The 60,948-nt window shown below is 36.0% G+C and overlaps 8 protein-coding genes across 14 annotated transcripts in view; 7 read left to right on the top strand and 1 right to left on the bottom strand.

Annotated features, from left to right (window-relative positions):
* Positions 1 to 536: 536 nt before the first annotated feature.
* LOC114481335 (elongin-B-like) lies at positions 537 to 6,064 on the bottom strand. Its single transcript, XM_028476062.1, has 4 exons — positions 5,975 to 6,064; positions 2,666 to 2,800; positions 2,465 to 2,573; positions 537 to 1,403 (listed from the first exon to the last, which is right to left on the bottom strand). Exons 1-4 carry the CDS (start codon positions 5,975 to 5,977, stop codon positions 1,291 to 1,293), a joined length of 360 nt encoding a protein of 119 aa, XP_028331863.1. The 5' UTR covers positions 5,978 to 6,064; the 3' UTR covers positions 537 to 1,290.
* Positions 6,065 to 6,087: 23 nt separating this feature from the next.
* pkmyt1 (protein kinase, membrane associated tyrosine/threonine 1) lies at positions 6,088 to 13,385 on the top strand. Of its 2 annotated transcripts, none has more exons than XM_028476056.1 (8): positions 6,088 to 6,248; positions 8,877 to 9,277; positions 10,094 to 10,331; positions 10,448 to 10,718; positions 11,097 to 11,203; positions 11,288 to 11,460; positions 11,552 to 11,766; positions 12,604 to 13,385. In XM_028476056.1, exons 2-8 carry the CDS (start codon positions 8,909 to 8,911, stop codon positions 12,947 to 12,949), a joined length of 1,719 nt encoding a protein of 572 aa, XP_028331857.1. In that variant the 5' UTR covers positions 6,088 to 6,248; positions 8,877 to 8,908; the 3' UTR covers positions 12,950 to 13,385. The 2 variants fall into 2 exon arrangements, with proteins under 2 accessions (XP_028331857.1, XP_028331856.1); XM_028476055.1 differs by having other exon boundaries at positions 11,549 to 11,766.
* A 587-nt stretch (positions 13,386 to 13,972) lies between these two features.
* Positions 13,973 to 16,321, top strand: LOC114481333 (zinc finger protein 16-like). Of its 3 annotated transcripts, XR_003676238.1 has the most exons (4): positions 13,973 to 14,183; positions 14,912 to 15,096; positions 15,276 to 15,517; positions 15,618 to 16,321. XR_003676238.1 is itself a non-coding variant. In XM_028476058.1 (3 exons), exons 2-3 carry the CDS (start codon positions 14,913 to 14,915, stop codon positions 16,178 to 16,180), a joined length of 1,089 nt encoding a protein of 362 aa, XP_028331859.1. In that variant the 5' UTR covers positions 13,973 to 14,183; positions 14,894 to 14,912; the 3' UTR covers positions 16,181 to 16,320. The 3 variants fall into 3 exon arrangements, 2 of the variants coding, with proteins under 2 accessions (XP_028331859.1, XP_028331858.1); XM_028476058.1 differs by having other exon boundaries at positions 14,894 to 15,096; positions 15,276 to 16,320; XM_028476057.1 differs by having other exon boundaries at positions 15,276 to 16,318.
* A 1,015-nt stretch (positions 16,322 to 17,336) lies between these two features.
* On the top strand, positions 17,337 to 21,852 carry LOC114481334 (zinc finger protein 252-like). Of its 3 annotated transcripts, XR_003676239.1 has the most exons (4): positions 17,339 to 17,551; positions 19,892 to 20,076; positions 20,254 to 20,495; positions 20,596 to 21,852. XR_003676239.1 is itself a non-coding variant. In XM_028476061.1 (3 exons), the coding sequence occupies exons 2-3, from the start codon at positions 19,893 to 19,895 to the stop codon at positions 21,120 to 21,122; spliced, it is 1,053 nt and encodes a 350-aa protein (XP_028331862.1). In that variant the 5' UTR covers positions 17,337 to 17,551; positions 19,874 to 19,892; the 3' UTR covers positions 21,123 to 21,851. The 3 variants fall into 3 exon arrangements, 2 of the variants coding, with proteins under 2 accessions (XP_028331862.1, XP_028331861.1); XM_028476061.1 differs by having other exon boundaries at positions 17,337 to 17,551; positions 19,874 to 20,076; positions 20,254 to 21,851; XM_028476060.1 differs by having other exon boundaries at positions 17,338 to 17,551; positions 20,254 to 21,849.
* Positions 21,853 to 23,373: 1,521 nt separating this feature from the next.
* LOC114481789 (sesquipedalian-1-like) lies at positions 23,374 to 27,705 on the top strand (the record flags this gene model as incomplete). The annotated part of the gene is made up of 3 exons (XM_028476829.1): positions 23,374 to 23,451; positions 24,617 to 24,920; positions 26,222 to 27,705. Coding segments are annotated over 3 exons (804 nt in total), but the record flags the coding sequence as incomplete, so codon positions are not given.
* A 1,031-nt stretch (positions 27,706 to 28,736) lies between these two features.
* mylpfb (myosin light chain, phosphorylatable, fast skeletal muscle b) lies at positions 28,737 to 31,997 on the top strand. The gene is made up of 6 exons (XM_028476434.1): positions 28,737 to 28,883; positions 29,343 to 29,441; positions 30,458 to 30,638; positions 30,769 to 30,847; positions 30,928 to 30,976; positions 31,067 to 31,997. The coding sequence occupies exons 1-6, from the start codon at positions 28,881 to 28,883 to the stop codon at positions 31,166 to 31,168; spliced, it is 513 nt and encodes a 170-aa protein (XP_028332235.1). The 5' UTR covers positions 28,737 to 28,880; the 3' UTR covers positions 31,169 to 31,997.
* A 946-nt stretch (positions 31,998 to 32,943) lies between these two features.
* Positions 32,944 to 41,329, top strand: pgap3 (post-GPI attachment to proteins phospholipase 3). Its single transcript, XM_028476166.1, has 8 exons — positions 32,944 to 33,382; positions 33,985 to 34,082; positions 34,163 to 34,315; positions 34,395 to 34,457; positions 35,139 to 35,200; positions 35,347 to 35,483; positions 38,922 to 39,126; positions 39,909 to 41,329. Exons 1-8 carry the CDS (start codon positions 33,151 to 33,153, stop codon positions 39,970 to 39,972), a joined length of 1,014 nt encoding a protein of 337 aa, XP_028331967.1. The 5' UTR covers positions 32,944 to 33,150; the 3' UTR covers positions 39,973 to 41,329.
* Positions 41,330 to 44,601: 3,272 nt separating this feature from the next.
* Positions 44,602 to 60,948, top strand: part of erbb2 (erb-b2 receptor tyrosine kinase 2) — a 29,204-nt gene continuing 12,857 nt past the window's right edge. For both annotated transcript variants that reach the window (XM_028475773.1, XM_028475772.1), the window contains exons 1-10: positions 44,602 to 44,871; positions 57,009 to 57,160; positions 57,249 to 57,429; positions 57,600 to 57,740; positions 57,896 to 57,961; positions 58,045 to 58,160; positions 58,261 to 58,402; positions 58,485 to 58,613; positions 60,232 to 60,373; positions 60,945 to 60,948. The exon at positions 60,945 to 60,948 is cut by the window's right edge and continues 70 nt beyond it. In XM_028475773.1, coding sequence (XP_028331574.1) covers positions 44,799 to 44,871; positions 57,009 to 57,160; positions 57,249 to 57,429; positions 57,600 to 57,740; positions 57,896 to 57,961; positions 58,045 to 58,160; positions 58,261 to 58,402; positions 58,485 to 58,613; positions 60,232 to 60,373; positions 60,945 to 60,948 — 1,146 coding nt within the window. In that variant the 5' untranslated portion in view covers positions 44,602 to 44,798. The remainder of the gene's footprint in view (positions 44,872 to 57,008; positions 57,161 to 57,248; positions 57,430 to 57,599; positions 57,741 to 57,895; positions 57,962 to 58,044; positions 58,161 to 58,260; positions 58,403 to 58,484; positions 58,614 to 60,231; positions 60,374 to 60,944) is intronic.

Here is a 60,948-nt window from a genome sequence, read left to right as displayed (position 1 = left end):
TGCATCATCACAGAACTCTGATGACCATAAATCTTAATAAAGGGATATTTTCCTTCCATATCAGCTCATTAGAAAATGTGTTCCACAATATTGACTAAAAAACTCCTGTTTTGGGCATATTTCAGCAACAAAGATCTGAGTGACCATTTATCATTTCTATAGTTCCTACTTGCCTTTGGGAAAACTCATTTAAAGTCTACTTTGACAAAAAAGTATCCACATTAAAGTTTCGATCTTTGCTTTTAGAATTTTTGCGTACTCACATTTTTCTAAAAAGCTGAAAACTTAAATATGTTAGAAATACTAGAACATTTCTACCTCTTGCTCGTTCCACAGCGCTACGGTTCTTTTTAAGACAATAAATAACTGAAGGATATCAAAGACAACTTTTTAATTCTTGGTCACTTATCACTCCATGTAAATTCAGATGTTTTTTTCTGATGTAAAATCAATTATCTGATTAAAATGTATTGCGTTGAATACATTGTGACCTGATGATAAAAACTATAAAAAATCAATTCATAAATACGTCAGAGTAAAAAAATCAAAACAGGAAAAAACTTTTAATTAAGCCATTTCAGTTACAGGCTAGGTTTGTGCGACTAGGGGAGGGTGGCCACATTAATATGGGGGACGTGATGTTTATAATTAAAAGTTCAACATGAGAAATAACACAATCCATAGATTCTTTATGTGAAAGAGTGCATTCAAGGAAATCCTCTGTGACACACACACACACACACACATACGTGTGTGAATTGAAATCAGAAATGTAGAACAAAAACTAAGGAACGAGACAAAGAAACTTGTGAGTGGTGGATTTCTCTTTCTCTGTGAAACCAAAGCTTTGAGGTTCTTTCATGCACTCTTATTCATGCATGTTTCTTCTAAAGCACTGCGACACATAATTAAGCCACCATCCTTTGATGAATAATAACAATAAGAGTTACCACTCACGCACTTATGCATTCTCATGAACCAAACCAACTTCTTCCCTCATAAACTCAAATCAGTTGGTGCCAAAGAGCAAATTGATGGAGCAGAAAACTGCATGTGATGATGTGGAAACGATGGTGAAACAGGAATAGTGAAGGAGGTGGGGGCGGGGCTGGAGATGATAGCACAAAGGTAACATAGATAGTCTCTGTTACCTACAATGTCCCCAACTATTAACACAACTATATTACATATCCTTTAACCTCTTGGACTTCTTCACTGCAGTTAACGACACACACAACAATCCCATCCTTCCCACCAATGCTCTTCTCTCTCTCTTTTTTCCCGTGTGGATCACTGCACCGCCTGTTCATTGGCAGTGCTACCAGAGTCTTGGGGCTTCATCACATCAGGAAGTTCAGGTGGGCTGGAAAAGGCCTCGACGTGCAGCTGTTCAAACATCTCATCTGGACAAAGAAATGGGAGCTTTATTGTGATAGTACAACATGTTGAAGAGTTGTTAGAGTGAAAACTAGGGCTGGACGATACGGACCAAAACTCATCTCAATGTTTTTTCTCAAAATGGCGATCTACGATATAAATCTCTAAAATGTTAATTCAAATGAAGTCTGAGCAAAAACACAATTGTGGGTTAAATTTTTTGGCGCAAAATACCACAAAGACACATTTATTAACAAACAGCTGCACAATATGTGTTGCTTTAGTCTTTTTCTAATATAAGGGACAGCACGTGTGAGTGAATGCTGTAGTGTGGCTTGTTTAGGGGAAATAATATATTGTAATACGGTTAGAGTCATATTTCCCATGACATACAGTATATAATGAAGCAGTAACCAAGCAGGAAGTCAAGTAGTAGAAATGATGTTTTTCAAACCCTTTCCCATTGGTTGGTGAAAAGGTACCAGAACCCCCACTAAGGTGGTTTTGTCGCCCGTCCAAAACGCCCCACAGCTGGCCAGACCCTCCTCGGGTTAGGACGCACTCAGTAATCCATCCAGAAGTAAAGACTTCTAAAACAAGTATTTTAATACAAAATTAACCTAAAAAATATATATATACTGTAAATATATCAATATATAGACGATATTATAATTTTCAATCTCGATATATCACCCAGCCCTAGTCAAGACACGCCATTAGTAGACTTGGGCAATGTATTGGGATTCAAGATATATCGTGATTTCTATTATTCTATTGTATTTTACAGCTTATTTTGTATTAAAATACTTTCTCGACTTCTCAGAACAGCATGAAAAGTTCAGTTAGACGTATTACTGAGAGCGTCCTAATACAAACCTTCCCCTAAACAACTAGCTACACTACAGAACTCACTCACACGTGCTATCTGACTGGAGAAAAAGCCAAAAGTTAATAAATGTTCTTAGAATAAAGTATGTATTACAATATATTTAATAATTATTTTCATTTGACTGCAAAGTGAGCAAAAAGAGTAAAAAACTGAGTAGATGAGGAAAGAAAGAGATTGAAATATGTAAAATGTTTGCACCATTAACTCGAAATGCCAGACCAACAGTAGCAGGAGCTTGAGGTCTGGCAGTCTGGTTAGTGAATCCACAATCTCCAAGAGTTTTGCTGTCCTCTAGCAGCTGATCATCCTGTAAAACAACATTTAAAGCAATGAAATACACACAATTAAACACTTATTTTGTATGTTTGCTTTACATAATATGGATGAGTTCAAACACACCTTATAGAGACGCTGGTCCTCAGGAGATCTTTTCAGTATTCCTTCAACAATGCGCTTTAGCTCATACACAGTGGTGGACTCTTTGGCATCTGTGAAGATTGTAGTCTTGTGACGCCGGATCATCAAGAACACGTCCTAGAAAAATTACAGGAACAGGAAAATTATTTTATTTTCCACAAATAAAGACATCTTCGACAAAATCTAATGTGAATAGATTTGTTTGACCATCTGATGATTATTGTTGTGCAAAACTACAAGAACATCAGAGGAGATGTCTGACAATAAAACTTTACAGATAATATAACTAATTACAGATTACAGTAAGTTACTATGTCTTCAAAGGTTTTAATGTACTGTATGTGTGCGTTTAATGTGGCTGCCTTTAATGGCCAGAAGTTAAAGACTGTGCACTCAGAAATATGAGCCATTATTACTGAAATTACATTAGCAAAGTAGCAAAATACACTTGTAGTTGTGTATAGAGCTGAATGATTGGAGAACACACATGGTCTGTTCACAGTTCTACCCTCAGGATGGAGGTACAGAAGTATGAAATGCAGGACCACCAGACTGAGGAACTCCTTCTTCCACTCCGACATCAGACTCCTCAACAGCCAATAGGACTGGATATATTTCACTATGCACACTTTATATTTGACTTTTCTATCTTTTCTACCTTGTACATATTTATATTTATCACTTTTTGAAATATTATAATTAGTGTTACTATACTTTTCTCTTTGTTTTCTTTGTGACATCCAGTGTGGTGAGCAAAATAGAAATGTAATTGTACAGGGAAACATGTTTCTTTAACCTTTGCCCCCCAGGCCTGGGAAATATAGTGAGATCCAAGATATATCGAAAGTTCCATTTTGGTGATTAAGAAAATGACAATATAGCCTATAATGATATCATTATTTTATAGCTCATTATGTATTAAAATGCTTGTTTTACCAAATAATACCAAATATAGAATGCGGTTGATAAGCTTAAAATACATTTTTAAACATGTTTATTAAAGAAAGTAAATGTTTATTGAATATTACACTTTTTATAAAAATCTGTTTTAAAAGGGACAGTTGGATTTTACCCACGTTGGCAGGTGAAGTCACCTAACACGCCTCCTACAATGTTAGCTCCTCCCTCTCCAACTATCTAACAACTAAAACAAACACTGCTGTTTAATATAGAATATATATTTTACTTTATTACCATATATGTAAATACAAACTGCACTACTTTTCTGTTGCTGATCGATCGTGTTGGGAGTCACTGCTTGGAGCCACAGACCCATTGTTTACACACATCAGCTGTTAGCACTCCATGCTAATGCTACACCAGTCTATGCAGTGACACCCAGTGTAGTGTAAGGAGGAAACGATGGAGATGTTTATGGATTCATGGCTAACGGCGCTAACAACGGACTCTGTTGTGGATTTGGATGGTTTTCAACTTTTATGGGGTGACGGAGAGCGTTAAGGAGAGAGTCTGGATGTGTTTGTGTGTGGAAAGGAGGAGGAGCTGCTACTCTGGTTCTGCAGCAACACACACACTCTTCTGATTCAATTGTTTGATTGCATCATTGTGTCACACGCTACTATTCGGCCTTGCTTTTAACTCACTAAACCGAAGAGCGAATGTGGCTTTTTTTGCAATATTCGGCCGAATATATTCGGTGGAGAATATTCGGTGCATCTCTAATATAAACACATATTACGGGTATATTAACCCATATAAACCAAAAATATGGAAATGGGACATTTAACTACTGCAAATGTATAACATATTACTGGTATATTGTTAACAGGACATGTGGAATTCTGAGTGATTTCCAAGCGATTCATTATAGTTGTGCAGGACTCCCAGGAACTCCACATGTGCACTAACACAACCTAAGAAGAGAACTAAAATTAGATAAACAATAGTTGCTATATTTTGCAGTCTTGTTCCAGGTTCTGCTGTCATAATATTTCCATCCTTGTACTCCCAGTGTTTAAATGTTTTGTTTTTCGGGTTCATGTTAAATTTTGCAAAGGGTTACACTTTATTTCTGGCTTATTGATTTTTGTTTGGCAAAGTATCACCCTTGTTTTTGTGATGTTCTGCTTTTGGTTACATTTGGATAAATAAATTAATACACTACACTTTGCTCTGCAAGACACTTTATTTGTTTTTACTCCAACAGAGTTTGTGAGTATATGTCCCAGATCACTGAAACACCATAGAGATATACCTATATATACACACATTATTTATACATTAGCAGCAGTAAAATGTCCAATTTCCATATTTTTCTGGGTTATCTAATATCCAACGACATGGTCCTGTTCACTATATGGGTTATTATACCAGTAATATGTTATACATTAGCAGCAGTAAAAAGTTCCACTTCCATATATTTTTGTTTATGGGGTTAATATACCAGTAATGTGTGTTTACAGTATATGCATATTTATACCCTTGGAAATACCTCAGAATACCGGGTTCTACCATTAACCATGTAAAGCTTAGTTAGATGGATTACTGAGTGTCCTCTAATCAAGCCACACTACAGAACTCACTCACAAGTGCTGTCCCTTAGAGGAGAAAAAGCCAAAAGTGGCACATGTTGCATCAAGAATATCCAGATTTTTATCGTATATCGCCATTTTGAGATATGAGTTTTCCATATCGCCCAGCTCTAATAGAACTGTCTTGTAATTTGCCCTCATAAGTTCCAGAATCCCAACACTCACTCTATACCTGATGTAGCATGCTAATGCAACCCCCACAAATAGTTTAGTAAATAACTTCAACCTCTGACATAGTAATGGAAGACAAGTGCATTATACTTACAGATCACATGCCAAAAACAAGAGACAATCAGTTAACAACATGAACACATTAAAAAGATCATATATTTCATATAATTGGGTCATCTTTATACAATACTACTTAATCAGTAGGCCAAGTTTTACCCTGTTGGGGCTAATTTTTGGCCCGCGGGCTTTATATTGGTTAACTTGTTAAAGATAAAACAATACCAACAGTTACAACAAATCCCAAAAATGAAGTGAGTCAAAGTGATCTTAGCATGGAGTTGTTGGTAGCCATGTCGTGGTAATGCTAAGGTATAAAGGTAAGCTTCGCTAGGATAAGCTCCACCGTTCTAAGTGGAAAGGCTAAACTGGAACAGGACACAAACTCATTCAAACGGAGACAATAAAACCGCGTTTCAGCACTTAATTTGCTCCCAAATCACGGAAAGTTTTCACCGATGTTTCTATCGCAATAAAATAGTCACAATGCGACATATAAGAAGGCAGTTACCATTTCAAGCGATGAGCTAAGCTAGCCAGTATCGCCAGCCCTCCGTGTAGTGCAGCTGAAGCCCAGAATGCAGCGGATACGGATATGACGTCACATAGTGAGCAGCTGCTCGATAGAACCGGAACTTCATCACCGGGCTCAGAAATTTGGCGCGAGGCGGACCAGTGGTGCTCGTGAGTCGTGTGTTCACTGCTGTCATGGAAACTGACGGTAAAACCGGGGAATGGTCGGTGGAATAATCGTTACCGGTTAACGTAACGCCAACACTGTCAAGGTGAGTGAAGGGAGGGTACTAAACTAAACTAAACTAAGCTAAGCTAAGCTAAGCTGTTGTCAGTGAATCTCATCGCCGAGTAATATTTAACATGTTTATCACAGTAAAATCTGTAAATAAAGATACATTATGTTTATAAAGGTTTTCTATGCTTCCTGTGTTCTTCATAACTTCATTTTCCAGGTGTTGCTTTGCCTGTAAGTTACAGTCTTAAGTATTTAAACCAGTTTCAGTGGATCGAGCTTAACTTGTCAAACTAGATCAGAAGACTTTGTGGAGTCATATAAAGTATACATTATGATAAAGTAACAGTCAGAATCACTTTTATTGCCAAGTAGAGTTTTTAGACAATACAAGGAATTTTACTTGGTGGATGTGCTAAAATAGATAATAACAAAACAAATATAATAATAATAATAATAATAATATAATTGGGAAATAATTTAATGGAGCAGCAAATATAAATGCCCACTCCATGTATATATATTAGAGTGAGGTTTTTAAAAACACAATGTGTGATGTATCGACTGATAGATGAACATTGATATACGCAGGATATTTACTGTATACGAACACAAATTATTTTAGTACCCAAAATATGATCCATGACAAAGAAGCAAAACAGTTACATTAAAATAAGGAACACTGTAAACACTTTAAAGCCACTGATAGTAAAAGGCTTGTTTTATCACAATACAATGTAAATGAATATTGAAAAATTAAGTTGTTCAAATCTCAAACAGCTCTCTGCTGAAATGTCTTGCGCAAGTTAAACAATGGCTCGGTGCAAATTCCCTACAACTGAACCCAGACAAAACGGAGGTGCTGGTGTTTGCCCCCGATGACGCTATGCCAGGGATTCACCAGTATTTGGGCGACCTGAGTTTATCTGCTAAAACTAGCCTTAGAAATCTTGGCATTATCTTGGACAAAGCAATGTCATTAGAGCACCACTCTAAACTGTTGACAAGGAACTGTTTTTACCAACTGAGGAAAATCTCTAAACTACGTTCACTTGTGTCCAGAGATGATCTTGAGATGATTATCCAGCCTTTGTGTCTTCCCGTTTAGACTATTGTAACAGCTTATTTTCCTGTCTAAACAAAAAGGCGCTGTCTTGTCTTCAGCAGGTACAAAACTCTGCGGCGAGGTTACTGACTCGCACAAACAGAAGGGCCCATATTACTCCCATTCTAAAAGCCCTTCATTGGCTCCCAGTCACTTTTCGTTTCAATTTTAAAATTCTGGTGCTGACCTTCAGAGCCTTGCATGGTCAGGCTCCCTCCTACATTAGAGACTTGTTGTGTCCTTATACCCCCTCCCGGAGGCTGAGGTCCCAGGATCAGAACCTGCTCATGGTCCCCCGTACCCGTTACAAGACCAGAGGAGATCGCTCCTTCCAGGCGGTCGCGCCAACGCTCTGGAACGATCTTCCGTTTTCCTTGCGTTTGCTTGATTCCGTTGATGCTTTTAAGAACCAACTGAAAACCTATTTGTTTCAGAAAGCATTTTAAAATTCCATTGATAAAGGGTTGTTTTTTGACCATCATATTCTTGTGACAGTAACTGTAATTTGTATTGTATTGTATGCACTGTATGTATTGTGAAGCACTTTGTGACTTCTGTCTGTAAAAGGTGCTATATTAATAAATATTACTTACTTACTTAAACATGGATAAATTAAAAATGAAAAAAATTAATTGTAAACAATTAACTAATGTACAGAAGCCTTAAAGGGCCATACTTTCATACATTTTATTTCCTCCGTTTTTCCGTGATAACGGCTTAATTTTCTCGAGATAACAAGACTTTGTTTTCCCGTGATAACGGGGTAATAAACAAAACAATAGTATAGTATAATAAATCAGCATCATATAGATTACTGCATCAGGACTTCAGTAATGTTACAAAGACCCAAATAATGTCTCATTCTAACCGTTATGAGACAGCCAATGAGCTACAAGCTGCAACGAGCTGATCAATATAATTATTGATCTTTCCATCAGGGAATATCCCATTGTTTCCTATGAGCAGCTGACGCTGAGATGTTATTCAGGGACCGTCAACAAAGTGCAACCACCGACACAATAAATATTGAATATTCAATAAGTCTGTGATCATGTATAGCAACGTGACCATATTTACTGTGGACGTTGATGGTCTTTATTTGGTCATACTACAACTCTTATTTAGCTAAAATACCCTTTTGTATAATTTGGATTATATGTATATTATATTGATTATTTTTGTTATTTTAATTTTTTTAATTTTCAATAACCTTTTCACTTTGATGATCTGAAAACATGAGGTAACATTTATTAGGTCTACTTCTATCTACTACAACAGACAAAATGAGAGGAAAAACACTTGATTTTTATTTAAATATTATAATATTTCTTTCAATAGATTCTACAAAAAACACAGAAGAAACCTGAAAACAACGGATAATGTGTATTGGGTGTTCTTATAAATTGATATTTTTTATTAACTGTCTTTCTGTATGCTTATTAAGGATCTGACAGTAATCAACATATTCACACTCTTTGACATATTAGGTCATTTTATTCTACATTTTGCTGTATCGGCACAATAAAAACCTTTTTTTCCACTTCTGTTCCTGTTCTGAAGGTTGTAGCCTGCATCGCGTACGGAGTCTTGTGATGTCCGTCACCGTGGAAACCCCCGTCTCCAGCCTCCCCCTTCCTCTCCCAGCCCACTTCTCCCACGCAGAGCAGTCCTTCAGTCTCAAAAAACGTCGTCTCCCTTTTTCCTCATCATCGGGGTCACCCTGCTCATCACCCTCCAGGCTGTCCCACTCACTGCCACCACTGCCCCCATCGAAGGGATGCAACTCTGTCAGCAGGTTCTTCCCCCAGCACCAATCACCCTGGACCCCCCTGTCGACTTCCCTCGCTAAGTCTCCGCCTCCAGACTCTGTATATGATCCTCAAAAACAGCCCTCCTTCTTCCGTCAGTGTTTTAGCGACTTGGGGCTCTTAGGAAGAGGATCCTTTGGAGAGGTCTACAAGGTAAGCAGGACTCACTAAATTAGTGGTTCTCGACCTTTTTTGGGTCACGACCCCATTTTGACATCAAAAATTTCTGACGACCCCAGAGACATTTTCATTTCTCGCATTACTTTTTGATCATGTTTATAATAGTGTTACGAGTAGCTTCATGTGTGAGGAAGTGAAAGTATACAATACAGTTGTTTGAGATTGTGTGTGGTGTTCTAATTAGAAAAAAATAAAATGATTACAATAATATAATTTTAATAATTGTTTAAAATAAATGATAAAATCAGTTAGACTCAGATTAACAGTTTAAAAACAATACAAGGAATTTAACTTGATGGATCAAATCAAGCTTTATTATATTTTGCCAAACATACACAGTAGTGCAGACAAGATGAGAGAACGTTAAAAACATACACATCTCCCATACTAAACTTACGCGTACTCACACACACATCCCTGAGACGTTTTTATAGTTAAAAAATGAAATAATTAAATATTCTAAATAGTCTACAGCAGCAGCCAGAGTGCATGTATAAAACAGCAGTTAAAGTGACTTTGTGAATAATAATTTAAAATGCTGAGACTAAAACCAAATGATAAATACTGAAACTAAAAAAACTCAAAAATTAGATTAAGGTGCACTGTAACAATAATATTAAATATAAAAGATAAAGGATAATATATTTGCATATTACTAGACATTTCAGGCGACCCCACATGGGGTCATGACCCCAAGGTTGAAAAAACTACACTAAATCGAGCATAGAAATGAAATCATATCTCAATGGAAGTATTTGTGTGTTAGTCCTGGTTTATTTTTATTCAAAGGTGAGAAGCAACATAGATGGGCTCCTGTATGCAGTCAAACGCTCTGCTCAGCGCTTCAGAGGAAACAGTGAAAGGAATCGATGCGTGAGAGAGGCTAGAAACCATGAGCAGCTCTGCCCTCACCCTCACATCCTGGACTTTGTGGCAGCCTGGGAGGAGCGTGGTCGACTTTATATTCAGACCGAGCTGTGCAGCACCAGTCTGCTGCTTCATGCTGAGAATAAACGTCCTGGCCCAGGTCAGTCAAGCAAAATCTAATTCATTCCAGTGGTAAAAAAAGTTGGTTTGATGCTAATTTTGTTCAGTTTTTCCCCAAATTGTGGTTGTAAATCTGTCTACGATGTTGTTATCCAGATGAAGCTGCCGCATGGGCCTACCTGTGTGACCTCCTGTCAGCGCTGCACCATTTGCACTCTCGTGGATTTGTGCACCTGGATTTGAAGCCAGCTAACGTCTTAATCACAAACTCTGGACGTCTGAAGCTAGGAGACTTTGGTCTGTTGCTTCAGCTCCAACAGACAAACATGGAGGAGAAAAAGATGGAGGAAGCCCAAGAGGGAGATCCCAGATACATGGCTCCAGAGCTGCTCAGTGGGATTTATGGACCGGCTGCAGATGTCTTCAGGTACATGTGAACAAAATAGTGATATTCTCTTATTTATTTATCTGTTTGTTACTAGGGACAATGCACATTAATAGACATGAACCTGTACATGTGCCAGTTTGTTTCCTTCCATAGTCCAACAGGTTGATGTTGTGTACACAACACAATTTACATTTATAAAAAACAGACAACTCCTAAATGTGACAGTACAATTAAATACAGACTTAAATATAACCACATTTAGCTGAGGACAGACCAGAAATATAGTGATTGTTGATTTAGTGCTAAAGTGCTAGTATTTTGTCTTGAATAAGAAATTGAACTGTTGTTTGTTAGTTAAAGTGTGAATATTACTATTATAATATGCATGAGCTTCTTAAATCTAGCTCTTCCTTTTAGTTTAGGTGTCTCTATCCTGGAGCTTGCTTGTAGTATCGAGGTTCCAAATGGTGGTGATGGATGGCAGAAGCTCAGACGAGGCTTTCTTCCATCAGAGTTTACCAATAGTAAGTCTTTTACATTCATTACTTCATGAACGATCACATTTTTTTTTCAATAAGACTAGTTATCATGATATTTTTTCACACCAGGCTTGTCACATGAGCTGCAGGCAGTTTTGCGAATGATGCTTGCCCCAGAACCATCTCAGAGACCAACAGTTTCTGAGCTACTCGCGTTCCCTTCTGTGAGAAAACAGAGATGGAAAAGGATTATTTATCTCACAATCGCTGAAGCAATGCTGACGCTGACTTCCCTCTGCCAGGTAGTGTATTAATAAAGACTGAATTCAATTTAATATCCCCATTTATTAAAAAAGCAAGGCGGATTTGATGTGTTTCTCCTCTAAATAGCAGAAGGTGTATTGTGTTGGATGCAGACTGCTCTCCTTCTGCATGTCTTTTCTCCCCTGGGGGAGCAAGCCCGTACCCTGCACCCCATCTAAGGAGAGCTGTGATAGGGATCTGACCTTGTCCGTCAGCTGCCTACTCACAGACTCAGAAAGCCCAGAGGATGATGCTGTGTTTCTGCCGCCCACAGATCCAGAGATTTCCCCCACCTTTCTCCACAGGTAGATCGTCACTAGTTGTTTCACTCGTTTATTTATTTCTTTTAAGATTGTGAAATTTTAAGCCATAAACAAGAGATCTTTGAGTTGTAGGGTAATTAATTAAGTAAATTGAGTGATCATTCTGAAAAAGATGATTTATTGTGTGCTTACATATTATTATTTTTATTATATAGTATTCCTCAACTGGATAGGTCAAATTCAATCATCAATCTCAATCAATCAATCTTTATTTGTATAGCGCCAAATCATAACCAATGGTATCTCAAGACACTTTACAGTAGAGCAGTCTTAAGGACGGACTCTTCATTTTATGGATACACACATATGCATATATACGTATATACACATACATATGTATCCCACACCCAACATGAATTCATCATGGCGGCAAGGAAAACCTTCTGTTAAGCAGCAGGAACCTTGTGTGGATCCCATTCCTATGATGAACAGCCATCCACGTTATGCTGTGTTGGGTGTGTGCAGAGGAAAGGGTGGAGACAGAGTTGTTGAGACTCTGTAACTCCACACTGAGGATCCCACGGACCTGCAAGACAAAAGCCAGAAGGAGAACAGGAGCAAACACACAAGGGAAGAAGCAGACATAGAGGGAGTGTTAGAGAGAGGAATGGGACCCTCTCCGGTCCCTCTCTAACCTAAATGACCTCTCTCTTAATGTAAATCTCTTAAAATTTCAGAGACTAATTTCATTGTAGGGCTACTTTGTATATGACATTACATTATTATGTTTTTTTAAGTGTGCAGGAGTAGGGGAACATGGCTGTAGGCTATAGATAAAGTTGTGATTTCTTTTTCCTAAAAGTTTCACTTGATCCTCAGGGTCCGATCTGTGGAGAGCACATCCACTCCTCGTCCTTTATCTCCAAGTGTTGTCCACACACCCACTCACTCCAGTGTGGGGGACTGGTCCTCCTCTCATTTAGCGTCTACACCCTCAAGTATCCATTCAAAGGGTTCCTGCCTCACCCTCACCCCCAGCGGGAGCCCCCTACACCATAGGTCTGCTCATGGCTCAAGGCGGAGTCTGCACTTGTCATCCACGACGTCCTCTAACCCTCTAACCCTGAGATGGATGGAAAAGGGTGACGACGTAACCCGATCCACTCTGGAACCAAAGAACCTGCTCAGCCTGTTTGAAGAAACCAGTCTGCAGGGAGAGCTGTAAACGTACCACTGCCATACAAACATATATTAATACAGAAATTAATTTTTTTTTGTTTTTTGATAAATTGTAAAAAAGCTTTTTTTCTTTTAAATTCAGTGTTAATTTGAAAAGGAAAGAATGTAAGAAAAATATGTGCTTGGAATTAAAACCTTTAAGCACTTTTAAAATATGTTTTTATTTTTTGCACTGCTGTTAAGCATCAGCCGTCTGACTCTGAGTTACTGTGTGTAACCAAGCATTTGGGATCTAAACATGTGGATACATAATTGAAAAGGGAATGAATATTAATGCATTGAGCACTAGATGTTGTTCCAGTATAGGCTCTTGGTCTTTACAGGAAATCATATTAGCCAAGTATTATCAGCAGAATGAATGTAACTTATCAATTACCTGCTTAATGGATGGTTTTCAATACTTGCCAACATGGAATAAAAAAACCTTCACACTGGAATTAACCATCACATATAACATAAGCTGAACTGGGTTTTACTGCTATTAAATGTGTTATATTAAAATGCATTACTTTTGTCCAACAGAATGATTATATTACAATCTACTTATTATTATTATTGTTGTTAAAGTTCTGATAAGTCATTAAAATCTTCTCCTTGAACTAAAAAATGTAGTCTTTCTATTTTTGTATCTGCGTTTAATTGTTTTCATAAATTGACGCCTTATTTGACTAAAAAAATAGGAGTATTTGCTGCTGACAGACTATTTTCTATAGTTTTCACATTGTCCATTTTCTACAATTTATTTGCTTGATACAATGAAAATTATTGAACATTTCAGCTTGCCTAATTTTTTTTTCATTCAAAAACTTTTATTTTTCCTTTTTAAAAACTAACAAACGATATGTTTAACTGTCATTTTTATTTCTTGAAAGTAAAAAATAATACCGAAAACATTTTACAACTGTAAACGTTCTCGTAACCCTAGTAATTGTGACCTATGTAGGAACTTTTATTTTGAAAGTCGTCATAACCGGAAACTTCCTGATAGGCTTTCTGACGCTGGGTTGCAATGTGACGTAATTTCCTGTTTTGATCTGCGTGCTGTAGGGTCACCGGTGGGAGATTGTAGACAATAAAAACAGGATTGTGGATAAATGCAGATATTGGTGGATCTTTGTTTGAACTGCTCAGCGCTGAGTCACTGCCGGTGTGAATGAGCTAATGTAGCTAATGTTAGCCTGAGTCCTGTGAAAGAAAGTCACCTCTCAACAACCGAACAGGTATTACTGACTACTGCAGTTTATCTACACAAAGATGGAGACAGATTTAACTTCATATTAATGTCACTTTGTGTTTATTTTAATGTTAAAACACCGTTAGTAGTAAATGCTATGACTGGATAATATGAAACCATTAATGCTACTATACCTGTATAATGTTTAATGTAACATATATCTTTGATACACGTGTTTACCTGACTTGTTTTAATTTAAATACATGTTTTAAGTAACACTTAAACTGTGTAACTTCTATATAAAACAAAACATGAAAACAACGTTTTAGAACGTTACAAAGTCACATTTTTAGACAACATATCATGTGATGCGCACGCAAGCGCACTGCGGTTGTAATCGACGTAATCTGGTAAACAAACAGTCTCACAAACATACTTAAACTATTAAGATGCGTAAAATTTTATTCTGGTCCCTGAAGAACAACTAAAACATTGCAGAAAAAAGATCAAAACTAACTAAATATAGACAATTGTTGCAACAAACTTGCATCTGGCTTTTGCAGCTTGTTTGTTCCCTAGCACACATGCTTAAAATAAATACAATTAAATCAAACTAAATATAGATCTTTGAAGGTTGTAACAACAGCTTGTTTGTTCCCTAGCACACATGCAGTCGCATAATCTAACTCTCATATAATTCACAAAATGAACATATTTAATGGCATTATTTTAGGTTATTGTTTTACTCTATATTAGATTTCTTTTCTTTTCTAGAATGTCTAAACTGGAACGTATGAACGCTCGTGTGACCAAACTACTGACTGAAGCTGTGCAAGAGGTTCTGGACTTGGTGAATGAAACGGTGACAGAATACAAAGAAAGAACAATCCGGACTCAGAGAGAGAATGAGAGTCTGAGGAGACGATTGCAGGAGCTCCAGGACAGAATAGAATGTACACGTGAGTCTCACTGTTTGACTTACTTTTTTAGTTCATTAAGGAGTAATCACCAAATATCATACCTGTTATCATAGAAATGTGCTCATCTTCAACTTAGGGTTGGGGCTAACCCTAACCCTATTTTTAAGGCATTTATTTACCTTTTTTGCCTCAACCTGTTTTCTCCTGTCTCTGCACAGCTGCTGTGGCTACAAAGGAATCCAATAATAAACCTGAGTCAATAAATGACATGCAGGATGTGATGGGGATTCAACAACACAACTCACATATCACGAGCACAGAACCAACACTAAGCAGTCACCAAACACACTGCAGTGTGAAGCAGGAATATGAAGATGTAAAAAGCTGGAGTGAAACTTCTTCACATGCAGATAGTGTGTTGGTAAAGGTGTCAGTGGAAAACTATGAAGCATCAGAGGAGGTGATGCACAATAATGAGAATGTAGAAACTGTTCAAAAATCACATATGAACACGGAAACTGCAGTTTCATCAAACAATGTGTTTAAATCATCCTTTTTAGAGATAAATGAAGCTGATGTGAAAAATGAATCAGAATCAACATCAGAGGAAGCATTGATTCAACAGCAGTATACTGGAGTTAAGGATTGGACCTTAAACTCTCCTGGTCACAGCCCAGTTCAGACACAAGGGTCACTGGTTAGTGCGGATCCTTGTGGACCCGTGTTGGTCGCTTCTAGTCAGAGTGTTCCCAGGAGACATGGGTTGGTACCGACCAGCGGGGCTGCGTTTGATGGGAGACACTATGGAAAGCAGCACCTGAGCAGAGAAAACTTTCACGTTTGTTTTGTGTGCGGGAAAATATTCAACAGGGTTGGGAATCTAAGGATCCACCAGCGATGTCACACGGGAGAGAAACCGTACGGCTGCATACAGTGTGGGAGGCGTTTCAGTCAGGCAGGAGACTTAAAAAAACATAAGAGAGTCCACACAGGAGAGAAACCGTACCAATGCAACCATTGTGGCAAGAGCTTCAGTCGTGGAGAGAACCTGAAGAGACACCAACGGATCCACATTGGAGAGACTTTGCTGCTGCAGCAATCGTGGGTCAATCTACACCAGTGATCTTAATAAAATGTATAAATAATTACATTATTAACTAGGGGTGTAACAAAATAGTCAACTCACAATACAATATGAAATACAATGTAGGGCCCATGTTACAAAATGCTCACAATATGCTAAAAATTCCCAATGAAGAGTAACAAATGTGTTTAAAATGTTTGGTGATGAAAAACAATTTGACTGCAAAAGTTGAAGACACTGTGTGGGAGTGTTTTGCTTCATAATTAAAGAACGAAAACCCATTTACCGGTCTGTTTATTTAAATTATTTCTAATTTTTCAAGTATAATAGTTTTGAAGGTTTTTGTCTTAGGGCCTTTATATTTTGGACTTTCCTTTCATTAGCTCCTTTTTCAGTGCTGCAGCAATATTTTGGCCTGTGTGTGATTCAAATATCGCTTGTGTTTGGAGCACGTAGCTTTTAATTTCCCAATTATCCGTCCCAATGGTGTGGGATGTAACTGTCATTAAAATCTGTATTTAATAGTTTAGTACGTCATTATGTGCCTTATGTTTCTTGAATTAATTCCTTGTTTCTTTCAAAGACTTTTTTTAATTCTTATTTAAATTATTTAAAATTTCAGCTTGCCTTATTTTTATTTTTCTTTTTCATTTTTTCTTTAAAAGGGTGAAAAACTTTTTCTTTAAAAAAACACTATTGTTACTGTATTTTTTCATTACTCAGACACAATATCTTACACGTGTAAACTTTCATAATCAAAATAATCTTTGTGACAAAAAGTAACTTGATTAAATCGGGACTTTTATTTTGAAAGCCGTTACTATCCGGAAATTGACGCCTTATTTGACAAAAAAAAATAGGAGTATTTGCTGCTGACAGACTATTTTCTAAAGTTTTCACATTGTCCATTTTCTACAATTTATTTGCTTGATACAATGAAAATTATTGAACATTTCAGCTTGCCTAATTTTTTTTTCATTCAAAAACTTATTTTTCCTTTTTTAAAAACTAACAAACGATATGTTTAACTGTCATTTTTATTTCTTGAAAGTAAAAAATAATACCGAAAACATTTTACAACTGTAAACTTTCTCGTAACCCTAATAATTGTGACCTAAATATGACTAAATAGGAACTTTTATTTTGAAAGTCGTCACTAACCGGAAACTTCCTGATAGGCTTTCTGACGCTGGGTTGCAATGTGACGTAATTTCCTGTTTTGATCTGCGTGCTGTAGGGTCACCGGTGGGAGATTGTAGACAATAAAAACAGGATTGTGGATAAATGCAGATATTGGTGGACCTTTGTTTGAACTGCTCAGCGCTGAGTCACTGCCGGTGTGAATGAGCTAATGTAGCTAATGTTAGCCTGAGTCCTGTGAAAGAAAGTCACCTCTCAACAACCGAACAGGTATTACTGACTACTGCAGTTTATCTACACAAAGATGGAGACAGATTTAACTTCATATTAATGTCACTTTGTGTTTGTAGTCGCCATGTTATTTATAGGTATATTTTAATGTTAAAACACCGTTAGTGGTAAATGCTATGAGTGGAGAATATGAAACCAGAAAGGCTACTATATAATGTATCTTTGCTACACGTTTATACCTGACTTGTTTTAGTGAAATACTTTGAGTAAACGTTTAAACTGTGTAGCATCAGCTGCTTAGCATGTGGTGCACACGTTTAATTGCTACGAAAAGGGTGAATTAGTGCGCAAGCGCATTGAGGTTGGCCTCGCCTTTGTCAGATTACGTCACGTTAACGAACAGTCTGGCAAATAATTATACTAACCCTAAACAATAATAATATTACTAATAGTAAACAAATATTAATAATACTAATAGTAAACAATAATAATACTAATAGTAAGCAGATAATAATACTAATAGTAAACAAATATTAATAATACTAATAGTAAACAAATAATAATACTAACCCTAAACAATAATAATAATATTACTAATAGTAAACAAATATTAATAATACTAATAGTAAACAAATAATAATACTAATAGTAAACAGATAATAATAATAATATTACTAATAGTAAACAAATAATAATACTAATAGTAAACATTAATAATACTAATAGTAAACAAATAATAATACTAATAGTAAACAGATAATAATACTAATAGTAAACAAATAATAATAATAATATTACTAATAGTAAACAAATATTAATAATACTAATAGTAAACATTAATAATACTAATAGTAAGCAGATAATAATACTAATAGTAAACAAATAATAATACTAATAGTAAACAATAATAATACTAATAGTAAACAATAATAATAATAGTAAACAATATTAATAATACTAATAGTAAACAGATAATAATACTAATAGTAAACAAATAATAATACTAATAGTAAACAAATAATAATACTAATAGTAAACAGATAATAATACTAATAGTAAACAGATAATAATACTAATAGTAAACAAATAATAATACTAATAGTAAACAAATAATAATACTAATAGTAAACAGATAATAATACTAATAGTAAACAGATAATAATACTAATATTAAACAGATAATAATTCTAATAGTAAACAGATAATAATACTAATAGTAAACAATAATAATACTAATAGTAAACAGATAATAATACTAATAGTAAACAGATAATAATTCTAATAGTAAACAATAATAATACTAATAGTAAACAAATAATAATACTAATAGTAAACAGATAATAATACTAATATTAAACAGATAATAATTCTAATAGTAAACAGATAATAATTCTAATAGTAAACATAATAATTCTAATAGTAAACAATAATAATTCTAATAGTAAACAGATAATAATTCTAATAGTAAACAGATAATAATTCTAATAGTAAACAATAATAATACTAATAGTAAACAGATAATAATTCTAATAGTAAACAGATAATAATACTAATATTAAACAGATAATAATTCTAATAGTAAACAGATAATAATACTAATAGTAAACAGATAATAATTCTAATAGTAAACAATAATAATACTAATAGTAAACAGATAATAATACTAATAGTAAACAGATAATAATTCTAATAGTAAACAATAATAATACTAATAGTAAACAATAATAATAATACTAATAGTAAACAGATAATAATTCTAATAGTAAACAAATAATACCAATAGTAAACAATAATAACAATACTAATAGTAAACAAATAATAATGTTACTAATAGTAAACAAATAATAATAATAGTAAACTAAAAAAATAAATAATACAGTTGGTAATGATAATAATAATAGTAAAATAATACTAATTGTAGTAAAATCTTATTTCCCTGTCATTTGTTTTATGAAGAACAACTAAAAAATTGCAGAAAACATGTTTTGAATCAGAAATCAGAATCAGAAATGTTTTAATGGCCATGTACAGTTTTAAGGACAGTACAAGGAATTTGTCTTGGTAGTTGGTGCACGAAACAAACAAAAAAACAACAAAGAACAACCCAGCAACAATAATAATAATAATGGTAAATATAAAGGATGAGGGATGAATAAATAAACTTTTTGAACTTAAAATAAACAAAATATGTAATAAAAATAGATGCAATTAAATCAAACTAAATATAGATCTTTGAAGGTTGTAACAACAGCTTGTTTGTTCCCTAGCACACATGCAGTCGCATAATCTAACTCTCATATAATTCACAAAATGAACATATTTAATGGCATTATTTTAGGTTATTGTTTTACTCTATATTAGATTTCTTTTCTTTTCTAGAATGTCTAAACTGGAACGTATGAACGCTCGTGTGACCAAACTACTGACTGAAGCTGTGCAAGAGGTTCTGGACTTGGTGAATGAAACGGTGACAGAATACAAAGAAAGAACAATCCGGACTCAGAGAGAGAATGAGAGTCTGAGGAGACGATTGCAGGAGCTCCAGGACAGAATAGAATGTACACGTGAGTCTCACTGTTTGACTTACTTTTTAGTTCATTAAGGAGTAATCACCAAATATCATACCTGTTATCATAGAAATGTGCTCATCTTCAACTTAGGGTTGGGGCTAACCCTAACCCTTTTTTAAGGCATTTATTTACCTTTTTTGCCTCAACCTGTTTTCTCCTGTCTCTTCACAGCTGCTGTGGCTACAAAGGAATCCAATAATAAACCTGAGTCAATAAATGACATGCAGGATGTGATGGGGATTCAACAACACAACTCACATATCACGAGCACAGAACCAACACTAAGCAGTCGCCAAACACACTGCAGTGTGAAGCAGGAATATGAAGATGTAAAAAGCTGGAGTGAAACTTCTTCACATGCAGATAGTGTGTTGGTAAAGGTGTCAGTGGAAAACTATGAAGCATCAGAGGAGGTGATGCACAATAATGAGAATGTAGAAACTGTTCAAAAATCACATATGAACACGGAAACTGCAGTTTCATCAAACAATGTGTTTAAATCATCCTTTTTAGAGATAAATGAAGCTGATGTGAAAAATGAATCAGAATCAACATCAGAGGAAGCATTGATTCAACAGCAGTATACTGGAGTTAAGGATTGGACCTTAAACTCTCCTGGTCACAGCCCAGTTCAGACACAAGGGTCACTGGTTAGTGCGGATCCTTGTGGACCCGTGTTGGTCGCTTCTAGTCAGAGTGTTCCCAGGAGACATGGGTTGGTACCGACCAGCGGGGCTGCGTTTGATGGGAGACACATTTGTTTTGTGTGCGGGAAAATATTTGCCAGAGTGGGGAATTTAAGGCTCCATCAGCGTCGTCACACGGGAGAGAAACCGTACGGCTGCATACAGTGTGGGAGGCGTTTCAGTCAGTCAGGAGACTTACAAAAACATAAGAGAGTCCACACAGGAGAGAAACCGTACCAATGCAACCATTGTGGCAAGAGCTTCAGTGTTAGAGCGAACTTGAAAAGACACGAAAGGATCCACGTTGCAGAGACTTTGCAGCTGCAGCAATCGTGGGTAAATCTACACCAGTGACCTTAATAAAGTATTTAAATAATTGCTTGACTACCTCAGTTCTGGGAAATTGTAATTAGGATTGACTTTAGGGAATCATTTCGTGTATACATTAGATGTAGGGATGCACGATATTGGATGATGATATATTTTACCACTCATTTGCCCACTAACCGATACACATGATTGTGAAGATGATCTTCTTCCTGTGGTGGAATTAACAGAATTATTCTGCATCTTTATAATGTTCTCCCACTGGCAAATATAGATATAAGACAAAGCTAAAAATGATGTGACATCAGTAATAGTTCCTAAATATTTCAATTAACATTGTGTAAAACATGTCGTACAATTGTTTTTAAACCAAACAATTCAGATGTGCAGCCTATCCAACAGTTGCTACATACTTATATTTATTATTTGAATGTTAAAAACACAATTTTTACAAGATCCAAGTGTACTTTTATAGCTATGTATGATGGAAACATTCAAACCGTCTTGAAATCTGCAAATTCAGTGTTGAATTGAATGATTTACATATATCTTATGTCTGTGGAATAGATGATTAAAGTCAGTATATACTGATGTCGATAGCGTGTCAATAATATTGCGTCTTTAATTTGAAGTTTGCTAAGAAAAAATTAAAACATCCTATAACAGGACAAATAGCTGAATTAATTTCAAACTTGCAGGTTATTGTTTTTAGTGGTAATTTGAATCACAGTTACTGCTACAGATACAACTTAAATATATTTGAATGGGTTGAATAATTACTCAGAAAGCAATGGTATTATTTATGTTATGTGAGACTTCCTGTTTGCCTTTGATATTGACTGCATTTTACTAACAATGTCTTGTATTTGGAAAAAAAACAGTGATGTGGAAATATGGATATTAAACTGTAAATAAATGAATATGCTCAACATGGAAAAGCAATTTTCATTTGTGTATCATTCCTTTATTTAAATACACCTGATCATTCTGATCAGATTCTATAATTAGTTTTTGATCAAGTTTGTTATAAAAAAATACAGAATAGTCAGTTGTGTTTTAGTTGGAAAATGATAATTAAAACAATTTGATATATATTTTTAATCAGTAATTATTTTTAACAGTTTTTGCTCCAACACGTGGGACTGATAATCAATATAATTAGTGTTTCATTATTTCTTATGAATACTTTCTAGTTAATATCATTCATGTTTTAATGCATTTTCATATAAAACACAGAGGGTTATATTTAATCAGTTAAAATGATCATCATAAATCAGAACAATAGCGGAAGTTGCTCATTTAAAGCGCGAGCACACCGGAAATACAAATAGACACAACAGAGGAGTTTGGTCTCTGCGCACACACACACACACACACACACACACTTCACACAGGTGAGTAAAAACAACATCACAAGTATAAAGATGTTAAAACGAATTGCTTTTATTCTGCTTTACTGACTTTTTGGGACCATCAGACTCACGTTTTTTAAAGAATAAAACACCGACTGGGTTTTTCAAAGTTGAGTTTATATATATTTATATATTTAATAATAGGGTTAAAAAACAATCCTTTTGATAGTTTGACGGAAAGAAAATTGATGTTTATGTGATAATTTCTGCTAAAACTTTTCTCGTAAAACGCGGAAATGCGCGGGTTGAAAAATGAGGAAGTAAAAGTGTGTGTGTGTGTGTGTGTGTGTGTGTGTGTAAATATATATAATATGTGTGTGTGTATATATATATATATAATGTGTGTGTATATGTATATATATATGTGTGTGTGTATATATAATGTGTGTTGTGTGGTGTGGTGGTATCTATTAAATATGTGTGTGGGTGTGTGTATATGATAAGATCTAATGTGTGTCTATCTATCTAGCTATATATATCTATATATCTATCTCTATATGGTGTGGTGTGTGGTGTGTATATCAATGTGTGTGTGTGTGTCTCTCTATCTCTCTCGCTCTCTCTATTCTTCTCCTCTCCTTCTCTAATGTGTGTGTGTCTCTCTCTCTCTCTCTCCTGGTGTGTGTGTCTCTCCTGTGTGTGTGTGTGTCTCTCTCTCATTTGTGTGTGTGTGTCTCTCCTGTATCATGTGTGGGTGTACTGTGTATCTCCTGTAATCTCCTGTGTGTGTGTGTGTCTATTGCTTCTGTGTGTGTGTCTCTACGCTCTCCTGTGGGGTGAGTTGTGTCTGTCTCTGGTGTGTGTGTCTCTGGCTTGTGTGTGTGTGTGTGTCTCCTCCTGTGTGTGTGTGTGTGTCCCGGTCTGCTGTTGACCTGCCTTGCTGTCTGTCCGATTTTGAGTCTTGTTCATCACGTGTGGATAAGAAGGTTTCCTGTATAAAGAAGGTACAGTATGTCCACCTACACCTTCATAATTGATTGTTTATTCATGTTTTTTACTTTAATATTCAATGATATCTGATATAGAATGTAAATGAATGCATGGTCTACCTAAACCAGTTAGGAAAATTAAATATATAAGAATGTAGAATATGTGCATGAGTCCATTTAAACAACAAATGATTTTTATCCACTTTTAAATGTAATTGCATAAAAAATAGATGAAATACAATCTGTGCTACAGATTCTGATCCTTGGTTGCAGAAAAACTAAGAATAATAATGTTCTAGGGGCGACCGTGGCTCAGGTGGTAGTGGGTCGTCTTCTGATCCAGAGGTTGGGGGTTCGATCCCAGTACCTGACTATGTGTTGAAGTGCCCTTGGGCAAGACACTGAACCCTAAGTAGCTCCCAGTGGTCGTGTGTGTGTGTGTGTGTGTGTGTGTGTGTGTGTGTGTGTGTGTGTGTGTGTGTGTGTGTGTGTGTGTGTGTGTGTGTGTGTGTGTGTGTGTGTGTGTGTGTGTGTGTGTGTGTGTGTGTGTGTGGTGTGTGTGTGTGTGTGTGTGTGTGTGTGTGAGAGCTGGTATGTAAAGCTTCAGTGTGGCTCTATATAAATCAAGTCCTTTCATCATTTCTAAATGTTCAACACAAACAGATCAAAATAATCTACAATATCAGAAATAAATAAGAGCAGATATTAGTAATAATATTATTAGATAGAAGATTATTAAAATAATGTGAAAATAAAACTATTTACACCAATTTAGAAAACAAACTTAACCAGTAGAAATGTAGTATGTTAAGATTTCATTCATTCAGACACAGTTGTTTGAAGAAATGGAATTACTTTGAGAAGTCAAGGAAACATCAAGCGATCAGCAGATGCCTCTGACAAAGACTGGCAGTTGCCAGTCGAAACACGTCAGGAGATTAAAGTGGGTTTCCTTAGTATCATTAACATACTATTCAAAAATAATATTACTGGAATCCCTAAGTAGAAATTTTCTCTAGCTTTGTTTAATGGCTTAATATCATTTTTTTAGTAATAGTTTTCATCTTCTAAATGGCTCAAAATGTTGAAAATGAAATTGCTTATGATTAAGGAGTAATTTTACTATGACACAAAGGGCCTGTTCTAGAACAAATGGAGTAAATCAGTGTTTTATACACAGGGTGAGATAAAGACGTCCTATCGGAAACGCTGGTTCATCCTGAAGGGAAACATCCTGTTCTACAAGGAGCGTCCGTCAGACCGAGACGTGCTGGGTGTGATTGTCCTGGAGGGGTGCACCGTCCAGCTGTGTGAGTCTGACGAGCAGTTCGCCTTCTCACTGGTGTGGAGCGAGGCGGGGCTGCGCACCTACAAGTTCTCTGCAGAAGATCAATCAAGTCAGGAGAGCTGGATCAAAGCCCTGGTGTCGGCCAAGCACAGCTACGTGGCTCTGCTGCTCAGCGACATGGAGAGGATGTACACAGGTTTACAGCCTTCATATCACACACTGTTACACACGGAGCACAAACAGGAAGAGCTTATTAAACATCTCTTGGAATGCATTTAGATTTTTGTATTTGTCGCTAGGGCTGGGCGATATATATGGAGATTCAATTCAACTTTATTTGTTTATCACAAATTACAACAAGTCATCTCAATGTGCTTATCATAATATAAAATTAATAATAATAAAGAAAAAAACCAACAAGATCCACATGAACAAGTATTTAGTGACAGTGAGAAGAAACAACTTCTTTAACAGGAATAAATCTCTGTTAGAACCAGGTTCAGAGGTGGCAGCCATCTGCGTGGACTGGTTGTGGTTAGTAGACAGAAGGACCAACAGAACAGGATAGAGAGATAGAACATCAGAGTGTTCCAGACTAGAACCACAGATCAGGAAGTGACATCATCAGCTGAGCAGAGAGAGAAGAACGAGGAGAAGACACTGACTGCAGAAAAACATGATACATTATTATCAGGTCATCATGTGTTGGTCTCACTCCTAGTGCCTAGTCAGCACTTATTATAAAGATGATCAATCTCTTCCTGTTTATTGATAAGATAACAGTGACTCTAAGGTCTGTAAATGTTTATAGATGAGTTTATGTCTGCTCTAGTGTTTATGTTATGTTATGATTCATTTATATCTTCAATGTTAACATTAAAGATATATATATATACAGTATATATAAAAGGGGTGGGAACCTCAGGGTACCTCACGATACGGTATGCGATACAAAGCTCACGATAACAATTATCTCACGATGTGACGATACTGCGATTATCAGGTTGTTCTAAACTGTATCTGGCCAATAAAGCTGATTCTGATTCTGATTATCGATATATTGGTCAGAAATCAATCTACAATAACTATGACATAACAAGAAAAAAAAGATTAAGTGAAAAAATACAATTTTTATTTTATATCTTAAAGACAATAAATATAAAAAGTGTCCTATGAACAGTGAGACTATTTTAGTGCAACATTTCTGTAAATAAGTGTCAACAGACCAATGTAAACTAATAAGTGTCTCCAATAGTGATTTATGTAAACAATAAATAGAGTCTTTATTACCAGTGACATCATTATAGTGAAATATTACAGTCAACAATATATTGGTTCCTTCAACAGTGATTTTCTGACATTTCTGTGAAGACGTACCTTCACATGTGTTATCGTCCTACATACTATATATATTCATCCTATAGACTGTATATATTCGTCCTGTACATACATACTGTACATATATATATATATATATATATATTGTTCTCTCCACAGATGCCTTAGACAGTCAACCTGCTAAAACTTCCACTTTGCCAAATCACAGCAGAACAGAAGTGGAATCTCCAGGAGCTTCTATGAGGACATCACACACCTCGACTTTGCCTTCTTTTCACACTCCACCATTGGGGGCGGGACTCGGCATCAGCTCCAATCAAATGCTTCAACTTCCGATTGTTCCCGTCAAAGCGGCGGGAAAGAAATCCCCCAAACTGTGGCCCACAAGGAGTGGGAATGTTCTACCTGGTAACGCTTCTGCTCTGGCTTTGGGAGAGTTAGGGTTGTGTTCAGACAATGAGGATTTCAGTAAAATGCACGATGATTACGGCAAAGACATAAGAGAACTGATTGCTGATTGGTCAAAAAGAGGATCTGATGGTAACGTTGTTCAGGAAGAAAATTTGATAGATTTTGGATAAAAAGCAACTATTTTTTTGTGTTTGTGTCAGATTCTTCTCCAAGATATGGACAGTTCCAGTAAAGTCATTATTTTATTATTAATATATTTTTAACTATGGGTTGGGACCACAAAGGGGTTGCAGATCATTCTTTCTTACAATTTAGAGAAATTAAAAAAATTGACGAGTAATGGGATTAACTCATAACATGTAATAGGGTTTTATTTGAAAATATTGAATTCAAAGTTGCTTGTGTTCTTTATTAAGAATTATTAATTTCAATGTCACCTGTTTCATCAGCAAACCTGCAATGTTTTATTCTTCTGCTATTTATGTAATGTACAGATATAATATGATACATACTGTGTTTCATACAAACTGCACCATGTTTTTGTTTAACAGTTTCTTATATTAAAAAAAAGTCTTGGCTTTGGGTTTTACTTTGTTTTTAAGGGTTAATAACCACTTTTTGTACAGAAATGAATTGTTTACATGTATTGTATACTGACTTAATATTCTACTTCTGAGGTATTATACAGATAATAATAGTTTAGCCCAAAAGTGATGCATTTATTGGATCTTAACACCTGCAAGATCTAAATTAAGATTTTATGGGTTTTCTACACATTTTAGGCCATTTCAGGTTTACTACAGTTGATTAATTTGTGGTATTGAGTCTTACCGTTATCCATATAATGAAGTCCTCTCTAAATGCTATTGGGTTTTAAACAGTTGTTTGGTGGAAAAGCAGATCAAGAGAGCCAGAAAAGAACGGCGGGGGTGGTAGAGCTATTTCAGTCCTCACAGCTGTTTGTTTTATAGTCTGTCCGTCTATTTCTCACCTTGGACTCGGAGCTGACGCAGCTGCTACTTTAAAATGCAGCTTTTCTCTGATCACAATTGACTTCACTGCATAGGATTGTGTTTAATGTATTTCTCATGTCAAATCAAATCAACAGGGATATTTTTAAAAATGGAGTAAATGTAAAAACTTTATATAATTTGAAAAAATCCTGACGAACAGAACAAATTAAAATGGGTGAGAAATAAAAAAAAAAACAATATAACTTGGAGAAAAAAAAATAAAACTACTAAAGATCCAAAAAACAATGTTTAAAGTGTCTCCAATTCTTACCTTAGCTGTACAGGGGTGAGACTGATGACTGCCTGTTGGGGTCTTATATGGAGTTTGGTGGGTGGGCCAATGGCCAGTTCTAAAGAAACTATACTGGGAATCTTCAAGAGCAACTCAAGTTAGTGTGGGTGGCAAACTTTTTTATTTAGTCTCATTCTCATGCTGAAAGGACTTTAAGAAACCTGCTGCAATGTCTAATATTAATATTAAATTATCTGTTTCTAAGACACTTACAAATGTAAGAATATCTTTGTTTTCTCATTGAAAATTAGTCAAATAACTATAACTTAAGAGGCTCAGACGCACTATTTACACAGTTTGCTCTATGTGTTGCGTTTAAATGTGAATATTTAACAGAATGTAATAAAGTACGTTTCATCACTGCAGAGCTGTTTACATTCCCAATTAGAGCATTGTCATTGTATATCCAGTCAGTAATCAAGTATCATAGCTGGAACTCAACCAGTATCCCTCAGCTCTTGATCTTCATGACTGCTTGTAAGCCCAGATAGTCACCCCTCATCTCATCGACTGGAGAAACCCAAGTGCAACACTATCATTTAGACGAGTGATGACTTTAGAATATGTTGAGAGCAAATACACGCTGGCACGTTGAGTTGGCCAGTGGTGTAAAGTATTAGAAAGCATCAGGCTGGTGATCACTATCTCATCTACTGAGGGAGTTAAGCAGCTGTATTCTGTCATCACCGTTCTCTCTCATAGTGATTATTAGGTCACGACTAAGGTCATCCTTACATTAATGAGAAATCAGTTATAAAGGGCTAATGCAGTTGTCCCTCAGTGTGTCTCATGCCTGTTTAACCATATTAGTCCACATCGTCACCAAAGATCAGCCTGTGAGTTGGCATTGAATTCACCTCATTCCAAGACTCCTGCAGCCTATTTTGAAGCATCGGTAAACTGATCCGGTCAGCAGCGTCCTCGCTCCACCCTCTTCCTCTCTTACCCTCAGCTCTGTTTTCCTTCCAAACCTGTTGGTGAGGCTAAAGTTAGCCCCATGTGAGCTAGTATAAAAGGCCCCAAGGGCCCAATACTACATGTCAGTCACATCGGCTTGGCTGAGCTTCTCTTCTAGACCAACATCAGCCCACAAACTTGAGAGATGGTAAGTGTACAGTCAGTAGTGACTAAGATCTTCCTCACACTAAAGTGATGAAATGAGTGGTTACTCACATACTTTTGCTAATTGGAGATTACCAACATCCCATTGATAGAAAATAAAGGAATCTCCAATATCATGAATTCCAGCCAGCTGTGGATTTGGATCCAGCTGTTACTCATATATTTTGGCTTGACTAACACATGACATAATCATAATCTATAGAAAGACTGGTCTTGCATTTGATATTCCTCAAGACTTTTGAAACTGAATGACATTGGAGTTTCATTGAAAAATAATTGTTAATAAAGAAAGTGCTCAGTGGTCATAGAGAAGAATTGAATTCAAATGGTTGAATTTAGATCTACTGGGAACTAATAGTTTCCAATTTCCTTTATTTTTTCCTTCTCTCAAGAGTTACTTTATTTGGTTTATGTTCATTTTGCACTTTTTAATGTTTCCCAGGCACCCAAGAAGGCCAAGAGGAGGCAGCAGCAGGGTGAGGGTGGATCCTCCAATGTGTTCTCCATGTTTGAGCAGAGCCAGATCCAGGAGTACAAGGAGGTCAGTACATCATTCCTAACTGGAAAGCTAAACAAAATCCATCCATCCATTTTCATACCCGCTTATTCCTATTTATCAGGGTCGCGGGGTAAACAAAATATTTAAAAAAAAAAACAAACAAAAAAACTTGAGTTTAATCATGTTAGCTTGAGGTTTGACTTTGATAATAATATTTTTGTTTGGCTTCTTTTTTTTTTTTAAAGAAAAGAGACTTTGGTTGAATTCAGTTTAGGAAAATTGTCAACTTGTTTGTGACGAGGCTGTAAATCTGAGTTTGTCCTATGACAGCATCACCTTTACTCTGTACTGACTCAGCATTTCTCCTCCATGAAACGTGCTCTGTGACACCATAGGAATGTTGTTTAACAGCTGCTCAACTTCAGTAAAACTCAAAGCAGGAAAAAAAGGTTCAAACTGAGAAATTGGAGAGAAAACTTATGTTGAGATTCTGCTTCTTTAAAACAAGGTTTGTAGCTGGTCAATAGGACAGATCATTTGCAGATCTTTATGAATTTCACCTTTTGCATTAGTGGCTTTGCTCTCCAGTAGAGGTGAAAATGAAGAGCACAGCCTGGCAACAGTAGCTCAAATCGTCCTTAAGGGTGACAGAACACTAGTAGATTCAGTCACAAGGCAAAAGGATGACAGCTGTAATCAATACCATCTCCTTAAATGTCGCAAGGGGTTTGTGTCACATACCAGAACCATTTTAACACCTTAGAAAGACAAGTGACCCACCAGCTGCCAAAAGCTTACAACGCCATCTTTGGTTACAGCGATAGCAAACTATGTGCTTCACATCACACGTTTATGTTGGCAAACTATTGAGTGTAATATTGATGATTATCAAGTCTTATGATGAAGACTTGTGAATAATTTGAGTCTCACCTCTACATATTCACATAGGACAAAAACCTTTGAAGGTCGTCTACCTTCCGATCAATAATCATCTATAAAAGCACAGCTTAGTTGTCCGATTACCTCAAAATAATTTTTTAACTAATTGTCGTGGCCAGGCTTTCACAATCATCGACCAGAACAGAGATGGCATCATCAGCAAGGACGACCTGAGGGACGTGCTGGCCACCATGGGCCAACTGAATGTGAAGAATGAGGAGCTGGAGGCCATGGTGAAGGAGGCCAGTGGCCCCATCAACTTCACCGTCTTCCTGACCATGTTCGGCGAGAAGCTGAAGGGTGTGTTGACACGTGTTGTAAAATACCAAAATTCATTAGCTTCATATTTCCATTTTAAATCACTTTCAATCATCTTGAGTTTCAACAATTGATTGATTTTTTGATCATGAATAACTTCTTTTGCTTTCAGGTGCTGACCCCGAGGACGTTATCGTGAGTGCTTTCAAGGTCCTGGACCCCGAGGCCACTGGTTTCATTAAGAAAGAATTGTAAGAGCTTTTACAATCACAATACATTTACTTATTCAAGAGTTTAATCTCTCTGCTCTCTCGTTCCCTATTCTCTGCAGTCTTGAGGAGCTTCTGACCACCCAGTGCGACAGGTTCACCCCTGAGGAGGTGAGATGATGTCCTTCTACATTCCTTCATGGAGATAATTCTCATGTTTACAGAGTTTTAAGTCCCTTCTTTAATCTCCTTTCTCTGCAGATGACCAACCTGTGGGCTGCTTTCCCCCCTGATGTGGCTGGCAACGTTGACTACAAGAACATCTGCTATGTCATCACACACGGAGAGGACAAGGAAGAGTAAATCCCTTCTTTCAAGTCCTCAACCATAGCATTCAAACCCATTTTCATCCAAACACTTACTGGCTCTATCCTCTCAAACGCTATGCCTTCCTTTCATACACTGGCTCACCACGTAAAGACTTGTCTCTTCTGAGACCCTCAGTGAGTGGATGGAGGGCTGTGGGGATGTTTGTGTGTGAGTACAACAGGAGGAACATGGGATTGTTTTCAATAAAAAAAAATAATCTTATGAGACTGAAACTCTCTCTCCAACTCTGTCCCTGCCTCTTGCTCCTCCTTTTTTCCCCTTCATCACTCATTCTGCTCCTCTGACGAACAGTGTTTGCATCTTACCTACGTGCAGCGTGTGTAGACTGGCTGCAGGGTGAGGATATAACTTGGGTGCTATGATGCATGCACAGCCCATTACTTGAAACAAGTGAGTGGTCTGACCCTGGTGGTATGTTAGTCTGAGCCAAACGCAGTGTGATCCGTGGAATTCTCCCATTTCTCATATTGGAGGCAAGTACAATGTATAAGACAGGGAGTATTGTACTATAATAGTTTGCCTACCCCTGTCTTTTAAATTGCACTTTAATTCTCTGATAGGTGGGAAAAGTTGCAGAGAAAAGAGGAGGAATGCACGAGTTCAAAAGGTTCAATAAGATAAATTGGGAAAGTGATGGTAAAAGATGGTAAGTTGGAGTCCAGTGAGTTGAAAAGCAAAAGATAAGAGTCTTTGTTTTTTATTCTTTGTGCTCCTTCTCACTGATGTTTCCCTCCTGTTGTTGTAACTGTCGACACTGTAACAAATAAAGAAATACTAATAAAAGCCGCTATCTTTCGTACGACATTGTGTCTCTTGGTTTAAGTGGGGGCACGGGGTTAACTAACAGCATTTGCTTCTTCAGGACATTTGGATTTTTATAATGTATTTATTTTTAATATACACCTCTGAGAATACCTCATAGACTTTGTAGAAACTAAAAGGGTGTAGGCTATTGATTTACACATTTTCTTGACAGTTTTACCACTTAATCCTTAATCATATACTAAATAATTATAATAATAAATTATGATTTTATTTTTAGTGTACTGTATATTTGTGTTGGCTGCTAGCTCCAAAGGCTAAAGAAATTTATTTTATTTATTTTTTAATATCAAAAGCTTAATATTGATTTTTGTGACATTCATTGTGAGACAGTTGTGCATTTATTCTTATTACATGTGAGCACAAAAACCTTTTGGATTTCATCACATAAATACATTTCTGGCCATGACCTTAACCCTCACTTGTTTGTTCAGATTATGTTTGAATTAAAAATAAAAGATAAAAGAGTTTTTTGTACAACTCAATTTCAATTTGGCAAAATGTTTCATTCATAAATGTCCATCCATCCATTTTCAGACCTGTTTTGTTCTATTTCAGGGTCGTCCATAAATGTATACATTCAAATACAAACATTTTTGGTGGTTGTAGTGGTAGTAATGGTGGTGAGGCTCTGACAACCCATGCAAACATTTTTGAATGGGTTAAAAATATTTAAATATAACTTGTCCAATCTAAATTTGAGGCTAAAATTTCCGAAATTATTGAAAATGTGTCTTTTGTGTGACCTCTGATTCATTCTGGTTATATTTTTTTAGTTCTTGTCATTCTTGCTTTGATCATTCTTTGTATATTTTGTTAATGTTGTCATTTGTTAATTATTTAAAAAAATGTTGCTGTTGTTTAAATAAAGGTTATACAAAAACACCATTTTTTTCTGGCAGTACGTCGCTCCTCCGTTAGGGGGCGCTGGACGTCAGGAATCAATGAGCAAAAAGGAGAAGAATTAAAAAATACCATCAGAGGAAAAACATCTGCTGCTGTCACAGCTAACAGCAGCTAACAGCTAACAGCTAATAGCTAACAGCTAACAGCTATGGGGGTTCGGTGAGCTTCCACCCCGGTCTCTCTGTGCCTTTCCCGGTCCTGACGGCCTGAGTCCCGCTGCCGCCGCCATGGCCTCGGTGCTCCGCTGTTCAGCAGCTGTCAGAGCCTCACCACCATTACCACCATTACTACCATTACTACTAATACTACTGCTGCTGGCGACCTTCCCCGTTCACGGTTCCCAAGGCGACAAGGAGCCGGTGTACCGGGACTGTGTGAAGCTGTGTGTCCGGACCAACTGCACTGGAGCCCGGCTGAGGGGTTTCCAGTCCGACCAGCCCAACTACATGGTGCTGACAGGTGAGCACTGATCAGAATCTACTCAAGTAGAAGAACTGGTATTGATTGAAATTGTACTCAGTGACTTTAAGTCATACATATAATTAGGGCTGAGCAATATGGCCCAAAACTCATATCTCGATATTTTGTCTAAAAAAATGGAGATATACGATATAAATTTCGATCATTTTGATTCAAATGAAGTCTGGTCAGAAAAAAACAGCCCAGGGTTAAATTTGCTGAAACAAAACGGGCACATTTATTAACAAACAGTTCCACAAAGCATGCCATTGTGGCCTTTTTCTGCTTTAAAGGACAGCACGTATGAGTGACTAACAGCACATTCATTATTATTGCGTCTCAGTCCTTTGCTGAATAAAAGTCTCCATTTAATGCCAGACCACATAAACAAACCCACTTAAAAACATTAAAAATAAACAACAGTCCATTACTCTTATTCTGTTATTATTATTGTAAAATGGTCATTGTAGTTAGCACAACAAGCTCCTAAATCAGTCCCCTTTTATCAAAATTATGATGTTTGGGTTGCAGCAAGAGACGAAACATCACACACACACACACACACACACATTTAATTTACTTTCTTTTTTCTTGTATTCCAGGTTGGACGTGTCGTGATGATTGTCGCTATCAGTGCATGTGGACGACTGTTGGCCTTTACCAAGCCGAGGGATATCAAGTCCCACAGTTTCACGGCAAGGTCTGACCTCCATGTAAACGTGATTTTATTCATTTGTTTGTTTTTGTTAAATGTGAATTGAATTGGTGTTTTTATTCCAGTGGCCGTTTGCTCGCTTCCTGTGTTTTGAGGAGCCAGCGTCTGCACTGGCGTCGCTTCTAAATGGCTTGTCTTGCCTTCTGATGTTACTGCGTTATCGCAACACCGTACCACGCCAGAGCCCCATGTACCACACCATCAACGCCTTCTCTCTGGTGAGTCCAGAAACCAACCATTTTAACACCATATCACAACAAATCTGTTGCATATTAATGTGAAATCCTGTGTGTGTAGGTGTCTCTTAATGCTTGGTTCTGGTCAACGGTGTTTCACACCCGGGACACGTTTCTCACTGAGGTACAGCTGTTTATTACTTGCAGCCTTTGTAGGATGGTTCTAAAGAGAACAATCTGTGTTGTTAGCTAGCAGTAGCTTGTTGACGTTCACAGCAGATAAACAATAGTGTTGCTTTCAGGTGCCAGGTCACATGGTTCAGGGTTAATAGAAAACTGTGTTGTGTAGAGAAGGAAGAACAACTGATGGGATTTTTTATTATAACTCAGTGTTTTTCAACCTTGGGGTCAGGACCCCATGTGGGGTCGCCTGAAATGTTCAGTAATTGGATTAAAAAAAAAAAGTATCCTATCCTTAAACTTTCTTAAATATAAATGTCGTTCAAATGAAATTCAGTATTAAATTATCTTGTCACTAATCCTGGCTAATCCATATTCATAACACACTAATAAATATGATCAAAAAAATAATTCGAGAAAGAAAAAAATGTTTCTGAGGTTGCTGGACATTTGTGATGTTAAAATGGAGTCACGACCCAAAAAGGGTTGGGAACCACTGTTAAAACCATGTATTGATAGGAACGTTTCAATGACATTCTAATGACATCACATTAAACTCTGTAAATAACCATGCACACAGTCACTGTGTCGATGTTACATATTGTTGAATAAAAGCATATATATATATTTATCTATTGTTCGTTTGGTCGGAAAAGTTGTTAATTCGAGTGTTTTTTGTTTTTAGAAAATGGACTATTTCTGTGCAACAGCAGTCATTCTGTATTCAATCTACTTGTGTTGTGTCAGGTAAGCTCTGAAACAAGTCGTGTATGTTTAGAAGAGTTGTTTTTTTATCCTCATGAAAAACAGGATTTTTACAAAGATAAACAGACTAAACAACATTACCAACAACACTGAATATCAACCAACTGTAACTGTGTATTGTTCTTCAGGACTTTGGGTCTGAGACGACCCGTGGTGTCCAGCATGGTGGGGGTGCTGCTCATCTTGGCCTTCACTTCTCACGTCTCCTACTTGACCTTTATCAGCTTTGACTACGGCTACAACATGGCTGCAAATGTCACCATTGGTATGGAACGCTTTTAATACAAGACATTAAGCAGAGGTGATTTTTATTTTGAGTTTATTATTAAAAATACATTAAATAATGTATAATTTTTTTTCAACTGTGAGGGAACAAAATAAACTAGAATATTTGCATTTCCTGAAGAAAATGCAAGTGAGGATGCAAGTGCTGGCCCGTGTTGCACTGCATTAGCAATAACCTAGCGATAGCATTAACATAGCATTAGCCTAATGTTAGCATTATCCTAGCATTAGCATTAGCGTAGGCTAGCATTAGCGCAGCAATTGCATTATTTATTTTTTTTTTATTTATTCAGTTCATTTCCGACATGGTTGCATTCACATTGTTTTTTTTTTTTTGTTTTTTTTTGTCCTTTTTTCATGCCGGAAAGGGCGACGGAAAAAAGCATTATGCTTATCTAGATCCGTCCCCTAATTTGAACACAGATAATTTTACATCCAACCTCGTTTCTTCCCCTTTTTTTTTTTTTTTTTTTTTTTTTTTGTGATGTGTTCTCGTCTCTGAAAACACGTCTTCTCCCTTCCTTGGCTCAGGAAGAATCATTAGCCTCGCAGTAGCATTCGCCTAGCATTACCACTGACCTATCATTAGCATTCACCTAGCAATTGCTTAATATTAGCAATTTGGTTGAAAAAAGTTGAAATAGGTTGGTTATAGTAGCTGAACATGTTAAAGGTTGAATGGTTTGGATCTGTTACAAAATGGCTGACAAAGTGGTTAAAAGTTCCAATGAGGGGAAAAAAGGTTGGAACTTTCAATGTAAGTGGAAAAAAGCAGAAAGTTCCACAGGAAATAACTCAAAAAGTTGAAAAGTTTAAAAAAAACTGAAACAGATCTGAAGTAGTGGTCGGGGTCGGTATCCATGTGTATCAAATATAAGGCTGTTTGAACGTTGTATATGAGAGTTATAGCGGTTTTTCTATTATGACGTGCTAAGTGGCGTCAGTCAATAAAACACATTATAAAGAGAAAACCAGTTAAAAATCACTCAATGAATTTAATGCAAATCCTTTGAAAAATAGCCAAGATACAGCATTTAGATGTGATGGCGAAGGATTTTCCAGTGACATTTTAGGCCCCTCCCACTGATCACAGAATGTTTTTTCTCCATCAGCGACCTGTTCCCACCTTATAAGATTCATCCAACACTATTTTGAAGTCAACACGTCATATCGTCTTTGAGCTAGAGCTGTTAGCGTCGGACGCCACTAAAAGCAGCGCCCTCTGAGAACGCAAGGCATGATGGGTAATTTTAACATTGATTTTTGTTTAGGGTTGGACAGTCAACATGTGTATCAAATATGAAGTAGTTTGAACTTTGTATATTAGTATTATATGCATTGTTCTGTTATGGCGTGCAATAGTTGCTAACAGTGAACATGACCGTAAATAACGCCAGTCGAAAACGCAAGGCATGATGGGAAGTTTTTCAAGAGAGTCATGAATAGGCATGGGCTAGGGTTAAGCCTATAATAGGCTGGGCTCGAGACTGCGACTATTTTTTCAGTGTGTGCGAGTGAAAATCTCACGAGTCATCCTCCTGTTAATCAGGGTCCGACATGGACGCTACACGCTGCTGCGTCACCAACTCTAGGGAGACACACGGTCCGTGCTGCGTTCACGGACACTGGGACAAACACACACTGGGGACTAGGGTTGTCACGATACTAGAATTTCAAACTCGATATTGATATTCAGGCGGGGGGAAAACTCGATACCATTTTTGATGCCACGGGGCAAAAAAAAACACAAACATTTAGAAGCACAATTTCCTTTAATAAAATTGTGAATACAAACTATGAGCAGTATACAGTATTTTTAAAATAAGTGAAATGTAGTGCAACATTTAACAACACATGTAAACAATAAACACTATTTTGAGAAAGTATAACAACATTTAGCAAATTTTCTTCTCATTTTTGACTAAAACTGGTTGTACACGCGCAGCACATACACTATTCCACACCAAAGAGGAGGAGCTCATCAGAACCATCATGGAGGGACCAGAACTGATGGACTATGATACCAGGACAGATGTTCAGCTGTGGTTCTCCTAGGACAGGGGTCTGCAACCTGTGGCTCTGGGGCCTAATGTGGCCGTTTGACTCTTATACAATGGCTCCCTATAGCTTTAAAAAACTATTGAAATAAATAGTTATTTTTTACAGAAAAGCTATTAATGATTAATGACAAATAAAATTAAGTTTCATAACAATTTATTAAGCTAAAATAAATCAGGTTGTACAATGACTCAGCACTTTCCTACAACATCTACAGACCATCAACTTTCCTCCACCTGTGACTAACCTTAAGTTTTAAATCCCTGGTAAGAAACTAAACCAACAAAAACACTATTTCTGGAAGAAAATACAGATTTTAATTGTGTGGGAACAGATTCATTTAACCACCAATGTACAGGTTAAATATGTATGTTTTATGTGTGGTAAGAAATGAGTAATTAGCATGTGTTGATCACATGATCATGTGTTATTATATTCATGTTACTTTTTGTAGACTTTCATATACATTAACTATAAAAATCTACTTTATAAACATTGTGTTCATGTAAACTGAGATGTGTAAGAATTTGAAGATAAAGATACTGATTTATTTATTGATGTTATTTATTTTATTTTAAACAGTTTTTAAGTTTCCATTTACATGATCAATATAAATCAAACATTATTCTATATAATTATATATAATGTAATCCACTGTATTGTCTTCATAGAGAAGGTCTTTATGGCTCCAGGAGGACTTTAATCCAGGTGAGATGAGGTTCAATGGTTCCTTGTAGAGTAAAGGTTACAGACCCCTGACCAGGGGAAGAGGGTTAGGAGACCCCACTATCAGAGCTGGACCCTCTGAATTTAATTCATGGTGAAACAATGCAGATGATAAGTTGGTTATGTTACTGTTAAATTAATTCATGTACAGTATTTATGTAAAATAATAAAACAGAATAAATGTAACCTGTTGTTATGATTTAATGTTATTTAAAATAAATTGTTACGTCTTCTTTTAAAATTTTATGACTTATTTCAGCCACTGCTTGAAAACTTAATATTGACACTAAAATATTAAAACATTTTACAAATATCATATCTCTGGTCACTGTCAATCATAACTTCAACTACGGTGCACCAGTGTAGTCATCTATTCATCAGCATGTGACCAACTGAGAACGTTAGTGTAGAGCTCTGGTATGTAATAATATATGTACATATGTATTTCATAATAATAATAATATATGATGATCATTCCCTGTCCTTTGTTTCCTGAGGGAGGCGTTTTATTCACATTCCATGTTTTAACGGTGGATTTAGTTTTTATTGGTTGATTCTGGGATTCCGTTAAGGTGTAAATTATTGGGCCCTAAGTTAAGAAGAACCTCTGATGAGCCTTTTCTCTCCTCTTCAGCGATGGTGAACCTCTTGTGGTGGCTGTGTTGGTGCTGGCAGAACCGTGGGACGCTGCCGTACTGGTGGAAGTGTGGCCTGGTGGTGCTGCTGCTCCACGGTCTGGCTCTGCTGGAGCTGCTGGACTTCCCCCCCCTGCTCTGGGTGTTAGACGCTCACGCCGTGTGGCACCTCAGCACCATCCCCGTGCACTTCCTCTTCTACAGGTTAGCATTCAACATACTTTGTAGCATTAGTGAAATAATGTTGTATTACTTTATTTTTTCACTTTAGAATCCTTCAAAACAAATACAAACGCATCATAATTAATATACAAACACAAAAATACAAAGAAACAAAAAACAAGTAATAAGAAGCGTTTTAAAATAACACAAATGCCAATCAACAGACTTTGGTGGGGACAGTCACATGGGACCCAATCGTCCCTCACTCCCACCCACATTCAGTGACCCCCCCTTAACAAAAACACATATAATCCACAGCCGCTGCATAGTCACAATATTCATGTGCTGTCCATTTCTGTTATAAGGCTTAACCCTGTTACTTCTTGTATAATATTAATCCATTTTTTTAATATCCAGTGGATTACTTTTTTACACTCCTTTGTTATGATCTTTAAAGCTGTAAAAAAATTATTTAAAAAAAAATATACTTTTCATCTGAATCTATATTAATTGGGATTTTTCCTAATGTGATATTTTCTGATTTTAAATCAAGTTTCTTTCCCAGGTTCATCTTCAACAATTTAAAATACTTCTTTCCAGTGAGGTTGTATTATTTTAAAGGTATAGAATATATGTGTATAATCAGCATTTTCCTCTCCACAATTCCTCCAACATTTGCACTTTGATCCTTTATATTTACTCTACTTTATATTTATCTCATCATTATTTTTCAAGCAAACTCTCTCCAAAATAAGGAACCCATGATGATGAAATGTGTTCAGCGTGGGAAAGTTTTGATCCGTGTTCATTGTCTTTGCTTTCAGCTTCTTGATAGACGACAGCCTGTACTTACTGAACACAGAGAAGATGGGTGTCAAAGTGGAGTAGAACGACCTCATCTCTGCACCCTAAGAGTCAGGACAACGTGACACCCCGAGCGCTGAAGCTCCACCCCCCTCTAGACTATTTCTATGACATCATTTGAAGTTGTTTGGTTTTCTGGAGTTTGCAGTAAGAGGACGAGCCAGGGCTGTTCATCCAAGAAAGCATTGTTTACATTTTTTGTCCCTTTTAGTTTCTTTAATTATTCAGGAATATTTTATGTTTTCAAAAATTGACTTGATTGATGTTTGCTCTCATTTGCCTTTTGCTGAACATTTTGAGCCGTTTATTACGATGACATGAGGAGAAAAACAAGCGTATTGTTTATTAGCCACAGAATATTACATTTTTCACTTCTAGGTATGATTGTATTGTGTATTCCTCTGTATCATGTGTAAAACTCATTGATTTCCCTTAAAATGTTCAAATAGCAGTTGGTCATAGTTGTCTGTAGATGGCACCAAAGCGTCTGTTCTGTGTAACATGTGACAGATGAGGGAGGAGCTTAGCTAACAGTTCTAGAAAGTTCCCTTCTTTACTTTTTGTGCCTTTTATTTCTTTTCCACAGCTGATTTACATTCTACGCCCCTCCTTAATATTTAAACATCATTTGCCTTTTTGTTGTAGTTTGAAAAGCGTTTGTTTTGCTTTATAAGTGATTTTAAGACTTGGTGGAGACGTGTGAGATTCCCACACTGTGGGAATATTATTCACCTGGATTGCCTTTTAGAGTGAGGGATGAGGAAGTTTTTATTCAATGGTAAGTTTGTAAAGTTTGGGGTTAAAATGTGTGTGTGTGTGAATTCAGATGGTTATTTTGTGTCTTTGCTTTTATTCAACTATACACATGCACCTCCCTCCATGTTTTAAGGCCTTACACACATAATATAGATATTTTAACTATATTACATTTCTCCATGACGGTGAGAATCTATAATTTCCTGACCTCCTCCTTCATATGTGCACTTTTTCTGTGTAGCTACTCTATTTTTTTAATTCTGCACATTTTTGTACTTTGCTGTGAGAATGTGAACAATGCTCAGAATGAATACACACAGTGTAAAGAGTGCTGATGTGTTGGTTGAAGTGTGTATTGAAAGTTTTTTGTCTCAATTTGTGAGACGACAGGTAAATGTATCTTTATCTTCACTAATCACTGACGTTCTAGATTAAAATCATAATAAATGTCTAAATAAGTTGTGTAAATGCCTTTTAGTAGTTGTTTGTTAGAAGCTGACGATAAAAGCATGATTAGAATCAATGTGAATCATATTTAAATGTGAACGTTGTTCTTCCTTCACTGCTGTGCACTTTTCTTCCTCACATGAACCAAAAATAAAGATCGGAGATTATTTGAGTTGAACCAAGTTTCTTTATCATTGATTTATGATGAAACTACAGTATCTTAAGAATGATGGAAAATACATACAGATAAACTGTGTTGACTCTAAAAAGACCACAAAAATTACATTTTGACATAACTTGTTTAGAGATAAAACAATTAAAACTTTCTGAACCACTGAAACATTAGTTTGAAAGATGTTTAGGGATTATAAAACACTTATTACAATAATAATACTCAGACATCTCCTTTTTCACAGATATGGCCTGTTGACCTTGATTAAAAGCATGAATGATGACATGACCTTTAACCTTTCCTGCAGCGCCACCATCAGGCCAAACTTTCACTTTTAGAGTTAGTAAATCTGGAAAATCTTTCATCCAAATATTTTATAATTTGGGGTGAACATTCACGACTCTCACAGATAGTGATTAATGTTGGTGATTTAAAAAAAAATAGAAAATTCTCTCTTTTCTGTAACATTTATTCATTCTAAAGTTTCTGTCTCAGACACAACAATAATAATAATAATAATAATAATAATGAATTTTATTTATAATGCACTTTACATTTCAAATAAAATCTCAAAGTGTTACATAGTAAACAGGACAAAAATACAATACAATACAACAATCAAAGCAGGACAAGTTAAAATTAGCTATAGGCTTTTTTAAAAAGGAAGGTCTTTAGTCCTTTTTTAAAAGCATCCATTGTCTGTGGAGACCTAAGATGGTCAGGAAGGACGTTCCACAGACGAGGAGCAGCAGCTTGGAAAGCCCTGTCCCCCATGGTCATGAGCTGCGTCCTGGGCGTGAGCAGACGGTGCTGTTGGCCTGACCGGGTCCTGGTTGAGGTGTGTGTGTGAGGAGGTCAGTGAGGTACATGAAGGTACATGAGGTACAAGAGAAATTGGTTCTGATTACATTCCATGCATTTAAATGTTAGGTCATTCAAACTAGGTCAAATAAATGTATCATTTCAAATGTTAGTTGTACATTAGGATGAAATCAGTAGTTTGTCTATAAGACGGCCATTCTTTACTTTACCAGAGCTACAGTATCTATCTGTTATTATTAGTTATGACTGAAACACTTTTTTCCTTTCTTTGAATTCCATAATAAATGAAAGATTGGATATCGCTCTGTGGTTTTTTAAAAGCTGATGTTTTTAAACCTGTTTCTACAGGTTCATCAGGTTCAGTATGAGTTAATTAGAGAAACACATCAATGGAGCTGAACAGCCACGTAATCAGTTACAACAAGTTTTAAAACCACTCACAGGAAGTCGAGTCTTCAAAATAAACCTTTATAAATATTTAATAGTAATAATATTCTGAAACTCAGACACGTCATCATAAAAAAACACACACAATTGATTTTCATGAATCTAAAAGTAATGGTTTTACTCATCTTTAATATATAGTGGAGTTGGCAGCTGTGGTTATTTTAAAAGATTATTTACTTCTTTTATTAATCAAACAATGTCTCCTGTTTAAATTAGAATAATGAACATCAGTGTAACATTAATCAACAAAAGGTTTGATGATAAAACCACAATAACTAAAGTATAATGGAGAAATGAAATGTATACATTAATTATATTAGTTGTGCTGTACAAATACTGATGGAATATTTGCTTTAAAAAAGTACCAGTGTATTAAACTGATAATCAACATAAAGACATCCTGACATTTGATATACAGAGGGAACATTTGGTGATTTCTATATTTTATAAACTTTTATTTTATTGACTTTTCACACTTTGACATTGTAGGATAAAAATACTCTAAAACTCAGGCCAAGTAATTAAATGTTTTTATTTTTTATTTTTGTAACGGTACATTCAACATTCTATTAAATGTATAAGAGAAAAAAAACATTAGAAAATAAATACAGAAATAAATGAATAAGAGGAGAAAAAAACATTACCATTTTTTATTTTGTATTTATCATAGTTGTTTTTAAAGTGCAGGAGAAAACTTGAGAAAATATTATTTCAAATGTACTTTAAAGATGATTTCTTCTTCTCAGACAATTAAAACATTAATATTGGCTTTAGTTCAGGTTCTTGGTTTATTTTTGTTGACGTGCATGTGATTAATCTGGAATGTGTTTTTAGTTTCGTTTGTGACACATTAAAGCGTGTTATTGTTACTTCAGCAGATAAAGACAATTCTAACATTTAATATAACATTTAACATTTAAGGCAAAACTTATTACAAATATCTTTAATTAAATTACAGGTATCAGTAAATCAGTTTCCACTTGCAAGAATAACAATCATAAAATTTAACTTCAACAAAAAAGATTTGTGACTAGTGAAAATGTATTTTCCCATTTCAGATATTAATAATTGTATTAAATGTTATTGATTAAATGTTAAAGTATGACAAACCATTTTAATATTTAATCAGTAGATGTAATGGCAACTGTAAATATCTATAATTCATTGTTGACATGTTTTAATTCCAAGTCCACATAGTCACAATGTAATTTTGACGAGTTGTAATTCTAATTATTGATATCTAGTGGAAATGTCAATTGTTGATTTCTACAATTGTTGTTACATTTCTGATATCATAAACAGAATTGTAGATATCTCAAATTTATTTCTGACAAGTCAAAATTAAATGACTGATGTCAGCTTGGGACTTTTAACATTTAATCAGTTTACCAACTGCAATTTTAGTTATCAAAAATTTAAGTTAAAAAAATACTTACAAAATTTAAAATTTTAATTCAAAAAATAAATTAAATCGGAAAAATTAAATTAGAAAATTTAAAAACACAAATAAATTATGTTTAAATCAATGTGACCTGTTTTTGTAATTTTGCAGGAGTTGAAGTTTGCTGCTGTTACTAAGTGTATTTATTGTAAACATGATTCTAAGGCTTAATCCACAAACTTTTAACTCCATTAAAGAAAAAAACAACAACAAAACATAAATTTTCATGTGATTACGTCATTGGTCAGTAAATACCGTGTTCATTGTAAACTATAGCGAACTAATTGTTATTATAGTAAGTAGTGACATTAAACTACCTCGTCAGCATAAAATAAGGTAATAAAATAAAGAAAGGGCAGTATTTTATTAAACAATATTATTATTAGTTTGAGGTGAATTTCTCACACAAAAAAAGCCTAAAAAGGAACTTTTTCCAAATATTTTTAAATTGATGGTTACATGTGCTCTTGTACCCCTATGGGCACGTGTACCCCTAGTTGAGAACCCTGTATATTATATATTACAGTGGCGCTAGGCCACGCCCCTCTCAGGCCTCCGCGGGAGCGCGCATCGCCGCTGCCAAGCGCGGTCACGTTTTTACGACCAACAGATTTGAGTCGAGCTTCAGTCGGAGGCACGAGAACAAAATATAAGATTATAAGATTATTAACCGAGAAGAAGTTGAAGAAAAAGTGACTTTATAGAGAGAAGAGGAGGAGAAGCTCCAGCCCTGGGTTATGGACTAGAGCAGCCGGTTGTCAGCACATGGAGGCGGTCACAAGTTTGCTGTTAGTCGGGGCCGCGTTGCTCGGAGCCTCGGGCACGTTGGGTAGAGAAGGTACGAAACTTATTATTATTAATATTATTATATATATCTACTGTCTGCGATACATTATATATTATTATTATTATTATTATTAGTGTGTGTGTGTGTGTGTGTGTGTGTGTGTGTGTGTGTGTGTGTGTGTGTGTGTGTGTGTGTGTGATAAACAGTAAAATCACACCTGTCACTCTAAGGCCTCACACACACACACACACACACACACACACACACACACACACACACACACACACACACACACACACACAGTGAAAACACTAACATTGTATCCACAGGGTTAATAGTCTTAGATATATGTGCATGTGTATTTGTACATTCAGATTGAAATCATAATGGAGTATACATGTATATTAATAATAATAATAATAATATTAATAATAATAAGGAGGAGGAGTTTCGTCTCCTCTTTAATCATTGATGGAGTTTGTAAAGTCCTTTTTTACTGTTTCTAATGAAATAATGAAACCAGTGTTTATTGGGAGAAAAGGAAAATCTTTAAACTATGACTTAATATGATACAGTTTTTGCATTAATTTCACAAACTATTAATGCAGAAATAAAGCTAATTGTAATAAAAACAATAAGGAATGTGATGTCATGTGCAGGCTGTGCTTAGTGTAAACAACAACAACAACAGTAGTACATTGTGTGTCAGGGATCATCACCATGTTAATTATTGACTTGTGGCTCCAAAGCCACATTGTCTGATAAACTCAAAGTACAAACAAGCAGAGATTTGTTTCCTCTGTTAAAGCAGCAAAAACATACAAACATGTCTGTTTGACTTTATTCTGATTATATTGAAAATCTAAAAGTTTCTGAACCTAAAATAAAAAAATGACCCCAAACTTTAATAACTGGTTAAAACCTTGGTGGAATAAAGCGTTTGTGTTTTCATTTGAACCCATTACAAGTCTTTTTGAACATCTTTAAATGATTTAAACTAAGTGTGAACTTTTACTAAACCAACACTTAATGATATTTTTTCTCAACATACTAAGAGTTAAAACTTGCTGTAATGTACGATGAACATGTTTTACAGATTAAAAAAATTACCAGTTGCTTTTTCATCTTAAAGATTTATTTCTCACAACTATTTGAGATTCTGGTGTTTTTGTTGCTTTTGGCCAGTGATGTTATTTCTCTTCTTACGTGAATCATTAAAAACAAACCTGCTGTGCTTCACTTATTGTTCCATGTTTTTTTGTGATGAATATATGATTTATAATAGTCAACTTTCTGTAAAAAGCATAAAAAACCCCAGGAATGTAAAATCATTAAATGATTCATTTTAAACTTTTTACTGTCCGTCACGCCTCCTTTTTCAATAGATTAACGTTCATTTATAACCCATGTGTAATTTCATATGCACTGGTTTAAATCATCAGCTCCACGGCTGGGTTAGGGTTAGGGTTAGGGTTAGGGTTAGGGTTAGGGTTAGGGTTAACCCTAACCCTAACCCTAACCCTAACCCATAGGTGCTCCTCAAGTCACTTGTTTACTTATTCTTATATTGTGGCAATAGCTTTGTAAAATATATGATTATTTTTGCTGTTAGTTATTTGGCATCCAGCTCTACACCTCCAACAATCAATTCCCCAAAACTTTAACAGATTAGCAGAAATTAAATGATGGTTATCATCAAATGATTTGTTATGATTTAAAATCAACACAATCAAAAGCTGCTGTTTTCCATCCTTTCTTTTTATTGATGACATTTCCAACTCTCCACTGGTCGGTGTCTGCGTCTCATCCTCTCTAGTGCTTTATTCTTCAGATCAAACATTGATAACATACTTGGTCTGCAGATCTAGCTTACCCCCTTTTCTCTCGTTGCAGTCCCAACTCCTTTTTATTAGTTAGTTTAATGTTTCTAACATGTGACTTTTTTCTCTTCACTTCTATCTAATAATACCAATCATTTTAATCAGATTAAAAAGAAAAAAGGTTATTATATCACTTAGTATTAAGGCCATATGGATTAATCAACCCAGCTATTGATCGATTTTGATAAATCAGTGATTTTTTGCTAAATTTGACCCTAATAATCGGCCGCACTGATTAATTGGTCTGAACATATGAACCTGTCACTTTGTCAGATCATTGTGAGACATGTGCCTACAAAATATAACAATAACAATACTGTAACCTTTGTTTATCACCATAGTGAAATTCTTCTTTGTATCTGACACATTTACCCCGTGGGGTGGCGGTGGAGCAGATGGATTGTGGTTAAGGAACTGATCCCACAGTGATGCTCAGAGTGAGATTTGAACCAGTGACCCTCCGATTACAAGTCTTAGTTTACGATGCAGGGTGTCGGTGTCCGTACTTTGTCGATATGAGGTTGGCCTATTTGTACTGTGAAGGTATTTGTCGTGACCTCCATTGGTTTATATTTTCTCTGCGTACATTTGGTATCTGCTCATGCACTGGGTTTTCTGGGCTTCATTGATTTTTTATTTTTTTGGGTTAATCAATGCAACAATTAATTACTTTGTATTAATGAGGGTTGATTTAAGTAGTTGTGGTTTAACTGCAGATTGTAACAACAATATAAAGAAGGAATTTTACATCTGTTCCTGTTTCTGAGTCAGCTGGTAAAGGGTCCAGTATCGGGCTTAAAAACGATCAATATGTCTGATCAGCTGATTTTAAAAGGCCTTTTTAAGGGTGAGTTAGTAGCACTAGTTCAGTGTCCATCAGAAGTATGTATTCATATAGTGGGAGGAGCTTAAGTAGAGTTGTCAGTTATGTCCAAATGAGTATGTGTTTGAAGGTTGTATGTACATAGAGGTGTACATACTGTACTCTGTAGTGTTATAAAGGGTTTATTTATGGGTGTAAAATAAAATAGTGTGTGTGGTTTATCTGGTTTAATTCTATGAGACATGAATATGATAAATGAGTTTGTTGTTTTTTTACTCATTTTTAAATATTTTTTCGTTTGGTGTATTTTTCTGTAATGGATGTTTTTTGGAGTCATTTTGTGTATTTTTGTATCTTTATGTTGTCTTTTTGTGCATTTTTCTATCTTTTTTGGTGTAGTTTTGTGCATTTCTTTTGTTATTTTGTGTATAAATATTTTTTCTTGTGTATTTTGTGTCATTTTCATATTTTTTTTTTTGTTTGGTGTATTTTTCTGTAATATTTGCTTTTTGGAGTCATTTTGTGTGTTTTTGGAGCCTTTTTGTATATTTTTGTTGTTTTGTGTACTTTTTGTATAAATATTTAGTTTTTTTGTTTTATTTTACTCATTTAGTATATTTTTATTATAAGTACTGTGTGTGTGTTTACCTCCATCTCCGTGCGTTATCTCACACACGTGCGCGTCATGCACATAATCCGTTGCAGGTTGTTGAGAGATTAAAAAAGGGACACAGAAATACCACAAAAAATAAACGTTTTGCAACACCAAAGTCGCAACTCTCTCTAAACAGCTCTGTGTGTGCGTTCAGCATGTATATCCCGGTGTAGTGCACGCGCACGCATCAGCCGCGTGTGTATGTGTGTTTACATTGTAGCTGCTAGCATCTTAGCACATGGAATAATATAAGAGGAAACACTCACCCTTGCACAGAACAAACAATAATCATAATAGAGCCGTGTTGTGGACCCATCCGCTCACAGAAACGTTACATTCCTCTGTCTGAAGAAGCAGAATGTTTGTGATGAGGTCGGCTAATGACCGTCAGCACAGGCACCGCCCACAGTCACGGAGACAGAGGAAGTGAAGTCCGTGACCTGCGATTTAAAGGAAGTTTGGAATCATGGGAATAATATTAAATAACCATGAAATATTAACTTAAATTACTTTACGTTTTTAATATTGATGTTCTTTTCTCTTTTTTTTTAACCCAAACAAACTGCGACACAGTGACGTCATGGAACCGGAACCGGAAGTAGCGAATTCAATACCGAGAGGGCCATAATCTTAAAATGAATGTTTTGAATGTTTTGCTCCACCAAATAACTCCAAAATAACAGATACACACGCTTGGGGTGTTTGGAACCCGTTGACTAAGTTTCAGGTCGAACTCATAACGCATCAGGGAGATTTTCGCTACACACAGACGTTTTTTGCTTTTATAGATAGATGAAATACACACTTTATTGACTTGTGCCTTTATTGAGTTCATGCTTTTAAAATAAATCGATATCCTTCAGGGTGGACTCCTGCACACAGTTTAGTATCAAAAGTCATGTTTTCTTTACTGATGAGAATCAAATCACACTTAAACATCTAATGCAACTACAATCATATTTTCTCTGTTCCATTTGTTTTCCCCATTAGCACAAACACAGCCTATAGTCACAGGTGATGTATTGTTAGCAGGAACTGGTTTGTGCACTTTACACAAATGGACTATATCAACCAAAGCCTCAGTTCAGCGTGTGCGCTTCATAAATGTCACTTTTAGGCAACACTTCCTGCACAAGGTTTTAGTTGGTCAATACACACATCCACACATGCATGATATTCTGTATTTCCATTTGTTTGTTCCCTGGCTGTGGTTTCCACAGACTCCACAATAAACTCAGTGAGCAGAAGACCACTGTACAGTGAACACGTTTGACTCGTATAACTTGCAGCGTAACTCAACCGGCCCTTGACCCCACTGTCTAGACGGAGTGTTAGAGATCACTTAGAGTTTGGGCCACCACACGTACAGAGGAGGATTTTAACACCTCAGATTTGAATTACACAAGTTAAGCTTCCTTCAACAATAAATGAAACAAAGACTTACTGCAAAGGTTTAGAGAAAATACCAGTTCCTTGTATGAAATAAAGCCTGGGTTGAATAGGGGTTGTAATCTGGAGTTTTAACTTTACTAAAAGAACCTTCCTTCTGTTTTGATGCACTTGTAAGTTTGTTTCTGTTTGTGGGATAAAGGCAAATATAGTGTAGAATGTAACATACTGACAATAACATTTACAACATTTTGCCAAAAATGGCTTTACAGTGCCAACAATGTTCCACCTCTTCATTCTCTATTATGGTTTGACACTGTTTTTGTTACAGTTGTACATTAACTTTCATGAAGTTCATAAAGTATTCATGTTAATTCCACATTTTTGCAAAAACCTTTTGATATTTTTTTGGGATTTAGGATAAAATAAAATTGGGTGAGACTGTAAATTCAGTCACCATCAGGCTGTTTTTTTCCACAGTACATACACACCATGAAGCTCATAAATGCATTTAGTATGCACTGAATACTTGGCCACCAAATATATTCAGCCGAATATTGCAAAAAAAGCAACATTCTTCGGTTTAGTGAGTTAAAAGCAAGGCTGAATACTAGTGTGAGACGCAATGACGCAATCAAACAACGTGCAGTGATTTTGAGTCGGAAAAGTGTGCGCGAATTGCTGTAGAACCAGCAACAGCTCCTCTTTTCGGCACACAAACACATCCAGACTCTCTCCTTAACGCTCTCCGTCACCGCGTAAAAGTTGGAAACCGTCCAATTCCAAATGATGTTTATCACTGTAGATAAACCATTAGAAAGTCATTTATTCATCATACCTCCACTTTAATGCACTTCAGATTTTTTTTAAATTATTTGAAGGGTTAATATAAATGAAAAACTTGTGCTTTTTATGAAAAGCAAAGGCTACTGGAATATTTAAAAAAATGTCATAATATTCAATAAACATTTACTTTCTTTAAAAAACATGTCTAAGATTTTATTCTAAGCTATGTATGCACTATTTAAAGAAAAAAGTGAAAAACTTAATCGCATTCGATATTCGATATTATTTGATATTCGGCCAAGCGTTTATATTTTATTCAGCTTCGGCCTCAAATTTTCATTTCGTTGCATCCCTAGCATTTAGGACATGGTCATGTTTGCTATGTCCCAACTTGAGTAAATAACAAGTTTGTATTAAATTGTTTGCAACAACGTCATCAATAAAACGAGGCTAACCTTGGATTTTGTCCTTACAGATATTATGATCTTTGAGAAGTTAAAAAAGAAAAAGTATGTGTAGGTTGTAGCGGATGTGCCTCTGAGATATGTTGTGATAAAATTCACATTATCAGAACATTATTGGTGTTCATTTTTTGTCACTGCCCTAAAATGATGAAGCTACAACTAAATGTCTCCACATTTCTTTGTTTTCTTTCTGAGGTGTGCGTGTCCTCGGCTTTAGTAACACAATGCAACACTAAGAGGTAGATAATTCACAGCAGCCCAAACACAAAACAAACTAGTATCTGGAGGCAATTGTGGTTATGATTGAAATCAGTAGCACGTACAGTAAAGTGGTTTGTCATATTGCTTTGTTCAGATTATTATTGGTGCATTATGTGCATTGTTGGTTTATTTATATAGGGCTATATTCTCCCATAAGTCCAAAAAACCACACAGCAGTGCTGTTTCTGGCTGTGCGCTATTCTCCTCCTGGACTTAAGTCAGTCGCTGCACGCCTTCATCCCAGTTACGCACTGTGGGTGGAGCCTCCCAGAAATGTGGATGTTCCATTGAAATCTGCCTTTACGAGCTTCTAACCCTGGAATAAGTGCAGCGCCCCCATAAGGTGAAACATTATATTGCACTAGAAATATGGACGTAGTTACATTTGAAGCCACACAGACTCGTGAGTCGTGCAGCAGCAGCTGTGATCACTCAGCTGCTGCTGTGTGATGAATTAAAACTGTGACAGACAGACTTCTGTCCACGTTGGTCACAGTGATTCAACTATTTTCATACTATGTCCAACGTAAAGTCACAGTTTGATCCACTACAGAGTGAAACATGCTGTCATATGCAGATGAGGATGGAACACAAACTGTTCCCACACATATTTTATTGAGGCTCAGGTCACTTTAAACTATTTATATTTAAAACTGTGTATTATGGAAGTTAATAGTTGTGTTTCACTGTAAACATCCCTCTGTATTAAAGCAGGACGCTCTGTGGATACGTTATTACATCATATCTACAGCTGATGATGATGATGATCAAAGAGAGAGATTTTAACTGTGACTCAGACAAAATACGGCTGATCCTGCAATAATCTGATCAAATCAACCCGTTATATTGTTTATCAATGAAAGCGTTTCAAATTAAAAGTGAACTTTATCATTTTAACGGATTTCAATGACATTTACAAGCGTTGGTAAAACTCCATGTTCTGTGATTTCTAGACAGCTTAAGTCCAGACGGGAGAAAAGATAATAATAATAACGAAATGCATAACTCACGCCTTCTCGTTAAAACACATTTACATTTACAACATAAAACAGTAATTGAAACTATTTATCATAATACATTTTCATAATGATTTATGTTCATTAAAATTTTTATTTTTTCCTTGTTTATCACAGAGGCACATATGAACTGAAATTGTTATTTAATGTAATGAATCAGCTCTGTGCTGCACAGTATGTCAGTATTTATGCTTGTTTTATCATGTGAAATACTTATTTATAGATGTTCAGATTAACCAGGTGACCTCACAATGTCTCCCACAGTAAAACTTTCTTGCAGGTGCTACAAAGACTTACAGTTGCTTCCTGTTTATCCACAGACTGTTTAGTCTGCAAAACGTCACATTATTTGAATCCTACTCAGAAGGCTTTCAAACTGTGGTGAACTAGAAGAAAGCAGGCAGGACATTTTTCCAATACAGTCTTGTGTTTGTGTAACATTTTGTGATTGCAGTCTTTGCTTGACAGCATGGATGACTGAGGCGCTCCACGACAGTAAAAATCCAGTTTTGCTTGTCTGTTGAGCAATACCTGTTTTTTGTTCCACCACTGAAGAGTGAAGAGAGACGGAGAAGAATGTGCAGAGTGGCCGGGAGAAATGTGAGGTTTATGCTCGACACGTAGCACACATTAAGGCAGTAGTAGAGTCAGAGTTGACATGGTGAAATAAAAAGTCCTTTTGTGCTGCATTTTGACAGGATCAAGTCTATTATTGATTGATTGTGTTGATTATTGCACAGTAGCCTTGTTCTCCCTGAATTAGTCCTGCTGCAGGACGTACACGCATTGGTCAACAGACACGCGTATACATGCACACTCCCTGTGCTAACTGGCATGCTGCCACCCACAGGTGTGGCTTTAAGTTTGCTTTTAGTTTTCAATGTCAGACACAGCACCTATGATAAACACATCTGGTTCTAGAGAGGCACAGTCCTGCATGTGTTGGGGGTCTTGCTGATGCTTTTTGTAATGAAGTTACATTATGCTGAATGATGACATGGGTCTGATTCATGGGTGGGTGCTAAAACACCCCAGGATAACATTAGAACATTGTAAACTAGCTGCTTAAATCATAAACGATAAGTTAGCTCTAGAGTTTAAACTTAGAGCTGGTAGAGGCAAAAATCTTTTTTCTGATAAAGACATACATCAATAAATCAAAGATCATTTGCGGGAAAAAAGGTAAAAGGTTGAAATTGTCGCTGAAATGTTTGTTTTGATCACTTTCTTATCAAGATTTTTTGAAAGGGTTCACACCTTGCATTGTGGGATGTTTGCTCTTTTATTTGGTTTATTATACGCCATCATAACGAATGTGTCGAGAATAAAAGAAGTTGTTTTTTAAGATGTCACACTTGGTTCTCTGAATGGTTTGAATTATTAGAACTTATTTCATGTCTTCATGACTTTGATGCTTTAGACTAGGGATGCAACGGTATGAAAATTTCACACCACGTTTCAGTGACCAAAATTATCAGTTATCGTTATACCGCGATATTTTTAAAATGTCTTCAAAATGTTGAAAAAACACTGATAAATTTAAATAATTTCATCAAAATTTGTATTTAAATAGATTTGTTATATATTAAAGTCTTAACAATAACCTGAACAAAACACTGCAATGTTAACATTAACTATGTATTAAAAAACTGCAACATTAACAATAACCACAGAAAAATAAACATTATAGTAAAAAAAAGAATAAATAAAAAAAAGTCAAAACTGCAACAATGCAATAATGACCACAGTAAAAAAAAACAAACAAACATCAAAAAAAGTGCAGGTGTAATATCACATTAAGTAAACTTACCATGGTTACCATGGTAATTAAAACCTAAACGGTAACCTTCACTGTCGGAAATTTTTACATCCCTACTTTAGACCCACATTACATAAATCAATTTTGTCCTGTTTTGTTAAATATTAGAATATGAAATTTAATTAAAAGACTGTTATGTGGGGTGGAATTGTTAGCTAAAATGTCCAACCCTCCTCCTTTATCCGGGCTTGGGACTCTGTGACATCATCAACAAATGTCTTAACATTGAGCTGTTCTGCAAAGCTACATTTATGAAATAATTTATTAACGGTATCATTACAGTCCAAACAAATCCGACGTTGCACACCCTTGAACCAAGCAGCAGCCATGTTGAAACTCGCAGCTAAGGGTGACGACATTAGATCGTTAAGGATTACAACATGACGACGATCTCCCAAATCACGGAGATCGTAGAACGTCTGTAGTTCACATTTTAACCCATGCAGTGCCGTGTCTGTCATATGTCTGTGGTCCAAACACAGAACATCCAATGGTTTTTTTCTCTGTAAATCACACCATTTACTAGTCATCAGCGTTATAGACGCACAAAGAATTATTAAGCGCTTAAACAGTACGTAAAAATATATAGATATGAATATTGGTCCATATCACACAGGCCTAATGTAACCAAAGCAGTAACGTTTTATCTTGTAAAGGATATGATTGTCTAAACTGTGTGAAATGAGGCGTTCAAACACTGATTAAAGTATGATTTTATTAATATGAGTGTGTTACCTCAATAACTAATAGATATCACTGATATACTGTCTTGTTATGTAGCATGTGATGCTAATGCTAATGCTACACTACTTTAGTTAAACAAAGTAAAAAGACTGTAACTATAAGAACATGTCAGACCTTTAGTTTAATGTTAATTATACTTAGAACTAGTTTGATAAATTACCTTGTCTTAAATTATCTTTTATTCCTTCTTTTCCATTTATGGTGATTATTTTAAGTAGGTGAATTGGTTTGTTTTATTACTAAATAACTTTAAAATAGTCTAAATTATTGGAATGAAAAAGAATCATAATAAAATTGTGATTTTTATTTTACAAAGAAAAAATCATGATATGATATTTTTCCCATATCGTCCACCTCTATTATCAGCTCAGTCTGATTCTGATGTGCTGAGGTATTTGAGGAACACACACACACACACACACACACACACACACACAGATTCCTTGCTTTTATAGAGAGATAATGATACTACATTTTACAATCTGCAGTGTTGGACATACTTTGCATAATTTTTTGCTATTTTGTCAGTGACATGTTGCTGGTATTTGACATATTGCTCAGTCTCCCTTATCCATTACTAGGGATGTCGCGATACAACTTTTTAATTTCCTATATGATACCGATATTGCAGCCTTGTGTATTGGCCGATACCGATATTGATCCGATATCAGCATGAATCATACATACATTTTATTTTTTTCTTTCTCTCTTTGCTTTAATAAAATAATAATAATGGCTTATTTTGTCGTGTGGAATGTTACTCAAACAAAGAACAATAGTCAGCAACAGTAGGTATGAGAAAAACTAATCCATTTATTATTAACTAATTGGTTACATAAATTTTCACCTTCAATATAATATCTACAGTATTCTACAATTGAATAAAATAAATAAAAAATGAATTAAATAAGATAAATTGGAAAATCCGGAAATTTGAAGCCGACATCCGATATTTGTTTTCAGGCTAATACGAGACCAATATCGAAAATGGATCTGACCATAAATACCAGCATGTCATCTTTAAGATATGCAGCAGTTAATGTATATTCCTGTGAAACATCCCAGAATCTCATCAGCTCAAAGTGAAATTAGACTGGTAATTATTTTATTCAGGAAGCATGGATGACTGATGAGTTACCTGGAATAGCGTAATGAAGAACATAATAACATAATGAATACATGACATATCTATCTATAAATAGACTTGATTATGAGAAACAAGGTGCAGATGTGGAGAAAAGTGAATGATTAAAGAGTGAATTTTAAGTTCCTCACAAGGACAAATACACTGACATACACAGGTTGCTATGGTGAGGCCTATGGAGAGCAAACAATGAGATAACAGGCTTTTACACACTTTCTAGAAATGGAAAATTTGTGGTCATCCTTTCCATTAGCTTCGTTTTCTATATTTACAGAGCTGAAGATGTGACTTTAAAGACTCACTTTGTACTTTGCTTAAATTAAGCAGTTTTAAATTGTGGCAAAAAAAGAGAAAATAAACAACCTTTGACTGTTTGAATTAGAACATTTTGATTTGTTATTTGACTCAAATTCCAATGGCACAGTGGGTGTTTTTTAATCCTAGTTCCAATCTTTGTCACATGGTCAAAAATCTTCAGTGCTACTTTATCGTAGTTCTGATTTCAAGGTAATATCTAAGGAATTTAAAAAAAAGCATGTGGAAAAACTTCATGCCAAACCGTGATTCTTCATTAAATTGAAAATGTCTTTGGTTGAAAGCTTGTCTCAGTACTTTTTTTAAAAGTATTTCAAGGTATTTTTTTTTTTTTGGTTTCAAAAGAGAAATGGCTCAATATTATTGTCAAAGACAATGCCTTAAAGCTGATATCCAGAGTTTCTGAGAAATCTATGTTTATATATGACTCGTTTGAACTTCATAAAAGTACCTTGTTAGACTTTTACTATGATCTACTGCTGGTGGTCATTCCTTCGTCCTGTAGACCCCTATACAAATAGAAACAATCGCCGACTGCGCACAGCCAATAGGCTTTGACTCCCTGTGTTTGAGACTGTCAATCAAAGTGAATGAGGAACTGTGCACGGAAACAAGGCCGCGTCACAACACCAAACAGGTAAATACGATTTTGGCTCTTGCCTCACCCATAGACCTATATCAATGCAGAAAACCAGAGGCGTGGCTTCTGGTAGATTGGGAGAGGCAGTGGGAGGAAGTGGAGCTGTTTAGGGCGGGACATCGAGACGTTTCTCAGAAACTCCAGATATCAGCTTTAATATCTGAACCAGGTGTAACTTTTCAGCTTTATCTTTGCTAATGGATCAGAGCATTGGGTCGGTGTGTTCACTCACAGCTGTGATTTGCTTTGCAGTGTGTCTCGGTACAGACATGAAGCTGGATCTCCCCTCCAGCCTAGAAAATCACTACGAGACCCTGAGACTGCTCTACACCGGATGCCAGGTTGTCCATGGTAACCTGGAGATTACACACCTCCATGGGAACCTAGACCTTTCCTTTCTACAGGTATCTAATCAAATAAAGGACTTTTTAAAATGAGAGATGTAGAACAACACCAACCCTAACCCCCCCTTCACCTTCTCTACTTTACCAGGGGATCGTAGAGGTGCAGGGTTATGTACTTGTTGCCCATGTTTCAGTAAGTCTGTTGCCTTTGGATAACCTTCGGATCATAAGAGGAAGTCAGCTGTACAATTCCAGCTATGCGCTGGCCGTGCTGGATAATACGCAGGCCAACCAGGGCCTCCGGACTCTTCGACTCCGTAGCCTCACAGGTCAGATAATAGTAGTTAGTTAATAGAGGGGTTTTCTTTGGACACCCTCTGACCTGCACGGCCTTCGCTTGGGAATGTATGACGGAAACTTAAATCATGATAATTGCTGGATGAGTTGATGTGTGCGTTACGTGTTCCTCAGCATTAGTTTGTGTGTTTTCCCCCTGCAGAGATTCTCCTGGGTGGAGTTTATATTTGGGGGAATCCACAGCTGTGTTTTCCAGACCCCCAGAACATTGTTTGGAGGGACACTTTGGACGAACACAACAATGATGACGAGCTGCATCGACTGCAGCCTCAGGCTCCTAATTGTATGTAACTTATTTCAAACTTTAAACTGTCATTGTTTAGGTATCATAATAATAATAATAAAAATAAACATTGATTATGATAAAGTGACAGAGAACTAATAATAATAATAATAATAATCTTTGTATATCTTGAGGATCAGTTTTTTGTGCTTTAGGTCCAAGTTGTTCTTCTGTTTGTGGTAAAAGCTGTTGGGGAGAAACGGCACAGGACTGTCAAACATGTGAGTCTACAGCTCATCATGTGCTAAGTCATTATTATGTTATGTCTTCATGTATCTAAATGTGTTGATCCCTTTGTTCAAAGTGACCAGTACTAAATGTGCTTCTGGCTGCCGGCGATGTAAAGGCCATCTGCCTAATGACTGCTGTCACACACAATGTGCTGCTGGATGCACAGGACCTAAAGACTCTGACTGTCTGGTAAATCACACACATGCTGCATCTCATATTTGTCATGGTACTTCTGTTATTCTGGTGACCAATCTTTGGCATCTATGGTACCTTGTTTCTCCTTCATCAGGCTTGTCGTCACTTTAATGACAGCGGCGTGTGTAAAGAAAACTGTCCTCCACCAAACACATACGACCCGGTCGCTTTTCAGACCAAACTAAACCCCGACAAAACATTTAACTTTGGAGCCACATGTGTTAAGACCTGCCCATGTGAGGATCTTATTTAGAAAAAAACATTTTTAGCCGTGCTATTTTTTTAAGCTTTTTGTCAAAACGATCAACTTCTGTGCAGATAATTATCTTGCGATGGATGTGGCCTGCACTTTGGTTTGCCCCCGAGCCAACCAGGAAGTGATTGTCACCAACCCTGATGGAGTTGAGATGCAGAAATGTGAGAAGTGTGAAGGAGACTGTCCCAAAGGTAGGAGCTGAAATTACTGTCACACAGCATACACACACTGTGGCTCACCTTTGGTTACTGTACATGATTTAAAATATGAATGCACCACAAGAATTAAGAACATTTTCCTTTCAGTTATCAACCCTAACCCACAAATTAAATGTCATGTATCAACAGCTATAATGTGATCACTATAGTGTCAGATGTCATGATGAAACTTAGCGGTTTTCTAGTGTTCAAGCAGAAAAATGCACCACGTCACAAACATCCCAGTGTGTTTCAGTGTGACAGTGTGTTCAGTGTTCTTCATGCCCTCACAGTGAGTAGTGCAGCATTGTAAATCAACTGACTAGAGCTTTCTTCTTAAACCAGTTACAGTTTTATGACCTCTAAAAGATGAAGCTGTTCATTGGCCAAAGGTCTTCAGCTCAGCGAGCAACTGGTCCACAATTTATTTCTTTGATTTTACTGTGAAATTTAGATTTTAATGGGAAATCAGCTGATGTCAATAAATAATGCTATAAAAGACCCTTTTATGATTTGCTGTTGTCTTTTTTTTTTTAGGGGAGGTTTTTGTCAACATAGCCAGTACATCTACTATAGTCAAAGTACACCGTGGACATGTGACTGGTCCATTGCTTATCTAATTTTAATTAGATTCTGGTTTGGTTGAGCAGGGTATTAAGTTTGAGATGCAGGAAATTAACTCTAATTTACTTATTTTTACATATTGGTGGACTGTGGGAGGAAATCAGATGACATAGAAAAAACATGCATAAAAAAATAAGATCTTGCAATCTCCAAAGGTTGGGGTTAGGGTCTAGTAATGTTAGGGTTAGGGTCTAGTAATGTTAGGGTTAGGGTCTAGTAATGTTAGGGTTAGGGTCTAGTAATGTTAGGGTTAGGGTCTAGTAATGTTAGGGTTAGGGTCTAGTAATGTTAGGGTTAGGGTCTAGTAATGTTAGGGTTAGGGTCTAGTAATGTTAGGGTTAGGGTCTAGTAATGTTAGGGTTAGGGTCTAGTAATGTTAGGGTTAGGGTCTAGTAATGTTAGGGTTAGGGTTAGGGTCTAGTAATGTTAGGGTTAGGGTCTAGTAATGTTAGGGTTAGGGTCTAGTAATGTTAGGGTTAGGGTTAGGGTCTAGTAATGTTAGGGTTAGGGTTAGGGTCTAGTAATGTTGGGGTTAGGGTCTAGTAATGTTATTGTAATGTTTAGTCAAGTACAGAAACAACCTCAAATTCAGAGTGAAAATGGTAATTTCACAACAGGTAGATCAACAGTTGTTTACGTGATTTCCGAGGCTGTCTTCTGTGGTGCATTCTGCACATACATGAAGACACTGGTACAGTACACCTGATTAAGGGTTTGGCCACATGTTCCAATGTGTGCTGTCACAAGTGCAAAGTGCACTGATCTGTTTCTGCTGCAGCTTGTTGTTTTTAATCTGAGCTTGTTTTCCAAATTGTAATGGGGACACTTTAAATAAATCCACTTTAAGATTTGATGTGACCAGTGTTCTTGTAATAAATTAGCTACATTCCTATTAGTAACATTAATGAATATGTTGTTGTGCAAACTGCTCAATTATTACTGAATATTTATTCCTTGTTTCCTGTTGTCTTTGTGTATTTTAATACAGTGTGTTCAGGTTTGGGTATGGACAACCTTGGTGTTATGGGCAACTCCAGTGTCACCATGGTAACACCCTCTAATGTGAAGCAGTTTGACCAATGTAAAAATATTTTTGGTAGTTTGGCCTTCCTCCCTGAGAGTTTCACAAGGTGAGTCACATGGTTGACTAAAGAACTCATAATGTTAGTTATTAAACTTTATTTCTAAAGCAAATATTGCAGATGAAATCAAAGATTTCAATCTTTCATGTAGAAAATCAATGTGTTTTGAGTTTTTCAAAGCTTGCATGTAGTGGAAATAAAAATAATATTAATGATAATATTTCTGCAGTAGAAAATGAACCTTAGCTTGATTAGTCAATGATTTTTTAAAAACATATCAAATTACTAAATGTAATTTGTGTATGTGGTCTGTGTTCATAACATATACTCAAGATCAGGTTTCAAGTCTGGATTATCTTGACTTTTAAAAACATATTTTTTAACAATAAATCTGAAAACAAAAGCATTAAGTTAATAAACAAGCCTGTTTAAACACAAATATAAAGTAGTCATATCTTCTTAGTGCTGATAAGAGAGGAGGTGTAAAGAGTACATTATAATCTGTGATATGGTATTTCACTGGCTTGTATTTGACACCACTTGAATTATTTTATTTGGTGTTGTAGAAAACTACCTATTCACAAGCCAAGCTTTTGTAAAACCTCTGTTTATCCTCCAGGGAT

This window comes from Gouania willdenowi, chromosome 19 (assembly GCF_900634775.1).
Source record: "Gouania willdenowi chromosome 19, fGouWil2.1, whole genome shotgun sequence".
Classification (NCBI taxonomy): Eukaryota; Metazoa; Chordata; class Actinopteri; order Blenniiformes; family Gobiesocidae; genus Gouania; species Gouania willdenowi.
Note: the sequence above shows the minus strand (reverse complement) of the source record. Positions and strands in the feature narration are given on the sequence as shown.

What these genes read in the sequence shown, in the direction of transcription:
- LOC114481334 (XM_028476061.1), top strand. Translation starts at nt 19,893, where the DNA reads ATGTCTAAACTGGAACGTATGAACGCTCGTGTGACCAAACTACTGACT. An exon ending in GGACAGAATAGAATGTACAC is followed by an intron (nt 20,077 to 20,253) that starts GTGAGTCTCACT and finishes GTCTCTTCACAG; the next exon opens with CTGCTGTGGCTACAAAGGAA.
- LOC114481335 (XM_028476062.1), bottom strand. An exon ending in AGGACCAGCGTCTCTATAAG is followed by an intron (nt 2,574 to 2,665) that starts GTGTGTTTGAAC and finishes GTTGTTTTACAG; the next exon opens with GATGATCAGCTGCTAGAGGA. An exon ending in TCTGGCATTTCGAGTTAATG is followed by an intron (nt 1,404 to 2,464) that starts GTGCAAACATTT and finishes TTCTTTGTCCAG; the next exon opens with ATGAGATGTTTGAACAGCTG.
- mylpfb (XM_028476434.1), top strand. An exon ending in AGATCCAGGAGTACAAGGAG is followed by an intron (nt 29,442 to 30,457) that starts GTCAGTACATCA and finishes TGTCGTGGCCAG; the next exon opens with GCTTTCACAATCATCGACCA. An exon ending in ACAGGTTCACCCCTGAGGAG is followed by an intron (nt 30,977 to 31,066) that starts GTGAGATGATGT and finishes CTTTCTCTGCAG; the next exon opens with ATGACCAACCTGTGGGCTGC.
- LOC114481333 (XM_028476058.1), top strand. Translation starts at nt 14,913, where the DNA reads ATGTCTAAACTGGAACGTATGAACGCTCGTGTGACCAAACTACTGACT. An exon ending in GGACAGAATAGAATGTACAC is followed by an intron (nt 15,097 to 15,275) that starts GTGAGTCTCACT and finishes GTCTCTGCACAG; the next exon opens with CTGCTGTGGCTACAAAGGAA.
- pkmyt1 (XM_028476055.1), top strand. Translation starts at nt 8,909, where the DNA reads ATGTCCGTCACCGTGGAAACCCCCGTCTCCAGCCTCCCCCTTCCTCTC. An exon ending in TCCATCAGAGTTTACCAATA is followed by an intron (nt 11,204 to 11,287) that starts GTAAGTCTTTTA and finishes TTTTCACACCAG; the next exon opens with GCTTGTCACATGAGCTGCAG. An exon ending in CGCTGACTTCCCTCTGCCAG is followed by an intron (nt 11,461 to 11,548) that starts GTAGTGTATTAA and finishes TCCTCTAAATAG; the next exon opens with CAGAAGGTGTATTGTGTTGG.
- pgap3 (XM_028476166.1), top strand. Translation starts at nt 33,151, where the DNA reads ATGGCCTCGGTGCTCCGCTGTTCAGCAGCTGTCAGAGCCTCACCACCA. An exon ending in CCATCAACGCCTTCTCTCTG is followed by an intron (nt 34,316 to 34,394) that starts GTGAGTCCAGAA and finishes CTGTGTGTGTAG; the next exon opens with GTGTCTCTTAATGCTTGGTT. An exon ending in GTGCACTTCCTCTTCTACAG is followed by an intron (nt 39,127 to 39,908) that starts GTTAGCATTCAA and finishes CTTTGCTTTCAG; the next exon opens with CTTCTTGATAGACGACAGCC.